Source organism: Pyxicephalus adspersus, chromosome 7 (genome assembly GCF_032062135.1).
Source record: "Pyxicephalus adspersus chromosome 7, UCB_Pads_2.0, whole genome shotgun sequence".
Classification (NCBI taxonomy): Eukaryota; Metazoa; Chordata; class Amphibia; order Anura; family Pyxicephalidae; genus Pyxicephalus; species Pyxicephalus adspersus.
In genome coordinates, this window is record NC_092864.1 from 7006466 (window position 1) to 7072489 (window position 66024).

Genomic DNA, 66024 nt, shown 5'->3' on the forward strand with positions numbered 1-66024 from the left:
TAAGCCGTAAACACAAGTTTGATGCCAACTATCTAAAATTTACAGTGCTGAAACAAATAGATCCTGATCCTAGAGAGTGAAATTGGGATTTTGTTACAAAATGAGACTAGATGGATATACACTTTGAAAGCTTATATTTTTCGTGACCTTAATGAGACCCTCAGTTTTCAATCTATTTTATAAATAAAATCTGAATGAAATATGTTGATACTACTTAAGGTTTCTTATGACCAAAGTTTATCAATCAGTATATGTGATAATATATTAACAATCTTGTTATGACCTTTATCTACAACTGAGTACATATGTATCTTTTGCAACATTGTATTCGCCTTTTGCCGCATTTTTCACATTTTCGGGTTCTGCCCCCTTTCATGTCATCTCCAGGGGCAGAAGCCTCTCTATGCGCATATAGGACACCACAGGAGGCAGTAAGAATATATTCAATATTCTCTTTTTGCATAAGGAACTTTGAATTCTGCTAGCGGTTCTCCACTGGACTGGACTTTTTCCATCAGTGAATCCAACTCATATGCTTTACTTCTTTACTTCTAAAGTATGTTTCAGCTTTATTTAATGCTTAATAAAAAATTCCCACCATACCATCATGGAAATAGGGCTATTATTTTACACATGAAACCATATTTAGAACTCTATATTATATACCCAAATCAACATTTAGTAATGTAGCTAGCCTTTACTATCTATAGATTGTTTTATTGGCTGTAAGCTTTTTCACATAACTGGACAATTAGCTTAGAGCTTAATACCCTAAAACAATGCATGATATGGTCGTTAATATATTATAAATGATATATGATAGGTGTTTAAATAGCAATTCCTTATTTTATATAGATCTGTGTACTTACTTTCATATTGATTTATAAATATATGCATTAGTCCCAAAATGGAATAAAGGTTAATACTCTTAATTTTCTTATTTTACATACAGTACATATCCTTTAGCACAATATTTGAATGATATGGTAGACGGCCTTTCTGGTCTCTTTATTTAGAATTATTTAAATACCATTGCGTCCTGACCTTCAGTCTTTCGGCTTTTCAGCCAGGGATTTGTGAGCCATATATGCTCTTTGAAGCTCTAATATTATTTAAAGCTCTTATATAGAGTAAATAATCTATTCACAACATGTATCATGTATTTATTTTGCATAAATTATGATATATATGTACACTCTCTTTTTCTATAGAAATCAGTACTCTTGGTATATAAAATTCCTGAGGAAGAAGACTAAGTCTGCAAAATGTGTCAAGAAAAATTGGGGTTGCCTTTACACCTACCTTTATCAGAAGGAAATTCGTTAAGCCCATAGGTGCTAAAACATATGTATTTGATAGAGATATGTTAAGAACAAACTTATTCAAAGTTTGTTTTACATTGTACATACTCTGTGTTATTTTGTTTTGTATGTTGTATTAAAAATATTGTCAAAATAAATGAATCAATTAAGTTTTAAACCTATAGAAAAACTGTATTTTTGTCTTTTTCTGTGACACCTTAAAAGTCCCTCTGTGTTAAACATTTCTGTAGTGTTTTTGGTGTCCAAATTTGATATATCAGGGATGTGGTGTCTTTTTATACTTTTTGATGAGAGATAAGTTTTTCACCTAATACCTACCCCCCCCCCCCCTTAGTTTGCAGCAGAATATGCACCCCCTCTCTTCCTGTTAAGGTGATACCTCACAATTTTGGAATTTAATTTCCTTTGATCACCAGGACACAAAGGAATGGTGAATCCTCCCAGAAGCCCTTTAAATCTATTCTCTTCTCATGTTCTCTTCTCAGAGCCACATAATCTGCAACTTCTGCGTTGTTCTGGTGGTAAATCCTATAATACAACCTATAAAATATTTTTGTGGCGCTCTGACCTCAGGAACTGCAGACACTGGAAAGGCAGTTAGTTACTAAAGACATGTTACTTTACCTGTGATCCTGTGGGCATCTCTGATGAATGGTTCCAACTCTTTGTATCGTTCATCTGTAATCAAACTCCCTGCACTGGGGCAATTAAAAGAGAGGAACAAGTTAGAAACACTTCCTAAAAGGGCAACAAATCCGAAAATATAGGCTGGTGGCAATAGACAATGAAATGACTATAGATAGTTTTGCTTTCCATGTGGGCACCTTGGAGCTGGATGATTTTACTTTTGTAAAAGTGTTTCTCCATTGTGATTTCTATTTCCCTGAAACTTCTGACCCTATTGATTGTCTGTGTGTATGGGTATGGTATAGGACTGTTTGGATCAGACTTTCTTTTTTACATGGGGGAGCTCTTAAAATAACTTTCAGGTCTTTAGGGAACCCCTTCTATAAATACTATATCCACAGCTCACAGTACATTCGTGTAGGTCAGTGGAAAGAATGTCTCCTAAATTGCTGGCCATTGGGAAAAATGTCACCCTTACAGATAGCCAAAAAGATTGTTTGTGTCACTTGAACTGACCTGACGGGCACAAACTGCTCATGGAACCCTGGTTGAGAAACACTGCTCTACATAATGATTGCAAACGGCATTCTATGATTAAGATTTAGATTGGCTACAACCTTTATCTCAACCATGGAGATCCTAGGCAATAAAAGATCTATTGCCATCAACCCAAAAGTAGATATGGATGTTATCAAGGGAGATCTGTTCTTGGTCCAGATCTGATATCGCACTGTATTTGCCTCCCAGGCCAAAACAAATGCAAAATGTTGAGCTGCTACTTTTTGTACTTTAATATGCAGTTCAAACGGGGACTTTCAGTCATTGGCACAGGTTGGGCAAATACCGCTGCTGGCTCCACTTTCATGTCCGGAAACTTGCAGTGCCCCATGTTGCCTGCTGGTGGCACTGTGGTTTACCACTTCCACATGCAACCAGCAGGTGGCTTGCTGCAGAGTTACCTCCTGGTCTGTGGCTTGTTATTAGTTGGGCTTTACATTCCGGCTCACAAGCCTCTCCTGCCCTTAGCTCTGGATCTGTATCCTTGGACCAGAATCCTTGCAGGTACTCTGGCCACTTGTCGTCTGATACCTGTCCTAGCCCTATACCTGCTCATGATATACTTGTCCATTGTGTATAGTTGTATATAACTTATTGTCTCTGTATGTTTCAGTGTGTTGCACTACATCTAATAATCACTGTTGTTTGCTGTGCTGTCTATGCATTCATTTACAATTAACACAAGTTTTTCCTGACTTGCAGCTATTCGGTGTTTGCTGCCAATGCTGGTCTCCCTCCTGTTCCTGTTGGAGGAAATCCTGACACCTAGCCAGTTCTGCAATTTATGCTGCCAACTTCAGAAAGCAAAGAAGAAAATTGGCCATGTTCATCCTTTGGGCCAGTGGTTGCCAATCCTTCCCTGATGAAGTGCAGTGCAGATAGATGTGAGACCTATAGATGCCATGGCAAATGCAGTTACCTGTACACAAAAACTGGGACAATCACCTCCTTTTCCTGATGCATTAAGGCAACAACATTTTTTAAATTATATTTTAGGCTTCTGTACCATTCCACTTTGTCCCGCTTTCGAAGATGACCTAATAAAGAAAAATAAAATCCCCCATTAAATGTGTCAGACTATGATACCAGATTGGCTTAACAATGCGGTAATCAGTGTATAGTGGAAGCAGACAATGAAACCACGGTGTGAGGTCGAAGAAGAAAGGCACTTTTTACACTGTTTTTCCAGACAAAAGTCATTGTTCTTTACACAACATCAATATAAAAACATAATGTATCATTCATTAAAAGGCATACATGAGAAATCAGCTGACAATTTTTCCATAGATAATAAAATTTTTCGACACATTTCAAAAGCATTGCTTCCTCAGGAGGCATGGGACATCAGTTTAAATGAATAATAAATGTTTATTAATTTATGAATAAGTGTTTTAATGATGTTGTGTAGATAATAATGACTTTTGGTGCCTTAAGAAAGTCCATAAAATCTGGAAATGAAACATTGTAGAAACGTTAACTATGGATGTGGCACCTGAATTTTATAGCTGCTCCCCAAACTGATAAAAGGCTTTGACAAATTGCTAAAAAGACACAGAGAGGTTAATATTAGGACCTTAGCTATGTTCATACAAACATTTATGTAAGTGGTGACGCATGATCCTTATTTTGAAGGTGACATGAGAACTGCAACAGCTTAATACAGAGTTCCAGCAAACTTTCTTAAATACTTATCCATCTGAACTTAGTTTAAATTTGCAGGTTAACATTTGTTTTTTATGATGTCATTGTCACCCTCCAATATAACTTACTGAACTGAGCTGCCATCTCCATTTTCTCTTCCTTGGTCATTTTGTTCATTCCTCGGTTGTCAATGATGGAAATTTGTTCTGTCAACTTAAAGTCTTTTCTGTACATTGTGATGGGTTCATTGGATTTCCCAGATCCAGCCAAGTTCTTAAATTCACTGTTCTGGACCACGCAAATGCATGTGTTAACAAAAGAGGACTTGCCATGTCCTGGCATTCCTAACAGCTGCAGGTAGACTTGTTCACCATTTTCAGGAGTATATGTGTGGATCCTGTCCAGCATGACATGGTCAGAGGTATGGTCTTGCATGGTTCCTGGACCAACAACAGCGGAGAAGACCTGGACAGCTGAATGTAACAAGAAACATCAAACAATTACCATAAACAATGTCTGAAGAAGCACTGTGGGAAGCATCTCACTAATCTCTGGATGGTTCAAAGCTAGTCATGTCACTGAATCTAAAAGATTTTGCATTACTGGCCCACGATTTGGAGGTTTCTGAGAGTATTTCCACCTTCATCACAGGCTTTTAACACAGAAAAGCCTGACTTATCTGGCTCTCTACTGGGATGGTCTGTGCAGGAATATACCATGATATAAACTTCCTACCAATCTAATAAGAACATCTGTACACGTGCTCATTTAATATTTGCGTACAATCATGCAAAACAAATCAAGAGCTTCAGTTATTCATGTATTCATGTTTACATCAAACAACCAGAATAGGGAAAAATGTGATCTTAGTAATTGTGACTGTGCCATGATTGTTGTTGCCCGATTTTCATGCACAGAATTAAATAGTAGTGTTTGTTAACATGGAGGTACCTTTAAAAAACGTAAGGATCTTCCGGGAATCGCTTCTTTATCTACTATATCCACAACCCTGGCCAGTGCAAAGAAGTCAAAAAGATCATTGGTGTGAGTTAAACTGCCCTGAAAGGCACAAATTGCTCATTGCTGAAGAAGCCCCTACCAACCTCTGCAAGAACCCAGGTTATTATTACACAGTATTTATATAGCACCACCATATTATACAAAGTACATAGTGGTGTCACTAAGTGTCCCTCAAAGGAGCTCACAATCTAAAGTACCTACTATAGTCATAGGATGTTAATTTAGTCAAGCTGCAAACTCATGCAATTAGTGTCTTGGCTGGGATTTGAACCCAGGACAAGCACAGCAAAGGCTGGAGTGCTATCCCCTGAGCCATTGTGCTGCCCAGGTTGTGCAGCACTGCTCTGTAAAGTTTCCTCAGATTGATGCTGGAATGGACTAAAAGTCAGCCCAACGATGGGCAAAATGTCCAATACCCCCTGATATTGATCATTTACCTGGAATATCTGCTGCTCCCCCTCACATTCCTGTAAACTAATTTTAATCAGTGGGAGGAGATCCCAACAATCAGCAGCCAATTGAAGCAGTCCTTAGTATTTGTTTTAACAGTGGGTATTGTTCCCATTGGTTCCACACCAGGTTCCACACCAGGTTCCAATCCTTTTGGCCATGATCAGGTAGCCGAGGATACAGTAGCCTCATCTTTGGAATCCCAATTTCTGCTACAGTACACAGATGGTTGGCCAAGAAACAGATCTAATTCCAATGCAACAGTTTTAGGAGATTCACAATTTAAATGTACACCTGAGAAATCTGTAAAAATTGTGTGATGCTGTCATTTTAAGATAAACGAGAATATATAGGAATTTTTTGTGAAATGTGGATTCTAATTAAATAAATAATTGATCATGTTAAAGTGGTTCTGGGCACTGGATGTGCCACTTTAAAAATCACTTAATTTAAGTGTACAGGTTTTGTTACTGTTAACTTTTTTGCATTAAATAAACAATATTCAAAACAGGATCGATTAGAATACCATTTATACATTTGTAAATTAACGCTAATCCAAGTAGAAAAATGACATGCTTCTTAAATTTACAGATTGCATAAAAAATCCCACGGTAAAACCAAAAAAAAAGTAGTTTGTCCTAAAAAAAATATGCCGAATAAACTGATCCATAGCACAAATGTAAAACTTGCTGCGACCCACAAAGGGTGTGAGAGTTGGACTGGGTAAAGGGCAAAGATAGACCTTTACCAGTGTTGTTACTGGTTTTGTATTGATCATTTATTGTTTATTTGTATTTATTTTAGTTCCCGGTGAGTTGTCCTTTGATTAAGGATCTGAGATATCCACAGTGGATTGTTGAAGCTGTTCTGTGTTTTAGAAGATCTTCCACACTTTCCTCCCCACTACATTCATATGGACATACGTAGTTTAGGGCAATGTTGGCAACAGGTATTTTTTCCAACAACAATTGTAATAATCTGGACAGTAAAATCAACTCTAAATGTAGAAGAAATTGAATTCGGGCAATTACAACCTTTTCCATCAAAAGAAATACCTTCTCACCACATATGTTCCAACATTAAATAGGTTTGGTAATAGGCAGTGGCAAGTCCCCATATTTCAGCAATTCCTGTGTAGATGGGTAGAGTGCTCTCCTAGTGAATGCTTTCCCCACCTGTACCCTTGCAGATAGATAATAATGTACCCTGTTATTTCTTGTATGTTTCTTACCAGTAGATCCAGTTGATTTGTATCCACAGGCTTCCAGGACCAAACACAGATCTGCTAACTGCTAAGAAGGAAACCAAGAGAAAATTCCTGAAAAGAATTTGCATGAGGGAGAATAAAGTGCCAAAGTCCTTAAAACATGCTTGTAAATAAATGGCATGGTATATTTCTTCCTGCTAGTCACAACATGAGGATATATAATTTCTGGTCACATATTGTGAAAAAATAAATGGGGTACACCTGGTAATGGCGGTGTGAGCATGTATTTCTAAACTGTTCCCATTGCTTCCTAGTTATTCTTACTTTTCAGGCACCTACATATCCATTTTTAGACATGATCAGGTGCAGTAGTGAGTGTGCATTCTATATTCAGAACAGCTCACCAATGATATCTGTTTCCCTAATAGCTGACATGGCCAGGCAATATGATCAGCCGGACATCACCAGTGCAGGATCCGCATGTGCTGTGGCATTTGCTTTCTGTGACAAAATAACTGCTGTCAGCAATTCTACACCGCTCTGGACCCCACTGGACCCAGTGTGTTTCCTGGCTTTCTTTTAGGTTGCATGGAATTACAGGGCCCAAACCACAGCATTGTCACTTATCTCTGCTCCAGGCTTGTTAGTTTGGCCTTCTATTGGCATGGATTGGACACTGCTTCTCTTCTTGGAGATCCTTGGAGGTCTTGATACAGGCCTTGTCTACTAGATTTGACCTACAGGCCTTGATCACTTGGCTGTAATCCACTTATCAAGACGCCTTTCCTGTGGTCAAACAGGAAGTAGTAATAAAGTTGACAATATAGCAGTGAAGTCATAGTACTAGTACTGCGGCTCAATATCCATAAATAGTTTCTTTGTAAATATCACTTGAGGAACAAGTCACAAAGAAATATTTTTGACCCTTGAGGACATTGGCACAGGCTTTCCAACTACCATGGTGACATGTTCTTTCGGGATGTACCCCGACCCATTACATTAAATTGAATGGATCTTGTTACATGCTCCATGAGAGCAATATGGAAGAGAAGCAAAGTTGATCTCACTGGAGCTCAAATTGTTCTTTCACCAGATTTCATCTGTTTTGCTGAACATCTTGTCAATACTCGGTTTTGCCACATACCTCTTTCTCAGGGAAATCTGAATATTGTGTTCTGTTGCAAGAACAGGTCTGTCTAGATGGACATATACTCCCTAAATTATTTTATGTCTTCTCCTTGATGCAGTCCTGGTCTAAAAACATTTGCTAACTAATAGCAAATCATTTTAAAGAAATCCAGAATCTCCCCATAACAGTCTACCCTTATAAAATCAGACCCAGTACGCCTTCTCTCCTGGTAATGCTCTGATAGCAGAACTCCACAAATTGATCTAGAGAACTTCCCTCTTCAGGGTTCCGCCATTACCTTGAAAGGCAAGAAATACTAAAAACAGGAGGTGCTCCCCAACTATATCCACCCCTAGCTGACCAAAATGACCCAGGTGAGCACCTTTTCTGTCTGTGTTAGCCTACCCTTGCAGACAGCAATCAAAGCACTCCTAGCTAAAATTCTCACTCTCTACTGAGAAATTCTGACTGTTATAACATGTTATAAAAGAAAATATAAGAACATCAGGACATCTTCTGAAAACAGGCCCACCATGGTGGCCATATTTGCCTTGACAATAAAGCAATCATGACTCAATCAACAGTGAGGTTTATTGCAGTGTAAATGATAGAATAAAGCTTGCACTGTTTACATGTATTCATTTGCTCTTTTTTCTTTTACAGCAAAAGGTATATATTATATGAGTAAAAAGATCAGGCATAAAATAACACACTGTATCTAAGTAATTCATACTAATTTGCTGTATTTTATCCATAGAGACTCATTCTATGAGCAAAGGTTTGTGGACAACTTGCACAACCCTATGGTCTTGTGGACCTTCTTAATACAAACCTAGGAGAGTTATAATGAAGTTGTTCCCTCTTTGGAGCTTTAACTCAATTACTTGGAGCTTTTACTCTTCTGGGAACATTGCAAGATTTTGAAGTGTGTCTGTGGGAAATTGTACATATTCAGCCAAAACAAATACTTTTTCTTCTTTTTGGAGCTGGCTTTGGCATTTATGCTGGAATAGAAAACCAAACCAAAGTCACAAGGTCAAGAATGCAGAATTACAAAAGCAATGTGTTTACAAGCACATTGAAATGTATGTTCATTAAAAAATGTTTTGGGTTAGTAATGGATAGTAATAGTAGTAATAAAAGTAGTAATGGGAATAACACTAGCTGAGTTTTTACTGCTATTCAGGCTTTATTTTGGGTTTAATGTTTGAGGATTGAAATCTCCCCAACTTAGCTCCAGATAACAGTAAAATCACAGTGGTACCTCCAAATTTTCCTCACTCTATCCAAAACCAAAAGAAAACTTTTGTGTGAAAAAATGTACAAAGGAGAAAATTTATAAAAAGGAGATAAATTATATTGAATGATGTAGAACTAATACAGAGATTTTCTAATATTAATAATAATGCATAAAAACTTGTATGTGTATGCATATGATCAATAACCACATATAATCCATAAGTGCTCCTTATACCCGACATGTTTTGCCACTGGTTAAAATATGGATACCAGTATTTACAATATAGTATTGCTTATAAACACATATTACATAAACAAATATTTAGTCAAAACCACATGTGTTTATATATAATACTGGTCTTTTTATAATACTGGCATTTTTAGGACGGACTGCACCGTTTTTTGGAGGCAGCTGGCTGTGTTTTCAGTTCTTTTCTCATCAGGTGAGTCTCCATTTGAATCTGTTTGACAGCCTCAATGACATATCTGGTCTGATTATCTTGGTTTTGTCTTATTCTGATTCCCCGCTCAGCCTCTTGAATGCAAACATGGAGAAACTCCAGAAATTTCCCGTCTTTTTCCTCAGTACGAGTGTAATCATTCTCGGTGTAATTTTCCAAGCAAAGGCGTTTTGTGGCTCCGAGTTCTCCAAAAGTTTGCCTAAGGTTATTGTAGTTCTCACTGGTGCATTTGGTGATGGCAACAATTGGATGAATTCCTGTTTGGTTAAAAAAAAGGTTGAAAGAATTGCCCATATATGCTGTAAGAGTATTCCACACACTACAGGCAGAAAAGGTGGGCAATAAATTGATTTTCTTGGTGAAAAAAAGTGCATTCATGTAAGAGATGGGGGATGTTGAAAGAATGTAAAAGTTGAACTAAGCTCTTGAGTTGAACACTTGAAGTGAACATATTCAGACTTTTTTCATTATGTATTATATGCATTTTGCATAATGGGCTTGAGCTATTAAAGCTTTCCAATATAGACTATAATGAGAGCCCCTGGGTGATTCAGCAAACCTGGAATGGATTTTCCTAAATATCATTTGCTATTAGTTGGCAAATGTTTTCATTCCTGGACCAGATGTATTCCAAGTTTGCAGGATGTCCCAGTACAATGGATATTTCTTCCAACATCATCTAGCTTCAATATCTACTTCCTGGACTGAGATACCAGCTGAACACAGTCATGTAAATTCAGAAATTATTGAATTCATGTAAACTTGTAAAGTTATTAAAGGACCAAATAAAAGTCACCCATTCAGAGCTATACTGCTTTCTACACGCTCCTCCAGGCCAGGAAGGTCATCATAGTGAAAGACCAGTTGGCAGAATGGAACAAGTAAACTACTCGGAAATTAAGGGACCATTACCATTAAAATGACCCCATTTACAGAATATTATTGCATAAATGAAGAAGTGTTATATTGAATAAATGACAAAAACCTGTGATTTTGAAGGCTTCGGAAAGAAATTTCTGTATGTCCTCACCCTCACTTGGGTTCCAGGGCTTTGAGGCACTGAAAGATACATTAAAAAAAGAATTGTATGCATACAAATAGTAATAAAGCTAAATTTGGTGGGGAAAAAAAGTTGTTAAAACAATAATGTACTGCCTGGCCTTTAAACCATGATCATCAAGAAATAAATAGGGTTGCTCATCTGCCAGCCACTCAGTAATAAAGGGGAAGCGTGGAACAGCCGTAGTGTCAGGAGTAGTGTAGGGAAGTCTGACAAACTGCATGGGGAGAAATTAGGATCAGGTAAATGAACTTGAATTGCGAATGCTAGCTTTTTGGGTAAAGAACCCCATTGTAGCTTTTTACATTTATAGCTTTTTGTGAGTGTATGGGTACTGTATATGAGCAGTTAGTTCTTAGAAATGGATATAATGGGTACTACCCCTGTACTCATACCCATAGAAGGAGCAGATACCCCAACACACCTATACATTCCTCTTGGGGAACCAGATGTGGAGAGGAAGCCCTCAACATTGGTACCAGAAGGTTTGCCAATGGGGGAACAGTATTACCAGGAGAGGTGTCTGGTTTAAATTTAAGAAGGACAGCACGATGGCTCAGAAGTTTTGCCCCTTCAGCGCTAGGTCCCAGGTTCGAACTCGGCCGGGACACTATCTGTGTGCAGTTTTTTGGGTCTCCCTGTGTTTGCGTGGGTTTCCTCAAAGTACTCCAGGTACCCCCCACATTCCTCCCAAAAACATGCAGGTAGGTAATTGGCTTCCCCCTAAAATTGAACTTAGATTATATTACAGACATATGACTGAGGTAGGGACATTAGATTGCTTTGAAGGACAGCTAGTGACATGACTATGGACTTTGTAATGTGCTGCATATTATGTCAGCGCTATATACATACTGGATAGTAATAATATTAATTGTTAAAAACAACACCACGTACAAGGCATGTTATTTAGGATTTTGAAGATCTTCTGATTTCACAGCAGTCTTTGTTATAATATATTTAAAAACATGCATTGGTACTATGCTCCTTGTGGCAGTGCACAGTTCCCCATGCTTTTTGAGGAAACAAAGGTTTGAATTTAACAAGGTCTGAATGACTTGCTTTACCAAACCAAAAAATTACTCATCCTTAAATATCCACAAATTAAATATGTGTTTTTCCATTACCAACCCCTTCATGAGATGTTATTTATTTATTTCCTTTCTGTTTCTGATAACCATAAGTACATATGGAACATCAATTATAATCACACAAAACATATATAAACCAGTAAACATAAAACTTTCCAATTGATCATTAGATAATGGTGAAAACTTGGAAACTGCATAAAATCGAAAGTAAATGTAACACCAGGTCAGTTTGTTAGATGTGGAATGATTGGATGTGTTGGTAATGCAAATGATCAAGCAAATACAATGGGAGCTTCCATGGTTGCAGCATCCACAGCATGGCCTTGTGGTTCACTCCATCTCAGCCCTCAAAGACAGAAGGAGCAGAATATTATACGTGTGTGCACCATGTTTTATGATTGACTATATTGATAAGTAAATGATGCCATATTCAATGCAGATCTGCCTGTGTGTAATATGCCTTAGCTTGAATCTGTGTCTTTAAAGTATTTTCAGTCATTGGAGAAGAAAATATAGAAGTGTAAATTTGTTACCTGTAAACCAGCACAGGCAGGATAAAGTCAGCAGGACGGTTTTGGTACTTAAGAGGAAATTGTCTCAAGGTTTCGTTCAGATTATCTATGTCCCAAGTCACCTCTCCGATATCCCTTAGGGATCCTATAAGCCCAAAAGTAAGTCAATTAGCTATTACCAACCATTGCAAAGTCACATGTGATCATTCCTCTGGGTCCTGATGATCAGTGGAGGCCAAAGCTGTCAGTGACATCTGGGTTTAGGACCAACCATCAAAATGTTGGAAAACTTTTCACTGAGAAAAAACGTTATTACAAAGCATTTAAAGTAAAATCAATAAAATGTTATAGTACAGAATAAAAATTACAAAGAAAGGTGTGAGATTTGAATTTCTGATATAGAAGTCTGAACTCCAGGCAGATATAAAATACAAATGAATGCAGCTAATATTGAAGGAGGAAGAAGCAGCTAGACAAATCAGTTGTGTTGCAGCACTCCTGTCCCGAATCGAAACATTCTAAAAAGAGGGGAGAGCAAAGTAACAAACGGTAGAGCTCATCACTCTGATAAAGGTTGGATTTCCCATAAGACCACCTAGGATATGGCCTAGGACAGCATGACCACTAGGGGGCGGCATTATAACATACAATATCCCTTCCTCTCGTTCCCCTCTCTATCCCCTTCTCTCTTCTCTTTCCTGTCTCTCACCATGCCCTCCCTTGTCTCTCTCCTCACTTTTTTTCCTTATCCCTTCTTCTTTTTATCCCCTCTTCCTCCCACTTTCTCCCTGTTCTCCTCTCTCTCTCTTTAATTCTCTCTCTCTCCTCTCTCCCTCCTCTCTTCATCCCTTCCCCCCATTCTTTCTCCTTCCCACTCCCTTTGTCCTCTGTCTCACTCTCTGTCCTTGTAAGTCTCTTTCTCTCTCCCCTTTCCCCTCTTTCGCCCTCTCTATCCCCCTTTTTCTCTCTACTTTAGTTCCCTCCTCTCTTCCCTGCCCCTTTCTCCTTCCCTCTCTCCCCCTCTTCCTCTCTCTACTTCTTTTTCTCTCTCTTTCTTTATCTCCCACCCCTTCTTCTCTCTCCCTTCACATTCTCCCTCTCTTTCTTGTTTCATTCTCTTTTTTCATGGTATGTTTTGTGTTTGTCACTGTCAAAGGCTGCTATTGGTTGGGGGGAGAGCACAAGCTAGCTGGCCTAGGGGAGCAAAAACTATAAATCTGGCCCTGACGCTGTTACGTCTCCTTTCACTGTACATTCACATGCTGGGTGCGGGGACAAGACCTGTAACAGTTACTGAACTACAGCAAACGTAAAGAAGGTGTCTTCTCAGTCAGTCAGGGAAGTAGAAATAGAAATGTCTCTCCTGCGTGTGTTACATCTGTCTATGAAAGCTTTTGGTTCGGTTGTGTGCCATACTTACTAATCTGGGCACAAGCTTCTAATATCTCTTGTGGATTCAGCTTTGAAAACCCTCGATTGTCAATCATGACCAGAGTGTTGGTCAGCTCGTGTTCATGTCTTTGGGTTGTCAGGCCACCTTGAGTCATTCCAGCCCCTGAAACATTCTCATACTCCACATCCCCCACCACACATAAGCAGGAGTTGATAAGGGAAGACTTGCCATGCCCCAGGAATCCAAAAACCTGAATAGCTACCCTCTGGAATCCATGTGTGGAGGACTGAAGAGAATTCCCAGGTGTGTATTGATTAATTAGCCTTCGTAGGTCTTCAGGTCCCTGAGCCATCGTAGCAGAGGCAAGAGAAAAAAGGCGAAGGATATTGAACTGGAAAACTGGACTGAAAACGTTTTACTTTCGTTTCGGCTGTTGTGATTCAACAACCTGTTATGCTCATTAAAACAGTTACGCATGCCAATAAAAACAATAGGGAAAAAGTACATGTTACAGCTTTACGGCTCTGTTTATATGTTGAATCTAAATAAACAAAACAATAATAAAATCATCCATACCAAAAACTTGGAGCTAGGGAAGGGCAGTAGAGAAAACAGCCCTGAAAAATGTAACAAATAACTTTTTAAATCCATAGCTATATGCAATAAGATATATAATAATGAGAAAGTAGACCTAGCATTAGATATATTGGACCTAATTAATATAAGATGGACTATCATGTGAGAACCTGGGTGATCCAGCAAATCTAAGAGAGTCAGAAAAAGACATCCATAAATATGAGAAAATTGGTTTAATTCTTCACCAGGAGAATGCTCCTTCTCACACAGCGCATTCTGTGACCAACAAACACATTACTACGCTAGAACATCCTCCATATTCACCAGATTTGGCACCTTGTGACTTTTCCTAAATTGAAATTGATGCTTAAAGGAACATGTTTAAAGTCCATGGATGCAGTAAAGAAAAAAACATCTTGAAACAGGTGACAGAAACTGATCTGCTCCAAGCCTTCCACCAGTGGGAAACAAGATGGCATTGGTGCTTAGTTGTGAATGGAGAGATTATTGAATGGGACAAGAATTAGAATTATCATATAAAGAAATAAAAGTTATTATATTAGTCTCCTTATTTTTTAGACAAACCTCATACACCGATGGGTGATAAGACTGGCATGTTGATTATACTGTTTTAAACATAACACAGTCTTGTATGTTTGTATAGTTTTCTCATAAGGAAATTAAGCTTTTTTGTCATTTTAGGATGGACCAATACTAAATAAAAGCTTTTCAATTCCCAATATCATTGGTACTATTGATCCTGGTGAATTGCAAGGATGAGAAAATGATATTGCTGCCACTATAGTTGGAGTTATACGTTCAATACAAGCTTGTTACTTTTTAATTAGTAACAATTGTTATTGTTATGAAAGTTTTATATTGCCAATGATCTATGTATGTGTTTCTGTGTCTGTAAGCTGAACTCTATGCAGATATAAAAGACACAATTTGCTACATATGTACTGTAATTAATAATTTATGTTTAAATGTATATTTTAAATACAAGTGCAAGTCCCTAAACTAGCCCTGGCTACCTTCAGGGGTGGAAAGAACTAAACAGCACAAGTGTTCTGATTCTGATGGGTGTAGCTATGTACTGTAGATATCTATTTAAAGGTGCAGGAAAAGAAGTGTAAAAATTTGCGGAGGCGATCAGTGTGATATAATGCAAAATATTAATTCCTGATCTCCCCTTTAAATATAAAAAATTGTCTTCCTTTAAAATGTCAGGGCAGCACGGTGGCTCAGAGGTTAGCACTCTGCTAGGTCCTAGGTTCAAATCCAAGCTAGGACATCTTGCATGGAGTTTGCAGGTTCTCCCCGTGTCTGGGTTTCCTCCAGCTACTCCAGTTTCCTCCCACATCCCAAAAACATGCAATAGGGTTAATTGGCTTCCCCCTAAATTGACCTTAGACTACATTAATGACATATGACTATAGTAGTGACATTAGATTGTGAGTTCCTTTGAGGGACAGTTAGTGACATAACTATAGACTTTGTACAGAGCTGTGTAATATGATGGTGCTATATAAATACTATATAATAATAATGTCTTTGTTTGGAAGTTGTCTCTCATAAATTTCCCCTTATCAGATATTTCTTCACATGACAACCAGCATCCTTCCCGACCCTGTAGTTTACAACACCCATTGTAAAAGTTGGTGCTTTGTTTCTCCAGGGGTCAGAAAACTCAGATAATGCTAGTAGCAGAGTGGCCTCCGAATTCTAAGCTGTATTCTGAAACCCATTTAATTATTAATCTTTGTATTTCCAATATACCATTCTGTATAAAGTAGTAGTTGGCTGATTTGTAGTTGGATCCTTATGGTGAGCATTTTGTGACCAAGGACTAGTCTCCTGGGCCTCAGGAAAGCCTGGAAACCATATCTAGCCTGTCCTGGTAAACCATAAGTCCCAGACATGTCTAGTTTGGTCCCTGTGAATTCCTTATTTTGTGGTGATTAATATTCTGGGGGTTGTCTGTTCATAAAACCTGTACTTGTGAAATTATTAATAATGGCTAGAACAAGGGCATTTTTTACCACAGAGCATCATACTCCATGTTAACACAGCCCCCACCTTGCTGTCATTGGATGGTCTCATTAGTCCCACCTCTGTGGTGTGCATAGAAAAAGCCATGTAAGCCCAGCAGAGGAAGCTCACTGACATCATCTTGTTGCTAAGGACAACGGCACTGACACATTGAGCACTGCAGGGAGCCCAGTGACTAATAATTGGACTTTACACAGCAACCTGGACCAAGAAAACCAACTCTACCCAAGTATTATTTCACAGTTTTGTCTTTGTTTATGCTGTTGCTATAGTTCTGGTATTATTCTGGTGTTGTTCTTAGATTAGTCTTTATCTTTCTGTATTTGTTTATGCACTGTTTTTGTATGTTTTACTTATCAAACACTATAAAAAGTCAAAGCTGAATCTCTGAATGCTCTAAGTAGAAATAGTGTAACTTGCTAACCAGAAATGCTACTATAACATTGTGATTTCTGAGACATCCCTGTCTGGAGAGGCAGCGGGTGACACTGAAGAAGCAGAAGTACAACTGAAGTTGTCAAGGGTAATGGTGCGTTCTTCTGTCTGAGCACGTGGTGGTAGTCTACCTGTGATGGTCTGTTTGACAAGGGTTACCTGAATGGTTAACCTTTCCCTGTGACGTTCCCTTTTTCGGCCTGCTGGTGCGTGGACTGTTGCGGAGCGTGCTGGAAAGTCTATGCGCAGGGTGCGGGCTGAGAGGGCTTTTGTCAAAAACTGGTGGCAGAGCAGAGAAATCTCAGTGTGTACTGCTTATAAGTGTTGTCCTGTGCTCAGATTAAGATATTTTGGATACCAGGGATATTTACCAGTGCGCTGGTAAATTGCTGAGGACGTGCGATAGCCTGGTGCATCCACCGACATCCCTCGTCATTGTACCCATAATCACCCAGCCTGGCACATCACATCAGTTTGCTGAGATCTGTTTCTACTTAGAGCATTAGTGCAGGGTTAAGTGATTGACTCTGTACTGAAGGACTGTGACCCCAGGGAAAGCAGTTCTTGGAGATAGGCCAGTGCATAAAAGTGTTTTTTTATTTTTTTTAGAGAACATATAGCAAAAGCTCCCCACCGCATCTTTGTTTTTCTATCCTATCTTTTATATTGCAACCATGCCTGATCCAGTGGTTTACAAACAAATGAGCAAAGCTGACCTGTTAAACCTATGCATCCCAACCAGGCAGGGGCAGACTAAGGAGCAGCGAATCTGCGCCCTGGTGGAGCAAGAAAGTGCAGAGCAAGCCCATGAGGCGAGGTCACCGCATACGACCCCACATGCATCAGATCTGCCCCAGAATAAGGACAGTCTTCCCCACCAGTGTCCAGGGTGATTGACTGGACAATTCGATATCATCCGCGGGAGCTGGTCTGCAGTTGCTGGGCTCTGATGATCGCCTTCAGCTTACTCTCCAGATTCAACAGGCAGAAGCTTTAGAGCGCCGAGCTGAGAGGGAGGCAGCAGTGCACCAGGCTGGGATAGAGGCGGCAGAGCAGCAGGCTGCCAGCCAGCATGAACTGGAGATGGCTGAACTCCATTTACAGCGTTGAGACCTTAAATTTCTAGTGATGGACAAAGACAGTGATACTGATACATATCTAAAGTCCTTTGAAAAAGCGCGTCGTCATTACCAATTACCCCAGGAGATGTGGGCCGGTTACCTGACCCCAGGGATGAGGGTAAAGCTTTGGATGCTGCTTTAACATTGCCTCTTGAGATGAATGATAACTATGAAGTCATAAAGGATGCCATCATTACAAAATATAACCTCACCCCAGATATTTACCAGAAGAGGTTTTGCTCCCTGCATAAAGTGGCCACTGACACCCACAAGCAACTTGTCCACCAGATGCGCACCACCTTCTGGCAGTGGGTCAAGGGACTGAAAAAAGAGACTTATGAGCACTTGGGGGACCTAATAATCCAGGACCAACCTTTGCATAGATGTTCCCCTGAAATCAAACAGGTTGTGCTAGAGCGCCTGCCTATGTCAGCTTATGAAGCAGCAGATTTGGCAGACCTGTATGTCACTACCCGTTTGCCTGATAATCGCAAAGCTCCTCCTAGCTCCTGGAGAGGAGGAAAACCACCACCACCATCTACTACTTCTACCCCAGTGACCCAAACACAGCAGCGACCAAAGCCACCTGCTTCTACCATGAGATTTGGTTCAGCGGATCCTCGAAAGTGCCTGAACTGTGGCAAATCTGGACACCTCCAGATCACCTGCCCTTCACCTAAGCAGATGACACTAACAACTGCAATTCTGTGTTGCTTGTTGCTGGATGAGTAGTGGGTCATACTAAAAATCATTAACCTGTTACTGTGAACAACCAGAGCGAAATTGACTTTTAGGATACAGGTGCAGATGTCACCCTTATACAGCCCAACCTGATCAACGAGTAGAGTATCATTCCCAACAAGTATCTTACTCTTACTGGAGTTGGAGGCACACGTTCCTTTGTGCCTACTGCAGAAGTTCACATTGATTGGGGGCCCGGTAAGGATACCAAAATTGTGGGAGTGACAAATGAGATTCCAGTACCAGTATTGCTTGGAGGCGATTTGGGCACTCTTATCTCCCACTATGAACCATCTAGAACTATCTAGGATTTTTCAACTGGACCCCCTGAACATCCAAAGGTACTTAACAAAGATACAGAAGCATCATCTAAGGGACCTGGGGATGGACAGAGGGAGGAAAGTCTTGGGGGACTTGAAAGGGGGTTGAAAAATACCCATTCTCCAAAAGAAGGTGATAAAGAAATGATTATTGATGTGTGTGCATCTATATCTAAGCAAAGTCAAAATGTTGGCAAAACAGTCATGAGTAGATGAAAATGTGGTCTCTTGGGTGTTGCCAAGACTAAGGCCAGAGTAAAGCAAAACTTTATCTGGCCTAGCATGGGTGCAGACATAGCGTATTACTGTCGGTCCTGTACAGTTTATGAAAAGGTGGGCAAGGCGGGTGATGTGCACAGGGCCCCCTTGCACTCGCTTTCAGTGATTGAGGAGTCCTTTTGCAGGGTTGCAGTAGATATCAATGGGCCCTTACCCATTGCCACTAGCTCAGGCAAGCAGTACATTTTGACAGCTTTCTTCCTTTAGAGCAGACAAAGTGGCTGGCCATTCTCACCCGAGTTGGATTTCCGTCTGAGCTCCTCAGCGACCAGGACCCCCAGTTCATGTCTAACCTGATGGAGGCTTACTGTGCTAAAATACAAATGACCCATATTGTGACTAGTCCCTATCACCCATACAAACAGACTGTGTGAACGGTTTAATGGTACCCTAAAACAGATGTTGCGGATATTCGTGGAGTCACAAGGAAAAGGACTAGGAACGATATCTTCTTCACCTGATTTTTGCCTACCAAGAGGTCCCTCAAGAGTCCACAGGTTTTTCACCCTTTGAACTCCTGTATGAGAGAAAAGTGAGAGGTCCATTTTATTTATTTTGAGAGTCTCGGGAGAGCACTGTAAATGGTACAGAGGTTTCTGTCGTGGACTATGTACTTCAATTCTGAGATAAAATGGAGGAATTGGTGGGGTTGGTCCAAGAGAAGATGGCACGGGCTCAGGTCAAACAAAAGCACTGGTATGATCAAGTTGCCCAGGATCGGACCCACAAGGTGGGCCAGCAGGTTCTGTTACTAATTAACAACTCTTCCTCCTCCAGAAGCATTAATTGCTAAAAGCGTTCACACCGCACAGGTGCACATTCACTGCAAAACCAGGGAGAACGCACATTGCTGTCCACAAAGTGGACAAAGGCACGCACCCTCCTATTAGACAGAGGGCCTACCGTGTCTCACAGGAGGTACTCTCTGACAATGCGGAAGGAAATTGAGGAGATGCTGCAATTAGGGGTCATTCAGAAGTCCCAAAGTGCATGGGCATCCCCTGTAGTTTTGGATCGAACCATCAGGTTCTGTGTGGACTACAGAAATCTTAATGCCATCACCTCATCTGATGCCTACTCAAAGCCAAGAATCGATGAGTTGTTGGATAAGCTGGCAGGTGCCCGCTGGTAGGTAGCCCCTGAAGAGAGGCCGCCATGGGGCAAGGTTAACCACTCTGTTACCCCTTGCCTAACACACCATCACTGGTAGACTGACACTACGTGCTTAGACGGAGGCATGCACCATTACCCTTGACAACCGCAGTTGTACTTCTACTTTTTCAGTGTCATCCGCTTCCTCTCCAAACAAGGATGTCTCAGAAATCATAATGTTTATATTAGAGTTTTCAGGTTAGCAGCTTACACTATTTCTACTTAGAGCATTCAGAGATTCAGCTTACACTTTTTATAGTGTTTAATAAGTAAAAACATACAAAAACACAGTGCATGAACAAATACAGAAGAATAAAGACTAATCCAAGAACAATAACAGAACTACAGCAACAGAAGAAAATAAAAGGGAAAACTGTGAAATAATACTTGGGTAGAGTTGGTTTTCTTGGTCCAGGTTGCTGTGTAAAGTCCAATTATTAGTCAGAGTCACTGGGCTCCCTGAAGTGCTCAATGTGTCAGTGCTGTTGTCCTTAGCAACAAGATGATGTCAGTGAGAGCTCCCTCTGCTGGGCTTACATGGCTTTTTCGATGCCAACCACAGAGGTGAGACTACCAGGACCATCCAATGACAGCAAGGTGGGGGCTGTATGAGGGGCTGTGTCAACATGGGTTATGATGATCTGTGGACACTTCCAAAATGCCCTTGTTCCACCATTATTAATAATTTCACAAGTACAGGTTTTATGAACTGCCAACCCCCAGATTATTCATCACCACAAAATAAGGAATTCCCAGAGACCAAACTAGGCAAGTCTTGGACTTATGGTTCATCGGGCAGGTGACATATGGTTTCCAGGCTTTCCTGAGGCCTAGGAGAATAGTCCTTGGTCTGAAAATGCTCACCATAACGATCCAACTACAAATCATCCAACTACTACTTTATACAGAATGGTATATTGGAAATACAAAGATTATTAATAAATGGGTTTCAGAATACACCTCTGAGTTCAATCAGGGCCACTCTGCTGGCATTATCTGAGTTTTATGACCCCTGGAGACACAAAACTCCGACTTTTACAATGGGTGCTGTAAACTAGAGGGTCGGGAAGAATGCTGGTTGTCAGATCAGGAAATGACCCGGATCTGCTAGAGAGACAATTTCCAAAGACATTTTAAAAGAAGACAATTTTTTTATAGTTAAAGGGGGAGATCAGGAATTAATATTTTTCACAATATCACAATATTACTGGAAGGTTGTTATTGATCTGAACAGTCTATGGGCTGCTATATTCAGCCCACCATTTGACAGCTGACTTTAGTCTTCATCATCTATTGTTTAGGAATGGTTTACCTAAGAGAAATGTCTCTAACAGCTGAGTACTTAGGGGCACCATAACAGAAAGCGGGCCCCAACTTTCAGAACTCCGTGGCACAGTTTACTTGCCCTGGGCTTATAGGCCATATTGATTTCTAGGTTGTGGTTGTCTGGTCTTGTACAGGCTCACAGCCTGTCTGTCTTTCAGGACTTGTAGCTGGGTATAGGGCCAGTAATCTCTTAGTAGTGGCTAGTAGGTAGTCTCTCCTTCTCTCCACTCTCTGCTTTCCTTTTCGCTTTTCTTTTCCTTTTTCCTGCCCCCATTTCCTCTCTCGCTTTCTTTGTTGTTCTCTCTCTTCTTTCCATTCTCTTTCTTCTCTTGTCTCCATTGTCTTACTCTGTTCTCTCTTCCTACCCCTCTCTGTTCTCTTTCCTCACCTATTCTTCACCCACTCTCAATGTTTTCTCTTTTATCTCCTCTCTCTTTGTTCTCTGTCTCCTCTCCCTTTCTTTTCCCCTCTCTTCTTCCTAATCCACCTCCCCAGCTTTCTCTTCCTTCAATACTCTCTTCTTTCTCTCTTCTTTTTTCACAGTTGTTCCTCTCCTCGCTCTGTATTTCCTCTCTTCATGCTATCTTTTTTTCTCTTCATGTTTTTTCTCCTCTTCTTTCCCCGTGCTTATCTTTCCCCTGTTCATTCTCTCTTTACACTCCTCTCCCTTCTCTGCAGTCATTCCTTTCTCCTTCCTCTTTCTGCCCCCTCCCTTTCTGCTCTTTGCGCTTATTGAACTTTATTTTCACTTTCACTCTCCTATTGAGAATACCAGGCTACTCCCTTATTCTCTGTCTCATTCTCTCTGCATTCACTGAGCACATCATGTCTGCTGACACCAGAAATATCAGAGAGGAAATTGCCAGATATGTCCCTGGCATCACAGCTAACAACAGCCAACATGGCATTGAAAAACTCCAAATACTGTTGGTTGGGATGTCAGGACATGGCAAATCTTCTCTCATCAATTCCATCATATGTACGATTAACAATGGCGAATATCAGAATTTGGCTGGAGCTGGGAAAGATGATGGAGGAAGAACAATGAAAAGGAAACCATTTCCTATTACCGACACAATCTACATAACCGACAACAGGGGATTCAGTTCCATAAGGGAGGAGGAGATTTTGGAAGTGTGCGCTCAGCTCAGTAAGTAGAATGCAGGAACTCCAGTCTCTATTATTATTACTTGTATTTATATAGCAATGACATATTATGCATTGCCTAATTGTCCATTGTTATATCAATAACTGTCCTTCAAAGGGGGTCACTATTATTATTATTATTATTATTATTATTAATATACAGGATTTATATAGCGCCAACATATTACGCAGCGCTGTACATTAAATAGGGATTGCAAATGACAGACTAATACAGATAGTGGAGTGGGTGAGGAGGAGTTACCATTGAAAGAAACTTGAAAGGAGCGGTCAGACAGATAGGAAGCAAACCAAGAGAGAGCAGTGTCACAGATACCAATGCAGCGCATGATTTGTTTTAGAGGGGGGTGATCAACAATGCCATGGTCATATGTCATTAAAGCGGAAGTAATCCCAAAACAAAAAAAATCCCACTTACCGTCAATCCTGGAGATCAGTCGTTCCGTCGGGAGGTTTCTTCCATGCGCCCACCCAGTGATTGTCTTCGGCCCGGAGGGAGCATCAGGCACCAACATTTTCTCTTTTCTTCTTCTGCGTTCTTCTTCCTATGTCACCTGATCTCACACTGCACAGGCAAGAGATCGGGTAACATAGATTGGGAAAAAACTTGTGAGATTGGCAATTTTTTTCCCCTATTGATGAAAGGGCTTCTTTTGTGCATGCTCCCAGAAAGAGCAGCCAAGAGCCTCCCGTAATGCATGAAGTAGGTATCCTGGGAGGCTCTGCGCTTTCATTCATTCTTGACCGCTTAAGTGATCGAGAATTAGGGGGCACTGTTTTTTTTTTTTTGCACGTATAAAAACACTTTTTCTACCCTTCTATGTAAAGTACAAATTCTGTGTTTAGGTACGCTTTAACACAATCTAAGGCCATTTTCTTTTTGGAGGGGCAGCCAATTATGTGCATGTTTTTGCTATGGAGGAGAAACCCATACAAACACAAGGAGAAAATTCAAACTACTTGCAGATAGCATCCTGTCCCAGATTTGAACCTGTGACCTAGTGCAAAGCCAAGAATGCTAGCCACCAGGTTGCCCAACTGGGTCTTTAAGTACTTTGACTGCAATTGAAAATATAAAGTCCCAGGCAGGTTAGGAGCTATACCCCTCCCTTTTCACTCCCTATGCCTTGGATTGGCATTGTTCAGGATTGCATTTGGCAAATGTCAACCAGCACTTTGCATTGCCTGTACTGGGATGCCCTGAAATGCCCCCCATGAGGACCCAAGTACATGTATCCCTTTGGTAGCTGACACATACATACACAGCTTGAACAACCTGTGCTGCACCCGTGTCAATGGAAGGAACATAAAAGTTGTTGATGGGTTGATTAGCCATCCATCAGGCCATGGTACCCTCTCTAGGTTGCCTTGTACATTATCTGGTTCTTTATGAAGCTTCTACTTCATACGAGGGCAAAGGCATTTTGGTGGTTGAGGTTTGGGTGTCCTCCATACACGGTGAATAAAGGTCATCAGAAGTCACTCCACTCACTAAAACAAGCATGGAAGCCAGCAGGTTCCCAGCTCCAGCAACTCCAAGTGGGCTCCTCCTCTTGTAAACATGCAGAATGAAAAAGAAACCGTGTTTGTGATGGAGAGTTCAGGAACTACAATGAAAAATATCTTCCTAAGGAAATCCCCAACCTATTCAAGGTATTAGGCATTATCTGTACATATAAAGACTTCTGGACAAGGTGATGTACAGTAGGTCAGGTAGAGGAAAAATAAGGTCTAAATCACACATGTGGTGGGACTTTTAAGGCCAAAACAAGCAAAGTGTCCATAAAAAACACTTAACACTTAAACACTTAAATAGCATTAAAGCAAATGCTCAGGCAAACCACTTATTCACAGCATACATAAAAAAAAAATTTCCATTATGGATACCCATTACCAGAATAATCCAATTTCTATGTGCTGGACCTTACTCTGCTTCCTCAAGAAATAGGAGATTTTACAATCATAAAAATACTTAGATATACATTCCTATAACGTCACGATAAATTCATAAATAAATACTAAATTACAATGTTTATAATCTGATTACAATTTAAATATATATTCCGGATAAAAGCAATGATATAAGACCTTTCTCACACAGAATGGAAAACAGGAAAGGCACAAGACAGCAGCATGAATGAACGGTCTGCTTAAGAGAGATACTGTAGGTTCTAATACCCTAAAGTAAGAAATAAAATCTTGATTCATTTTTACAAATCAATACCTTAATCGATATGTAGTTACCTAACCATGCACATAAAAAGTTCAACATTCACCCTATTGCCATTAACTCTCATGGTTCCAGGTGTCAAAATCAGCAATATATGCATCACAATAAAATACTAACATGCTATTTATACTTTTGAATGTGTGACACACTCCACACCCTTAAAGTTTGTAGTGTTTACCGGTGTTTCCCACACTAACCTAAAAGTGTACAAAAACACATTGAATCGTAATAATATCAAAAATGTAAGTGCTCTCAAATTTGTCATTAAAGTGCTAAAAATCAATGACTCCAAAATACCTTATGTGTAATAGCTTACACTGGTCAACAAACATTTTCTTGGCAAACAGATTGCAGTAATTTTAGGTTATGTTTGATGCACAGATTCCAGATATGATATAGGTTTTGCTAGATTGGCTCTAGTTTTTTGAAATAATGACCTCAATAATAACTTCATAGAAAACTAATGAAACATGAAAATTAAGCATTAACTAGATATGCCTACATATACTTATAATTAAATGTTTGAAATACTTAATGTATATATGTAACTTAATATATTCTATATCCAATATATTTACAGAACTAATCACAGAAGTAATTGAAAACTCAGTTTGTATGATTTCCTTTTATGTTGATGATCAGGACAATTACGTTGAAGGCTCCAGCAGTAGTCTGCCATCATGTGTCTATCCCATCCACCCTGATACCTTTCTTCCATTACCTTTATATCTTGATGGAACCTCTCCCCATGTTCCTTATTGAAATCGCCAAGGTGTTCTGGAAATTTTTGCAAATGACTATGGAGATAGTGTACATTTATGCTCATGGTAGCACCCAAATTTATAAAATTTAAGAGCAAGTTTTGTACCAGTTCTTCATAATTTTGTGCTTTATGGTTACCCAAGAAGTTTTTGACAACCATGGCATAGCTGTGCCAGGCAGAAGCTTCTATCAAAGTCTATCAAAGGAGTCTATCAAAGATACCTGCTTTTAATTTTTTAGTACTCAATCCAGGGAAGAATCTACAAATGAATTGAAGCAATCACTCTCCTCTACCAAATTGCTTCATTAATTCCAACTTTATGTGTAGTGCATGGAGAATGATTTTTTTTGTCAACCATTGGCTTGGTAATGATGTTTCGCTGCACCTTTTTCATGTTTTCCCATGGAGGTCATGTCACTTTTTTCCAGTGATCCTTCTTTGCTCTACTACCCCAGAAGCAGATGAAACACGGGTACTTTGTGTATCCACTTTGCTTTCCAAGTAGGAAGTTCACCATTTTTAAATCAAGACATATGGACCAATGGTGTTCATGATAGCAAAGCTTTTTTATATTTTTCTTTAAGTTTTGTTGAGTGACCAATTGGAATTGATGCATAGCAGTTGTCATTATGCAGTAAAACAGATTTTAAACTTCTAGTGGAACTGTCTATGAAAAGCTGCCAGTCTTCTGCCCGGTATTCTAGTTATCCCATATTGGCTAGTAGTCCAGGGATGTTACATAAACATATATCTTCCTGGAAAACAAGTTACATGTATTCAAACCACTATCAATTAGTGAGCCTATATTGGCTCCACAACTGTGCCAACATCAATTCACATAAAGCTTAAGATGACTTACTTCCCCAAGTTTTCAGTATGATACTCTGGATGTCAGACCAGCCTGTCTTCCTGAGAGAAGGCCATCCATTCCCCACCATTGCCGATTCTTATAGTGACAGCGTCCCACATGGGGACGCCACCCCCCTACCTCAGCTAGTTCCAATATGCATTAATTTATGTACCCTGTTCCCTGAAAATAAGCTAAAATATTTAATACATGAACAAGAGGTGCTCATTTAAGGAAAGCACTATTTCTTGTCATGATAAGTTGGGGCCAATGTTTCTAAAGGAAATGGAGTCACAAGAATTTCATAATGGAATTCATGGTTTGGAAAGTTAGGAAGATGTTCCAGAATGTGATTACATGACTATATTTTATTGTTGATTTTTTGTAATAAATGTTGCTTGATTTTCATGTAAAAATAACACATCCCCTGAAAATAGGCCCTAGTGAATTTTTTTGGAGGAATAGTCTTATTTTCAAGGAAACAGGGTATATGTCATAATAGTATTGTACATTTACATATATTTTGCATACCTATCATATTAGTAGGTTTACACATCTATTGTTTTTATCAAATAAATAAATTATCTTAACCACCTGGGCATTACACTGATGTTCCGATTTCTGTACCAAAAGCGGTACACTGTTTTTCATGAAATTTTTTTTTTTAAATTGTAGACCTGTAACTTACAGAAATATGTCCGAACAGGGTTCTAGTAGATATCATGAATATAAAAAATGTTTGAAACACACAATCATGTAAAAAAAAAATTACTTTTAATAAAATTAAATAAAAAACACAAAAATCAGCTTAAACAAGAATACATAAATAAATAAAAAATACTGAAAATGCAATAATTCGGTATACCGTATAGTAATATATTTTTCTAAAACACCTCCCTAGTGTGGTAAATTTTAAAACCAACGTCCAACGTCACATACCTATAGACAAAACCACATAAATATATTTTGTATTGGATTGGATACAGGACTTTGTATTGAATCCCATACAAAATATTTGAATTTCTTGCTACAACCCCCATAAACGGGCACATGCACGGACATCCTCAGGAATCGTCGAGGGATATTCTAATTCTTTCCGAACTTCCATGCAAAAAGTGTTAAATTATTTGCATGGAAATGTATTTTAGGTTGTAGGCTAAAATTCACCGAATTACTCAATAATTACTTATAATTCAACGAATTACAATGAATTACCACATAACTCAACGAAACATGTCCCAAATTTTATAAATTTAATAATACAAATTTTTTTATAAAACATAAAAAAAAATCTTTAAAAAAAAAAAAGTGTATAATGTGATGTAATTGTACAGTAGCTTATATAATATATTAGTATTTGTATCTTGTCTTCTTTACTGGAAATCCATCTACATTGTCTACATGTCTCACATGGGTATGTACCAACATCACTTCTGTTTTGCGGATCATTCGAACGTGGACAAAGGTGGCTATGCACTAACTTAACCCTGAATGATGGTTATTTTCTAAAAGTAATTTTATGGGTATATGGGTATGGGTATATACCTTAATGTGCTATATCTTTGGCTGCTATCTCAAATTTCTCATCTTTTGAACAATATCTCCTAATTTTTAGATACTGATAATATGGTATATGCCTTTTAAGAGGTTCTGGATGCTTGCTTGTTAACAGGATTGCAAAATAGTCGAGGTTTAATTTGAATTTTGATGTCTAAGAAAGAAATTGCAGAACGATTATATTGCATTATAAACTTCAGGTTGTAAGAATTATTCTGAAGTTTTTCAAAACTTAAGCAAACCGTTCATTCATGCTGCTGTCCTGTGCCTTCCCTGTTTTCCATTCTGTGTGTGAAGGGCCTTATGTCCGGGATATATATGTAAATTGTAATCAATCTAAAAACATTGTAATTCTTCTGATTTTGTATCGTTTTATACATTTATTGTGATGGTATAGAAATGTATCTATTTATTTTTATGATTGTAGAATCTCCTATTTCCTGAAGAAGTGGAGTAAGGTCCGCGAAACGCATAGAAATTGGATTACTCTGGTAATGGGTATCCATAGAGGAGATTATAATTTATCTATGCTGTGTATAAATGGTTTTATTTTCTGAGCATTTGCTTTTTAATGGTATTTAATAAATCATGATTTTTATATTATGTTCAAAAAATCTTTTGATGGACAGTTTTTTTTGGTCTTAATATTCCTACTTTTTTGGTCATTCACCACATGTGGCCATGTTGATTTATTTGATCAGTTTGGGAATAGCCTTTTTTGTACTGTCAAGTGGATTGGTCTAAGGGGCCTGGATCGATGCTGCAAATACCAGTTTAAGGACTTTAGAGGGGAAAATTAGGGGTTTAAGATTGGGGAAATGCTTCCCTTGCCTGAAGCAAACTGATATCATCATACACATCATACATACACATCTTAACCTAGGCAAAGACACAGAAGAGACACAAAATGTATTTTTCATGATAAAAACACTTGTGAAAATTATAAACCTTTCCTGTTCAAGGACCTAACTGAAAATCATAAAACCCCCGTAGCCAGGGTGTGCTCTCACCAGTTCCCAAAATTAGGTCTTCATCTAATGTGCAGCTTCTTGTTTTCACCCAGCTTTGTAAGCTATCTACTCTTCCTATATGCTATGTGACCACACACAACCCTACTCAAGAGCATAATGGAAGTGATGGAAGAAGAAGATCCAAGGCAGGAAGAGCTAATATTAATATACCTAGATCATTTCTGAGTTTTTTATGCATGGGGAGATAATAAGGAGATGGAGCCAGGGGAGCACCAATGGCTAACCCCAAATGATCCCACAAAAGCTGAGTTGGAGCTGGGGAGAACTTAAAATAAGTTTCTGTTGAGGTCTTTAATTTTTTGTCTCCACCCAATCCTTACACGGGACATGAAGTGACAAAAATCAACACAACACAGTCACGGATCTGGAAGAACATCTTGAATGTGGAACCTCTTCTTCCATGCAGGGTCAAAATATACTGCTTACATTTTCCAGGGAGAGTTACAAAAAGCAAACAGGTTACCTTGGAAAACCATCATGATGTGGTTTGCTCACCAGTCACCGGCCAGACCTGTGAGTTCTTCCATAGTTTCCTCAGATACTTCAGAATGATCAGGGCCAGTAAGGCACCAGTGTGAGGGGACCACATGCTCCCTGGACCAGGTTCAGAAATGGACATCAACCTTCATAGTATGACCCCTTCTGTAGGCAGTTTTATGGCAGCAGCTGGTCTCTCTTTCAGGCCTTCATTCTGGAGATCCTTAGGACCATGCTCATGCACAAAGACAGCCACCCCTGGACCTGCCCCAGAATTCCTTATGCACAATTGATCATTCATAGGCACCTGAACTATACCTGGGAAAGCCGTTGGCATTGGTGTAGTACCCAGGGTAGTTGCATTTATTTATTGTCAATCCACCAACCACATTGGATCAGCGTCAAATTACCTATTATTGGGGGTGGCGTCTGTTATCGCTACCTCTCCCATTTCTTTCCAGCCCCCAGTCTAGGCACAAACAGTAAGCAGTAATCTATATTAACTTCCTTTTATTAGGTACACCTTCCTTATAACGGGTTGGACCCCATCTAACATCAGAACTGTTGTAATTTTTTGTGGCATAGATGAAACAAGATACTGGAAACCTTCCTTCAAAGATCGGTTATGTTGACATGGTAGCATCACTTGCTGCAAATTTATCAGCTGCACATCCATGATGGAAAGCACCACAGGTGATGTATTGGGATAGGATCTGGTGATTGCGTAGGACATTTTAGCGCAGTGGACTCATTGTCATGTTGAAGAAACCAATCTGAGATAATGTGAGCTTTGTGGTATGATGCATTATCCTGGTAGAATATGGGTGCCATTACCCATCAGAATATGGGTGCAGTGCATAGATGAAGGAACAGACATGGTCAGCTTAAGAGGTGTATAGCAGAATCCAATTCCTATCTAAACCTATTTTCTCTTTTGGGCTTGGTTCAGAACTAGGAACTTTACAAATCTGAGTTGTGATCTGACATTCCCATACAGTAGTGCCTGGATTATAGTATGCACCCAGATTGGCGGAGCGATGACAGCTGTGTTGATTTCAGTTTGAACTTCAGCAGATAGTATTGAAAATATCTACATGCCAAAAAGGCCAATGCGTCCTGCTAGCATCTCTTCTCCCTACAGACCAAGCTGCAGTAAACAGGAGAAACTTTTTTTAACAAGGAGAAGGTATGAAGACCACCATGGCCAAGCTTCTCTTTATCTTTACATTGTTGGTGTTTTTATTGCTGTCTTCTTTTCATGGTGACAATTGCTGCTCCTAACAAGTAGTGAGGGAACATTGTTCACCTAAATTTAAAAAATGGAAGCTAAAACCAAAATCAATTACATGCAGGATGAGACAATAAATTAAAGCCACTGCAAGGCAGGTACTCCTTATAGACAGGGGTGTAGTGGGGTGGGCATGGGTGGGAACGTTTTATATTACTTTCCCTGATCAGGGACACAGGAACATTGTCATAGGATCTGGATGGTGTGGGGATCAGGCTATGGGCTCCCACATGCAGCTGGCCGGTCAGTTGGCAGTTGTCAAATATTTAGAAACACTTCACCTTTCTGTCCTAATTGACTGGATTTCCAGGCTGTGGGTGCCCAGTCTGTACAGGCTCATGGCCTGTCTGTCTTTTGGGGTTTTGACACTAGGTGTTGGGTCAGTTTGTAGTCTCCTTGTATGGACTGTTAGATCTATACAAGGGTCTTTTTTCCCTCCCCACTCTCCTTTTCCCTTTCTGTTCTTCACCCTTTCCTTTAATTTTCTCCATTCTCTCTTCTTTCTTTGCAACTCTCTTTTCCCTCCCTGCTCTCACCCCTCTCTGCTGTATTTCCTTTCTTCTCCAGCATATTCAACTTTATTTTCAGTTTCACTCTTATATTAAGAATAACAAGACACTCCCTTATTCTCTGTCTCATTCTCTCTGCAATCACTGAGCACATCATGTCTGTGGAACCCAGAAATATCAGAGAGGAAATTGAGAGATATGTCCCTGGCATCACAGCTAACAACAGCCAACATGGCATTGAAAAACTCCAAATACTGCTGGTTGGGTGGGCAGGACATGGCAAATCTTCTCTCATCAATTCTACTATTTGTGTGACCAAGAATGACAGATATCAGAATCTGACTGGAGCCAGGAAAGCAGAAGAAGGGAACACAACCAAAAGGACTTCCTATCCTCTCACCAACAAAATCTACATAACTGATAACAGAGGGTTCAGTTCCATGAAGGCGGAAGAGGTTTTGGAAGTGTCCGCTCAGCTCAGTAAGTAGAATGAAGCAACTCCATTCCCTTATTCTTTTTACTGCATGTTTAAGGCAGAATAGGGTGTTGGGCAGGGTGGCAGCTTTACCCTATTACCCCCATGCCTTGGGCTGACATTATTTAGGATTTCAGTGAATATGCCACCAATTCGCATTGTCTATACTGTAATACTCCCCCTTCCCAATCAGGCATAAACTACCCACAAGTACATCTACTCTTAAAATGAAATGACAAGAACATACATAGCTTGGATTAACTGCTATTTCCCTGTATGCAGAAGGAACATAATTGTTGTTGCTGGACCCACTGGCCATTCCTCCACCAAAGCCCGCTCCCTAAGTTGCACTTTTCCTGAACTAGCTTGAGCTAGCTATGGGCGAATCTTCCACTTTATAGTGGGACAAAGGTGGCCGGTGGAAGAGGCTGCTCAGAATTCGGGTGTCCTGGATACATGGTTCCAGTAATTGGAAAGGTCCTCTGCTGTGGCTGTCAATAGAAGTCATCAGAAGCAACCCACTTACTGTATTGCCAGCTGTACTAATCCCAAAGGGCATTTTTACTTTATGTTACATGAAGGATAAAAGAGATTTTGTGAGTTTAGGAGAGGGAGTTCGGAAACAACAACACAAACTATCTGTAGAATTTATAATGTGGAAATCCCCAATTTATGAATTATGTGCATATGTAAAGAATCCCAGTGGAATGTTTCTATGCAAGTTTATGTGCAGGACAGGAGATAGAAGAAGATCTAAGCCAAGTGGACCAAGGGCTGCAGAGTTGCAGTTAGTTTTATTCATAGATTGTTGATTTTAGAGACAATTAAGACTGACCTAATCTTCTAAGAGATTACATATACACAACCTTCTCATTGTGTGCTTTTCTTGGAATTTTAGAAAAAAAAGAATCAGTTTTTATCTGTACTGTTAACGTGCAGAGAATATACCCCAGGATGTAAGTTAACAATTGATACCTCTATCCCCAATTTAAGTATTCTTAAATTTGAAGAGATGACCTCATATAGGTTGAAATTGAGGAAATGCTTCTCCTGCCTGCAGCTCACTGATCTCATCATATACATCATACATAAAAATTCATCTTCTACAGCTCCCCACTGTCACTTCCATTGTGCGCCCTTAGCTTCTTGTATGGTATGTCACCGAAAAAGTTGGCCTGACATGTGAGGTGCTAATATACTCAATTCACCTATTCTTTTCTATACATAGGGACAGGAACTCCCTGGGTAGCAGCTAACAGGTGAGAACCAAAGGAGGGTAAGATATTTGGCATTGCCCCTGAGCTCCAGTTAATCCCCCAGGTGCCAAGCTCCTCTATGCATGAAGGAGGTACTGAGGAGCAGCATCTACCCAGGGAGCCCATGGCATTGCCCCCATCCCTCCCTATCCTTAATCCCAGGGTCTGTATCCCCAGAAATTACACCCGTGTTGCTCAATATGGTGACATGTCAGTAATTAATTTAGACTTATTGATATTCACTTTAAATATCATTTTTGTCTTTATTTTTTCAGGACACCTGAGGCTGGAGGGAGATGTTGATTGGGACAAATCTAATTTGGATGAGACTATAAAAATGATTCCACATTACAAACCACCAAAGGAACTCATTCTTCCTGTTATTGTACACAGGTATGCATTGTGTGTCATGATAAAAGCCACACCTATTCCATGTGTAAAGGGCCAAACCTAACAATAGGGCAACTTTATGCAGAACGGCCACTAACCTTGTTAGCTACCTAGTAAAACATCCAAAATGGAGAGAGACTGGGCAATGAACTGCCCCTTACAATGCCTTAATCTGCTTTTCTCTCCAGAGGAATTATTAATTTTTGTTTAGGCATCATCCAGGGTCATCATCTACTTCTCGTAGACTGAGATGACAATTACACAACAAATTTTTGCGCAGTTGTTTGCTATGTTAAAACAATGACTGCAGCCATTCATCTTGTGTTGCACTATGATCACTGAGGAGACAAAAACTACTGACTGGCCCTGATTCATCAAGCAGAATCGGATTATCGCTCGCGCATTCGTATTAGCGATCAATAATAATAATAATATTATTATTAAAAAACAGGATTTATTCAGTGACACCATATTATGCAGCACTGTACATGAAATAGGGGTTGCAAATGACAGACAGATCTAGGCAGTGACACAGGAGGAGGAGAGGACCCTGCTTACAATCTATGAGGTGGGGGAAGTATCACATAATCTTCTAACTTTTTACAATTTATGTGGAAATTTACTTTATATGAGTAGTTATTAATATTGTATCCTAAATTGGTAACACATAGATGGTTACACTCAGATCTTCTTTATTTTATTACCTTTCTGTCTCTTGTTATTCCTTTTGGATGTATATTTCCCATGTTTCTCCTTTGTTTTATATATATAAATCTTTAAATCAGCATACAATTTACATTTACAAATTACTTGGATTTTAACATTGAATTAGAAAAGAAAATGTTTATAATCCCATCCCATTTATGACTATCGGTCTCTATGTTTATAATTTGAACTTCCAGGAATGTATTCAGTGAGATTCTTGAAGTTTCTGACAGGTCCATTTTGCAAAAGCTCATCTGTACTGTTTGAATTTTTGGTTTGTATTGAGACTTTGTATTATTTTTTTTGTCTTGTAGTTGTTTGCAGAAATTCTCAGCAAATGAAGAAACATTATTGTTAACACTTATAAAAAAAAGCCAGGAAATCATAGGTAAGTTCTTCTTGACAAGTGACCACCATAGGTTTTTTGTTGCTTTCAGAATAAGAAACGGTAGAAGTGCTAAGCAACTATTCTAGAATGGTCCTCATTAAAATGTTAGAAAATCTAAAATATTTTATTCAAATATTTTCATCAGGGTCAAGGAGTGGTATTCTGCTAAATAGAAATGTGTCATTATTAGCACTCTCAGCAGTCCAGACTTTAGAATGATCTTTGCTCAGCCCTGATGAACGGGGCTTCTAGCCCTGAAACGTGTTGGATCTATTGCTACATCTAATAAAGACATTTCTAGACAACAACTAGCAGGCCGGCACTTGTGTAATTTCTAGAAGAGCAAAATAGCAAATACTCTTTTATTAGGCATTCTTTCAACTATTTAGAATCTTTTCTAATACAACGATCACTGATGAAAGGGTCAGCTTTAAGACCCTCAAAACGCAATGGCTGCCTTTAATAAAGTAGGTTATTCTGGGATTTTTCCAATGTGAAATTCTCCGATAAGGCCTACTCTTCATGAGAACCACCTACCCAATGCAAATTCACTTTTATTCTTCCATGCCGCATGACTCTGTAGAAGTGGACCTGTTAAGTGGGGATCTCATGCCAGGGTGTAGCTACAAGAGGGTAAGTGTGTAAATGGGGACACTTGTTCTAACATGGGCAGACGGCTCTCTAATTCAGTAGTTCTGCTTATTTTCTGTTGTGGGACATAGGAAGCCTAAGTTAAACTGACAGGGGTTGAAATTCTTTCCCACTTTGTCCAAAAGTAAATAAATAATAAATAAGTGACTGTAGACACAGTTTAACGCTTTTGTGTTAATAAACAGGAATCCCTCCCATAGTTGTAATCACCAACATCGGCCTCTCGAACAACAAATATGAACATGCTGCAGCGATTGAAAAAAGATTTGGAGATATGGGCTGCAGTCAGAGAATCTGTCTGGAGAGTTACACCGAAAACAACCAAACCCGGAGTGCGGAAGCTGATGATCAATTCCTGCAGTTCCTGGTTCTTTGTATGGAAGAAGCAGAATATGTCATCCAGCAAACAGAGTGTACCGATCCCTATCAAAAAGTTGCACAACAACTGGCCGACCAGCTTAAAGAAGAGCTTAAAGTGGAGAGGAAAAGAATGCAGAGAGAAGTGGAAATGGAACGGAACAGGGTGATGGAGGAAGGGAGGGCATGGTGGAAGACATGTGCGGTTATGTAAGGAAAGTGGTGGGTGTATCAGAAAGATGATAATAGGGTGCAGTGATGAGGTGAAATGCAAACATTTGCTTTGCACATTTGAAACACAAGTTTCCATTAACTTTTTTTCCCTCCCTTACCTTCATTTTTACTTACCTTTCCATCACAGCCCCCGCCCCTCTGACCAGTAATGGGAGAAATACCCTGAACTTCTAGTTATAGGCAAACAGGTGACCTATCCTATTTTTTTTGGCCAATAAGCACTTTGTAAATTACAACTACTTGAACCCGCAGCGTACACGGGGCATTTTCTCCACTCTACTGAAAAAAGCAGCAAGGGTTGAAAATCAGGTAAATATGTAAGGAGAATCAAGGGGAACCTGGTGCCTTCGCCTGCATGGGCAAGTGCACGTTCCCATTAAAATGGACACCCAGCAAACAAGTAACTTATGTTAAAGTTTATGCTAAGTTACTGTGCTTGTGATGAACTGCAACAAAAATACGTTGGAATTTGCCAGAGCCACTGGTAGCTTGTTGGACCTCGAATAAAGGTGTAGGGCATAGCACATAGTATAGATATAAGGGGAAGAGGGGGAAAGAAAGAGGTTTCAGGCTCAGGAGGTTTTTGTTCAAAAATAAATCAAGTGTGTATTTTTCAAGTTACAATTAGTACATACATCAAAGATACATATTCATTTTAAGCTCAATATCCAAATGCCTGTTATTGTCACAGGGTTTGGATACTTTAATCTAGACATAAAACTTTTTTGTACCTTTAATGTATGTACTAATTGGAACTTGAAAAATACACACTTGATTTATTTATAAACCCCTTATACCTATACTATTGCCTCTAAATAATTAACAAAGAGGTTGGCTCAACACAACCTTGATAAAACGAAGACAAGAACCAACACCAAAAACTATTTAGGGCATAACAGGAAACGTGTTGGTCTACTGGGCTGTACATAGTAACCTAAAGTCAGTCTTGTAACCTAAAATGAAATATAACAGAATAATTAGGATTGGGTCTAATGTTCTACAATGATATAACTAGCGATTGCTGACCTAAATAAATTGTGTGTGAAAAGTCATATTTCCAAACTTAAGTGATGTGTATTATTTACTCTCACCAGTATACCATCAACTTACTCTATATTTGTTTCTATACCTTTTGTGTTATCTATACTTTGTAATAAATTAATTCTTTTAGGCTGATTGACTAAAACAGCTGAGAATCTTCATGCCTATTACTAATATTCTCTATTTTCCAATTGTGTGTAAATCAGCTAATTATGTGAAGATGAAATAAGTAAACTGTAATCTGCTTTTCACATGATTGTATCACTGGAAAAAATTCCATGATAAGTTAGAGAGTGAAGAGTCTCTAATGTTGTATAGAGTGTGGAATGGTTAGACCAGGGACAAAAATCTTTTTTTATAATTAAAAACTATCTGCATAGCAATTTGTTCAATTACCGGTAATGCTTTTTTATCATTTGTAATACATTTATTTGGGCAAATATACTCTAATATACACCTCAGACCTCAGATCTTTAATAAAGTTATTTTAAATCTGATCCCAAGAATTGGGTGTCCACCTGTAGCTATTGATGTTAATGTGACAGCATAATGTCATTCCCTTTAACCTCACACTGTTACCTCTATCTAAAATGACATGGGAGGAAGACATCATCCACCACAGCCGTAGCTTCAAACGCCATTTATACTCAAATTTAAACTGAATTTAAACCAGGTACCTACTTTTACCTAAAAAAAAGCAAACTCGGTTACAAACCCAGGGCACAAAACAAAACCATAACTGCTTATATTCAAAACAATAGAAATATTAATGAAGATAATGTTCCTTACATGAGAACACACCTTTTTACTGTTATTTTCTAGTCAAGGTTTGGTTTATAGTCAAGTACATACAGTACAATATTAGATGTAGTGGGGAGGGATAGAGCCTCTTCCAGGTTAAATTGAGATCTTTCACTATTAAGTAGATTATCACAGGAAATGATTGGAAATTTTCCAAATGAGCCCACAAAGACAAAGTTTAGTATAGTTGGGAAGAGTTGGAACTTTAAAAAAGTTTTTGTTGGGGTCTACACTTTCCTGTCTTCACCCTGCAAAACAGGAAGTGAGAGAAAGTCACGGACCTAGATGAAAACCCTAAATGTTGGTGCATGGTCCAAATTTAATGCCTATTTTTTCCAGGAGATCTACAGAAACGAGAGTTACCTTCACCGACCATCATGATGTGGTTGTCTCACTGTCTACTTGCCATGTAAATGAGATCTCAACACCTTCACATGCAATGCAGGGCCATATGTGGCTGCTGGTCCTATATTGCACCATATGTAATGACCTTGGCAAGATGGCTGAAGACATGAATGGAGAAGAGGAGAAGCTTTGTTGTCTTTATTGGAACTGGTGGGTGGGAAGCCTATAACACTATGAATAAAGATAAGTAATTCTCCCTACTGGATACACCCTTGCCAAGACACGCAAAAGTATCAGTTTGATAACAGTTTAGGACATTTTTGAGACCATTCACTTTATACTTGCACATGACCTGAAGTTGTCCTGTTTCTGACCTACACTTAACCTGCTTCAAGAGGGGTTTGTATTCCTTTAGACAAGTATAGGAAGACAAAACCCATTTTACACAAAAAAGCCAGTAGACATAGACCCTTACTTTCCAGATGACTGTGCCAAAGCCTAACACTTCCAATGGTGTCCCAATGTGCCCTGTGAGAAGAACCTTAATGACCCTTAAGTTCTACTTTGAGTACTTGTGTAGTACAACCAACTGCTGACCTGCTACCCTTAGGACATAGGTCTTAGAGGGAATGGGGTCTGTTCCAAAGTATTTCAGAACCACTATTCAAGAAAGATGCCAGCTACAGTATCTAGTTCAATGACCCCCTCCATTTCTTAGATTAAACATAGCAGATGTTCCATTTTTTCCACAACTTTCAATAACCATCTCCTATTGAATTACTTTGTAGAACTCCCAGACAAAGAGGACAAGTTTTTTTAAATGAATACAAGCAATTTGTGAACAACATGGCAAAGTCAACCATCCTCTTAACTTAGTGAGAGAGATGAAGCTCATTTTTTAGATTTCCTGGCTTTGAGCCCTTCTTGGAAACTTGTGATCATAATCCACAGATGTTCTCCCTGGAAGGGATAATTATTCCTGCAGAGTTTTAATATGAATATACATTATTAGCTACACCTGCTGCATTTAGTCCTGTAGGCATTTTCAAGACAACTTGCCGAAGTTCAAACTAAACATCAGAACGAGGAAGAAAGGTAATTTAGGTGACTTTCAGCATGACGTGGTTGTCGGTGCCAGGTAGGCTGGCCTGAGTAGTTCGCAAACTGCTGATCCGATTGAATTTCACCCACAATCATCACTATGGTTTACATGAAAAAGCAGAAGTGTAAAACAAACATGCAGATACAACAATGGCAGTGCACAAAGCTAAGAACAAGCATTGGGTCCTTTATTACCAATTAGATATTGTTTAAATGCCACAGATTACCCTAGTATTATGTCTGTATGGATTTGCTTGGAACTCTGGAATTCTGAGTTGGAATGATTCTGGTCTGAACAGATGAGAAGTCTATATTGTTTTTTCGAAATTGTAAGTTTGAATTTGTACCTAAAATAGGTTAAATTTGACCATTTAAACCAGGGGTCGGCAAACTCCGGCCATTAGGCCAGATACGGCCTAGCCTGTTGTTCTTTCTGGCCTAACGCCCCCTGGCTGATCTTGCCTAATTCCGCCCGGCAACCCACTGCTCTGGAGCCGTTGGTTGCCGGCGGATCGGCCAGGGGGCGTTGAGGAACTACAAGAGCCGTTGAAGCTGCGGTACTGCCCCCTTGAAGTGGCTCCCCTATTTACCATGGCCAGTGTTGATACTTCCACCGCTGCGGTAAATAGGGAAAGCTCCCTGAAGGGAAATTCCTCTCCTCCGCAATGCATACGGAGGAGAGGAATTTCACTTTAGGGGTGTTCCCTGGTGGTGGGTGGGGTCATTAGGGCGGGTCCTGTCTAGTGTGCTCCCGCCCACTCCATAAATGGCCTAGTGGCCATAAAACTTTGCTGACCCCTGATTTAAACGTTTGATAGCTATACATGATACCTGTCAATAATAAGTATAGCATACAGCAATGACTGCAGGCAAAATTGTCAAGACCATACACGCAGCCAATCTAGTGGTCGGACTATGGACAGTGGTCATCATCCAGTGCCCTGATTGGCTGAACAATGACAGAAGCTCAGCTGGACAGGGCTCCTGTCAGTATGTTAGCTGTTCAGCCAATCCAGCAAGAAGATAGCTGAGGACAACCAGTGTTGTTGGGGTCTATGGGTGGAGAGTCATCGGAATTACAGAATCTGGAAGCTCCCTTTATTAAATGGGGTTTACAGATATCCGACCCCTTACCCTGGGTAATGAGTAGAAAGGTAAATAGTATTCCTTAACCATTCACAGAAAGGGTTAAAAAAATCCTAGAAATAGGGACAAAGTATGGAAGCTGCTGTTGGTGAACTGAGCTGGTGACCCATATTAGTGCAGAATCTATGGGGATACCAATACAAATGTAAATTTACCTTATACATTCCCTAGGTACTGTTGATGTTGTTGGTCCTGGGGAATTGCAAGCAAACAATATCGCTGCAACTTGAATTGTAGATACAGGTTCAATACAAGCTTGTTACTAATTAATCGTTAACATTTATTTTTTATTTTTTTTATTTATTTTTATTAGCAACCAAAAAAAACAAACATTTACATAGTTCAACCTGTGAAAAGCAAAAGACATTGGCAAACATAAAACATGAGGGAACTTACAGTTTTGTAAGTATATTCATATCCAATAACAGCATAGAAAAAGAATGGGAGAAAGAGAGAAGGAAACGAATAGTAAAAAAAAAAAAAAAGGGGGGGGGGGGGGGGGGGGCTGACAAAGGACAGAAAGGAATAGGGGGGCGGAAGAGAAGGGGGGATGAGGGGTGGGGCTTGATAAGCAGCGGAAGTGCCGCAGTGTCATGGTAAAGGGCGGAGCAGCCGCAAATAATCTGCAGTGGTCTTGAATTCGTCCCAATGATACCAAGTATGTATTGATCTGCGTGTGGAGAGGTCACCTGTACTCATAAGCTCCTCCATATATTGAATATCAATTACCCTGGTCAGGTCAGGAACTCAGAGCGAATTTTATGCAGTAAATGAAGAGGGATACATACAGGTAACGTTTTCAGCAAATAGAGAAGTCTTGGCATGATGTTCATTTTTAAAATATTACGCTGCCCAAACCAAGAAAAGGTCTGTTGCCGCCATCGTTGGAGATCGCTGTGTATGGTGTTAAGCAGTGGTACAAAGTTCAATTCTACAACTCTTCTAAGTTCGGCAGGGATATTAGTACCCAGGTATCTAACAAAACCTTGAGCCCATTTAAACGGGAAGGAGGGTGCCAATGCTTTCCGTACCTCTGGTGATAAATTATTATCCAGTACCTCTGACTTTTGTAAAATAATTTTATAGTCGGAGAACTGAGCATAATGACGCAGCTCTAGTAGTAGTTTGGGAAGGGTCACCTGTGGCACAGTAATATAAAAGAGAAGATTGTCTGCATATGCTGCCACTTTGTGATCAAAGGAACCTACCTTAACACCCTTAATATCTGGGTTCTTGCAAATATGGCCTAGCAAGGGTTCCAGGAGTAGAATAAAGAGTAGGGGAGACAACAGGCATCCCTGTCTTGTGCCATTTGTAATAGAGAACGGACGAGAAAGAATGCCATTAACCCGAACAGAAACGGTAGGGTTCCTATATAGGGCCTGTATCCACGCAAACAGCTTGCTAGGAATGCCAATAGAATTAAGGACCTGGCGCATATATGCCCAGTTCACGCGATCGAATGCTTTTTCAGCGTCTGCCGAGAAAATTATAGAAGGAATTTTGTGTACAGTCACGTGGTGGATCAAGTTCAACGTGCGAGTAGTGTTATCCCTTGCCTCTCTAAATGTGAGGAAACTACTCTGGTCCAGAGAAAGTGCGTTGAAGGCTGTCAAAAAGGGGGCGGAGAGTTGAGGGAGAAACCGCTTATAGTAGGCTAGCCAGTATCAGTCCTGACATCAACCTGTTATACTCCCTGGTGGTGTAGGAGAAGTAGAAGCAGCATTGGGAGCCAATCAGATAACAAGCAATAGATGGAAAGAGAAGGGTGGCAGAGAAACAGATTCACTGTGCTGCTCCCTCTCTATTTGTTAAATTATAAACTGGTGCCAAGTCCTGGATTTAGAGGACGTGAGTTGAATGATGCTGTTCACCTCTGGATTGAAGCACTTTTTGCAGCAAAAAGCTTTTAATGGAGTTTATATTTTGTTTGTAATTTTGTTTATGAAATTCAGCTCTCAGTCTCTGCAACTCTTTCCTCTTCTCTTTTATCTCTGCTCTCCCCCTCCTCTCTGTAACAACCTAAACTTTATTTTCAGTTTCACTCCTTTCCAGAATACCAGGCTACTCCCTTATTCTCTGTCTCATTCTCTCTGCAATCACTGAGCACATCATGTCTTCAGACCCCAGAAATATCGAAGAGGAAATTGAGAGATATGTCCCTGGCATCAATTCTGACAACAGCCAACATGGCATTGAAAAACTCCAAATACTGCTGGTCGGATTTGCAGGACATGGCAAATCTTCCCTCATCAATTCCACTATTTGTGTGACTAAGAAGGAGAAATATCGGAATTTGGCTGGAGCTGGGTATGATGTTGAAGGAAGAACAAAGGACAGGAAACCATTCCCCATCACTGACACAATCTACATAACCGACAACAGAGGGTTCAAATTCATGAAGGTGGAAGAGATTTTGGAAGTGTGTGCTCAGCTCAGTAAGTAGAATGCAGCAACGTCATTAAACTGTAAATTAAGGCAGAATATGGCCCTAGGTAGAGTAGAAGCTTTAAATCCCGACCGTCCCTTGAACTGTCATTATTAGGAGATGACAGAATTCACATATAAACCCCCAGTTTGCATTGTCTGTACTGGAACCCCCTTCCTTCAGTCATAAACTGGCCACAAATACAACCTACCCATATGAAGTGATAAACTCAGCTTGTACAAACTGGGCCATTTTACTGAGGGAACATAAAGATTGGCGCTGAGCCCACTGGCCACCCATCAGGCCAGGCTCCCCTCCCAAGATTACATTTTACATGAGGAAACATGAGCTAGCTATGTGTGAATCTTCCAATATATAGTATGTGAAAGGCAGGCCAGTAACAAAGGCTGCTCAGGATTTCCTGGACACCAGGTTTTTGTAATTGGAAAGGTCCTGGAGATCATCAAAAGCCACCCCACTCAAGTATGGAGGTGTCCAGATACCCAGCTCTGTCAAACCCAAATAGACTCTCTTGGATTACTTGTTTATGTTACATTATGGTAAAATAGACTTTGTGAGTGTAGGGGTGAGTTCAGGTACTCCCGGTACAATGAGAAATATCTTCCTGTGGAACTCCCCAACCTATTCAGGATATTTGGCTTATTGTGTATGTGTAAAGACTTTCATTGGAACTCTTAAAGTCTTCCACTAAGTGGACCTGTCTTACACTTGGTACACTCTTGCAATGATTCCCGTCTGATAATTGGCCAAGGGACGATATCGGAGAATCTAGCGTGTACAGCGCCCGTCCTCCACCATCCGAACAAACTTCCTGGCAGATCCATGGACGATGAACAATCTTAATGAAAGTGAAAGGGGAGAGCATGCAGTGGGGTGCCGCGCCGTCGTTCTCCCCCTCCCCTCTTCATAGAGCAGAATGGCACTGTATGTACAGCACTCGTTCATGCATCGTGCAGTAGTATCGTGAAAGATCCTTTCCAACGACACTTATTGCACATGTGTACCCAGCCTTAGAGACCAGGAGCTGGCTGATAGTGTTGGTAAGAATCACCTGGAAAGCAGAGGTTCTGCAAATTGACTGTTAGTGATGGCAATCAATGGTTCACTTAGTTAATGCCTCCCAGACAGGTTTATAAGCTGTGTTAAATTCTTCCAGCTTTTGTTATTCTATCAATAACTTGTTGCGTTTAAAGAGACTTTGACTGACCGTCCGGTCTAATCATTTAAGAGGTCACATACACATAACTTACTTATTGTGTGGTTTTGTGTGAAAAAGTATCCTGTGTATAACTTGTAAAGGAGAATGCTAAATTATTGCTCCTATTTACAATTTAAGTACTCGAGTGACATAGAACAGATTACGGAAGGGTGGAGACTGAAGAAATGCTTACCTTGTCTGCAGCACATTGATGTAATTCAACCTTCTAGCCACTGGAGTCACTTGTAGAATTTGGTGAAGACAGGGAGAGTAAAATATCCATGTGACCTATATTGACCAATCACAATCCAGCTAGAGGAAGTAGAAAGTCAGTATCTCCACTCCTGTTGTGTGATACTTCTCCCACCTCTTAGATTGTAAGCTCTTTGGGCCAGGGTCCTCTCCTCTTGTATCACTTCCTGTATTCATCTGTCAATTGCAGCCCCATTTAATGTACAGCGCTGTGTAATATGTTGGCACTATATAAATACTGTGAATATTAATATTATTATGACATGTCAGTGATTTATTCATTCATTTATTCAAGTTACTGAAAGTTTCACTGAAAAAATTATTTCCGTCTCTGTTCTTCTAGGGCACCTGAGGCCGGTGGGATATGTTGAATGGGAAAAAGATAATTTAAAGGAAACTGTAAAATCTATTGCAGAGAGTTACAGACTACCAAAGGAACTCATCCTTCCCGTTATTGTACACAGGTATGTATTGTACATCATAATAAAAGCTACACCTATTCCATGTATAAGGGGCCAAACCTAACTAAAGGGCAACTTTATGTGGAATAGTTCTTCTAGCATTGTCAGCTACACCAAACTGGACAGACAGTGAGCTATAGACTTCTCCTGACAATACCTTCATCTGTTTGTCACAAGAAGGATAAATAATCTTTGTTTAGGCATCATCTAGGGTTGCCATGTACTTCCTGCAATGAGATGTTGATTCCCGAGGTGACACGATCATGAAAATTCTGTGCATTTGCTGACATTTGTGTTAATAAAGTTCAGGACCTGCAGCCTCACACCTTGTCACTTATTACAATGGTAAAATCTGCTTACTGGGGGAGAGGAGATTAAGGAAATGTTTTATCCTGCCTGTAGCAGACTGATGACATCATCCCAGCCCTGGCAAAGTCTCGGACTTGAGCTTATGGATAGAATTTCAATAATGAAATTATCCGGTAAATGATACTGTTGCAATGTATTGTGACATGTCAGGAATTTATTCATACAGATATTACTGACAGGTCCTCTTTAGCACAGCTTAGCTGTACAGGATTTATTTCAGTTTTGTGTGGGGTCTTTGCTTGGTGTGGAGCTGTAATACTTTGTATGAATATTTTTTTTTTTTTTTTAGCTGTTTGAACAGTTTATCAGCAGATGCAGAAAAATCAATGATAATGCTAATAAAAAAATGCCAGGAAATCACAGGTAAGTTCTCCTTAAGCTGATGATAAGTAAGCAAGTAAAAAAAATCCTAGTCCTTGTCCAAACCAATCATTTAATTTAGTTTTGCATTAGGGGGTTTTTGGTTAAATCTGTTGCTGTGTTTATATTGTATGGTGATAAGAAATGACAAGAGATCCAACTCACTAGTCTAGAAATGCCTTCATTAGACATGGCAGAAGATCAGAGACTTGAAGAGTCGCTAGTATGAAATGTCCTGTCACTTCTCAGCCCTGATGAAAAGGACATGTAGCCCTGAAACGTGCTGGCTCTATTACTTAGTAGGTTATCCCCTTGCATGGGATATATTACTTATTAATAGTGAATGAGGGGAAGCTCTGCTCACTTCATTCATCGAATTATGTGCAAAAAAAAAAAAATAACAATTCTCTTTTCAGCTTTTTAACAAAAGTTATTTTCTAAAGGCTATTAATGGAATACATTTCTCATTTTGTGATTGATATATACCTCCTGACATAGGACTCAGATTTTTAGATTATCTGTGTACAATATATTTATTTTCCAAGAATAACAATGTCCTTTGATGTTGTTCCAAGTTGGGGTCAGTAGTATAGATTGAAGTATATTGGAGGCCCAACATTTTCTTTTGAGTAGAGTAGGAAAGGATCAGGAAAGGGGAGTCTCAATGTCTCGAAAAGCTCTGGTAGCTTTATTAAAGAAAGATATTTTGGACTCCAGATTGGAGTTCTTCTACTGTTACAAGTTGAATCCTAAAATGTTGTCATGTCGGCAATTGTCAATAGGACAGAAATTTAAGGTTAGTTCACACAGGTGGAGAGGCTGCAATGTGGTTACTGCTTCCCTATTCCTCAAAAATTTGTGAACCTACAAACTGGTGATGCCTACTGGCAAACATTCATACGTAATAACATCACAATGTCTAATAAACTATATAATAGGATATTTTGTGGTTTATTCCATCCACACTCTTGTCGAAAATTAACAAACAAAAGTTTTTGATGTACACACATTTCAATGCTTTATTATTTTGTGTTGATAAACAGGAATCCCTCCTACAGTTGTGATCACCAAAATAGGCCCCCCGAACAACAGATCTGAACAAGCAGCAGTGATGGACAGAAAGTTTGGCGATATGGGGTGCACTCAGAGAATCTGTCTGGAGAATTACACTGAAAACAACCAAACCCAGAGCCCCGAAACTGATTATCAATTCCTCCACTTCCTGGATGTTTGTATAAGCGAAGCAGAATGTGTCATCAAGCTAAGAGGGGACACGGATCCCTGTAAGATATTAGCAAAATACGTGGCCGACCAGGTTAAAGAAGAGAATGAAGTGGAGAGGGAGAGAATGCAGAGAAAATGGGAAAATAAAGAAGTGGAGAGGGAGAGAATGCAGAGAGAATGGAGAGAGAATATGGAGGCAGAACTACAAAGGAAACAGAATAGGGTGACTGAGCTGGAAGAGGAGAATGCAAAGCCATGGTATAAGAAATGTACAGTCATGTAAGGAAAGAGGTGGATATGTCGGATAATATTAGGGTGCAGTGATGAGGTTTAATGCAAACCTTTGTCTTTTACCTTTGGGACACAGCTTAAGTTTCATTTAATCTCACTAGTTTTACAACCTTCTTCTCTGATCATCGATGTAGAAAATACCCCTTACATTTGGGTAATGAGATACCTACCCCTATTCATGCCAACTTTGTATTTACTACAGCTTTAATTCATTGCTTACATGGGACATATTTTCCACTCTCCTTTGCTAAAGAGTGTAGTGGGGAGTAAAAAAAGCATATAGGTCTGAAGAATGGAAGAATGGGAAGATTAAAGGAGGAGATAAAAATAATGCAGAGAGTACTGAAAGAGGAACAAAAGAAAGTGAAGGAGCTGGAAGAACACTTGAGGCGGGCGATATTAGATGTTTTATTCTGTAAGGAAAGTGCTGGGTGAACTACACAAAAGATAAGAAAGTGCCTGATAATTTGTGTTTATCTTTTATCTATCTGTACCATACCATTAAACACAGAGCCCTTGGCATTGGACTACTGTATAATAAATAGTACAATTGATTGTTTGAAATTACATTCTTATTTCCAAATCTGTAGATAAATATCTGTATGGGGTGGATTTATAAAGAATTTGCATCGTAAATGTCCAAATGTAATTAAAGTTACGGGGAGATGGCCAAATGTACTTTGATGTACTTGAAAGGTAATAATTTAGAACTAAAGTCCCACTTTTTCCATCAGACAGGTCATTAATGCAGAAAGTCACCGGCGATGTTCTTTATTATCCCTCCTACCTGGCTGATTGCTATGAGAAACTGTCAAAAAAGCGTAGCTGTGCATTATTAAATGTACTTATCAGGACAACTATGAGTGCAAAAACTGATGCACAAACACCTGGTGAATTACAGGCATGCATGATGGAGGTTGAGAATTTCGGGAGTAACACCTGATTTATTGCTTTTTGTGTTCCCATTCCGTAAATTTAACCTCTTGATAGCAGTGGAGACAATTGCAATCAAAATTCAAAATAAATGTTAACCCATTCAGCAACTATATTTGAGGACCTTTCCATACCCAGCTCCCACTTCATGTTATAATTTCATTGCTCACATCACTTTCAGATTTGTCTTGCAGAAACATCTGTATGACTTAATTTTAGATTCCTTATCAACATTTTTATTTCCTTCTTCCTCTTTGTTTTTAAAATATTTATTACTTGTTCTTCCTAGGCATGTGGGGATGGTGAGAGGGAGCTGGGTGACATTCCAGGACAGATGTCACAAAATGCCAACCATGGGGTGTTCTGAGTTTTCAAGTGCCCTACCTACAATTTTAATACCAACCCTATCTGTATAATGAACAATCAACCTGGAACCCTACCAGCACTGGAATCTTGGCTTGGATTATGATTTTTGATCTGGAGATCTTTAAAAAAAAAAGATCTCATTAACAAGACCAGGTGAAGCAGAAAAAGGAACATGTGAAGTCTTTTTTGCAAAAAAAAAAACCCTGGTGTCTGTTGTCTTTTTGTTCATTACTTTCAATACAATTGTCCTGATTTATGAATCTGGTCCAGGATTTAAAACATTTATTATCTTACACATTTATGATTCCCAGCCCTATTTCTCTAACCCAGTGTTTTTCTCAACCAGGGTTCATACAATGGTTACTAGGAGTTCCCTGAGCAATGAGCATTTTGGACCTCTTAGGTAAGTTACCACTGACTTCAAGGATCTTTTTGGGTATCTGTAAAGGTGACATTTTTCCCAATAGCTAGCAATGTAATGTAAGAGGCATTCTTCCCACTGACCACCACACTAATGTACTGTGATCTGTGGATATAGTATTTATAGCCGGGGTTCCCTAGGACCTGAAAGTTGTTTCATGGTTTTGGTATAGCACCCCATTTGAGTGACTATTGCCAGCTTTCCCCAAGACCTAGGGTCCTATCTCCTGAAGGAGTTCTTTTACCAACATAGACACCCTTGGACTTGAATAACACATGAAATACCCCCCTCCCATAGTGTATTAGGCAAACAAAACTAACAAAGTATAATGTACAGCTCTGCGTATTATGTTGGCGCTATAAAAATCCTGTTTATTTATAATAATAATAATAATAATAATAATAATAATAACAAAATAGAAAACGTTTCCTCGTTTCAGCTGTTTCCTCCACCACCATATGACAGAAAACATTCAATAACCCCAAACATCTCACAATATCTTTCAGGCATTCTTTGTGTTTTGCAGTAACTTTAATAAATGTTGATCGTTTCCAAGTAGGTGTGACCATGGCCGAGATTTCCTGTATCCAGATATTGTGAGCTATTTTTAATCCTGTTTATAGAGCTTGTTCTGTACAGAACACACAAATGGTCAGACTTAAAGAGGAACTATACTCAAAAAACAAAACAAAAAAAAAATCTCCAATCCCGCAGGGCAGTCCAATCACTCCAGGGCAGGTGGCAGGTGGCCCAGGGTGCCGCCATCTTTGTCTTCTCTTCCGGGTTCTTTTTCCTGCGTCACTCGACTTAGGCCTGAGATTGGGTGACGGAGGATGAAAAAAAAAATTACAATCTCACTGCGTGAAATAAGCAAATTTTTCTCTTTCAGCAAAAAGGCTTCCGCGCATGCCCAAGATGCTCGGGCATGAGTAAAAAGAGCGCCAAAGAGCCTCTCGGGATGCCTGACATAGGTATCCCGGGAGGCTTTGCGCTCCCATTCATTCTCGACCACCTAAGCTAAGAGAACTAAAAAAAAACAAAACCAGAATTTTTACCCTACATAAAGGGGTTTTCTCCTTTGTAAAGTGAAAATTTTGAGTATAGGTAGGCTTTAAGGCTCCAACATAATTAAAAACATATAACGATAATACAATTATTTTATCAGTGATCTTTAGCAAATCTAATGTATAAAGTGCCCCGTAGGGCAGCTAACTTAATAAGAGGAATAGACAATCTAATTTATATAAATAAATAATACATACATAAATCTCACTTATAAGGAAAGATTAAAGGAAATAAATGCAATCTCTCTTCAGAAGGTAATAAGGGAAATATGATCTCATTGTATTCATAATATAATAAACTTGGGGCTAAGTTAAGGTCATTGCATATGGCAAGGGGACATTCTTGGAGGAAGTAAGATTAATCTTACATATAGTGGTGGTCAGATAGTTTCCACCATAGTAAATTTCAGCTTGGATCGGACCTATTTATACTGTTGGTTAGAACTCAAATCTTTCTAATAACATTCAAATGACAAATTGCAACTCACATGTGCTTTACAGTATGTGCTAGGAACATTTTGATTGGCTCTGGATTGGCTGCCACAGCTCCTCTGAATGTTAATAATGCAGTTTAATGGAGAAGGAGCCTGCAAGAGCCAGGAAACAATTTCTGAGAGCTCTGTTCCCGATTGCTCTTGCAGCCCTATCACTGTGACACTGTGTTCTCTATCCAAGAACACAGTGTCAAGTTCAGATGAACTCTCAATGGAGTTGATTGGAAAGCTGATTGGAAGCACTCTCATGCCTGTACTTATCACCCCAGTCACTGTAGGAACTGAACTGCAGATGAACTCTCAATGGAAAAACTCCATTGGGAGTTCATCTGGAGGTTGTCTGACACAACCAGACACAGCTGATTGGAAGCACTTGCATGCCTCCAATCAGCTGTGACTGCAAGTTCCCACTGTCACCGGGCTGTACTTATCAGCCAAGTGACTGTGGGAACTGAACTGCAGATTGAGAAACTCCATTGAGAGTTCATCTGCAGTCACAGCTGTTTAAAAGCACTTGCATGCCTCCAATCAGCTGTGACCGCAGGTTCCCATGCTCCCCGGGCTGTACTTATCAATGATAAGTACAGCCCAGTGACCGTGAGAACTGAACTCAGATGAACTCTCAATGGAGAAACTCCATTGAGAGTTCATCTTTTTTTACACATGAATTTGCAAAGTCGAGTCCCGTGTTTTTCGGGTCAGGTCTATCCTAATTCGAACATCCATATTCGGGTCGAATATAACAACAAGCCGAATTTAAACACAAACATTAGAAAATCGTGATACTATGGAAAGTGTTGGGCTCTTCAGGATCTTCAATTTGGGCAATAAAGTAATACTGTTACACTTACCTCTTCCTCACCAAAGCACAGGGGCCTCTCTCCTGTGCATACCTAGAGTTATCGCCCCTCCCACTGGCCAATCAGGAAAATGCCTGTTAATCGGCCTTGGCTATTTAGATATACAGCTACTACAATTCACGGCATCACTTGCATCTATAAAATGCGGGGCCACGCATAGGCAGAGAGGCCGCTGGTCTTAAGAGGTGAGTGATGCCAGGAATTGTAGTAGCGGCATCACTCGCGTCTATAGAACAGCAGTTTAATATGAATTGCAGCTGGCTCACAGTTATGGTGGGTGGTGGGCCAGCTGCAATTCATATTAAGAATTCCTTTGAGGGCCAAAAAAGTAAATTTCAGACCATACATTAAGATCAATTTAGCAATCTTTAGTTAACGTTTAAGAACATTTACCCTTATAGGTTTTTAAAAAAATGAATTAACCTGAATTTATGTTGAATAAATCATTATGTATGTTGTTTTTAAATATCCTCAATCAGCAAAATGATTCTGCCCCTGGTCCAACCCTTCCCCATTCTATCGAAGAGTACCATCACACAGGAAACTATGTGAATATTTACTTCAATGATCGAATCATGTACAAAGGCCATTTACTTTTTTCATCTACACATGATTGGATATTTAAAGTCAGCAGGAAGCTGATTGGATAATTAGGAAATTTAGTAATATGAGTCAAATTCTCAGCTCCTTTAGTAAATCAGCCTTAATGAATGAATTTATTTCATAGCATAAAATAACACAAAAAGTAGAGAAACAAATATACAGTACTGGTAAGAGTGACCTAATACACATCACTATAGTATGGAAACATAATTTCTCAAACAAAACCACATCATATTGTTTAGATTTATTTATATACAGATAGTCTTTAGGTTAGGGACATCCAACAAATGGATGACTCCTAGATACGAACATACTTCCCTGCTGGCTGGTGTGCAGGATGAAGGATTGATGGGGGGGGGGGGGGTTGCATGACTCGCAGAAGAAATCTTTTGCAAATTCTGCACGTTTTTTTTTTAATATCAAAGCACAACTTGCTCCAGAAGGTAATAAATGTCTAGGCTTCATTAATATTTTTTTTTTTGCTTTGGTTGTGATTAATTTACAGTGAGGATTTTATACAGTAACTGGCACCATGCTGCCTAATAATATGTTGAGACAAACATCTGTCCTAATTGCATTTATTATAATAATGTACCTGTCCCCACTTACATACAAATTCAACTTAAGAACAAAGTCCCTATCTCATATGTAACCTAGGGACTTCCTGTATTAGATAGATTTTAGTAAATCAGCATCAAATAATACATTAATTAGAAAGTATTGATAACACAAAAGGTATATAAAAAATGTGAGTTTTATTGGAAATGTGTGATTTACCAATGCAGGGAATAGGTTCTCCTTGATTCCCCAGACTCCTCGCTTTTCACTCGCCACTGCTTAATTCAGCCAAGGAGGAAATGGGTCAAATGAGTAGTGTAAAAAGTGCAGATTGGCCAGGTAAAACAGGATAGGTCATATGCTTCCTGATAGCCAGAAGAATGGGGCATTTCCTTCAGGGATGCTGGGCAGGAAAGGTAGGTATGTCCTGGGGAATTAGTGAAACTAAAGGAAACTTGAGCTTTGCTCCAAATGAGCAAAGCTGCACCCCTCTGATACATCCAACACTTTTCTTACACGACTGCACATATCTTTTCATATCTTTTACCACTCCAGAGGAACCAGTTCATGTTGAAACCCATCAAATTATTGTTAAATGCTCCGTTATCCTGGTGATCCCTAAGGATTATTTACTGAATATACCATTACATGTTATTGGTGATTAGACACACAATAGATTTACATTTAATTTTATTGTGATTTTATGGAACTTTGTGGTTTACATTCAAAGCTCTTATTGATTATTCTCTTCTATTTAATGTTTCCATACAAATTTGGAAAGGTCATTTTAAGTGATCAACAATTGTTATATTTAAAACATGCCAATTGTAAGGTCCCTACATTTAATGGTATGGTACAGATACATAGGCAATCAACACAATATATTAGACATTTTCATATCATTCATGTAGTTGACCCAATGCTTTCCTTACAGGATTAAACATTTACTTTTTTCCAACTCCTTCACTCTCTTTTGCATTCTCTCCCTCTCCACATCATTCTCTTCTTTAACCTGGTCAGCCACGTGTTTTGCAAATATCTCAGAGCGTTCGGTGTTCCTCCTTAGCTTAATGACACATTCTGCCTCTCTCATACAAAGATCCAGGAAGTGGAGGAATTGACTGTCAGCTTCGGGGCTCCGGGTTTGGTTGTTTTCAGTGTAATTCTCCAGGCAGATTCTCCGAGCGCACCCCATATTCCCAAACTTTTGTTCAATCGCCGCAGCTTGTGCAGATTTGTTGTTTGGGGGTTAAAAATTAAAACGCTGGTAAATCGCGGGAAAACGCGTCCATTGATTTTAATGGGAGCGTTTTCCTGCGTTTATGCATGCTAGAAATTGTCAATAAAAAAGCTTCCATTGATTTCAATTGAGGCTTTTACAAACTAACAATGGTCTGTGTCCTGTGTCACTATTTCATGTGTCATGCATAATTAATTACATGTACTATGCTGTTAAAAATTAAAACCTATGCCAGCATTTGTGAAGATTGTCTGCCATTGTGTTTGCTTTTGGTGCTTTTCACACCTGCAAATTATGTCATTCGTTATCACTTGCGTGTAGTCATTGTCTTTAATTGTGCTTCACTTTGCACTCTTTTGACTCTATTCTGTGTATACTGTTACATTAGTCACTGTACTCTTGCATGATCACATTATCACATGTATGCAGGGATGTATGTACTTCCTGTACTTGCAGAAATCACTTCTACAGAGTGCTAAAACGTTTGTATAATCGCGGTAAAACGTGCAAAAACGCTGGAAAACGCGGCATAGACGTTTTCCAGCATTTAAAAAAAGTTTTAAAACGTTAGAATAAGTGCGTAAAAACGCTTATAAACGCAGTAGGAACGTTTACATGCCTTTTTACAAAACGTCCATGTAGACCCAGCCTAAGTGCATAAAAACGCTTATAAACGCAGTAGGAACGTTTACATGCCTTTTTACAAAACGTCCATGTAGACCCAGCCTATAGTATGGAAACATAATTTCTCAAACAAAACCACATCATATTGTTTAGATATATTTATATACATAACATATGGACGACTCCTAGATATGAACGTGCTTCCCTGCTGGCTGGTGTGCAGGATAGATGATTGATGGGGGGGTTTGCATGACTCGCAGAAGAACTCTTTTGCAAATTCTGCACTTGTTTTTTTTTTTTTTGAATATCAAAGCACAACTTGCTCCAGAAGCTAATAAATGTCTTGGCTCCATTAATAATTTTTTTTTTTTGCTTTGGTTGTGATTAATTTACAGTGAGGATTTTATACAGTAACTAACACCACGCTGCCTAATAATATGTTGAGACAAACATCTGTCCTAATTGCATTCATTAAAATAATGTACCTGCCTTGACTTACATACAAATTCAACTTAAGAACAAACCTAGAGTCCCTATCTCATATGAAACCCAGGGACTTCCTGTATTAGAGCATCAAATAATACATTCATTAGAAAGTAATGATAACACAAAAGGTATATAATAAAATGTGAGTTTTATTGGAAATGTGTGATTTACCAATGCAGGAAATAGGTTCCCTTTGATTCCCCACACTCCTCGCTTTTCACTCACCACTGCTTAATTCAGCCAAGGAGGAAATGGGTCAAATGAGTAGTGTATAAAGTGCAGATTGACCAGTTAAAATAGGATAGGTCATATGCTTCCCGATAGCCAGAAGAATGGGGCATTTCCTTCAGGGATGCTGGGCAGGAAAGGTAGGTATGTCCTGGGGAATTAGTGAAATTAAAGGAAACTTGAGCTTTGCTCCAAATGAGCAAAGCTGCACCCCTCTGATACAGCCACCACTTTTCTTACACGACTGCACATATCTTGGCTCAATTTTCTTAAAGTACATTTTTACCACTCCAGAGGAACCAGGTAATGTTGAAACCCATCAAACTATTGTTAAATGCTCCGTTATCCTGGTGATCCCTAAGGATTATTTACTGAATATACCATTACATATTATTGGTGATTAGACACACAATAGATTTACATTTTTTTTTTATTGTGATTTTATGGAACTTTGTGGTTTACATTCAAAGTTCTTATTGATTATTCTCTTCTATTTAATGTTTTCATACAAATTTGGAAACGTCATTTTAAGTGATCAACAATTGTTATATTTAAAACATGCTAATTGTAAGTTCCCTACATTTAATGGTATGGTATAGATACATAGGCAATCAACACAATATAATAGACATTTTCATATCATTCGTGTAATTGACCCAATGCTTTCCTTACAGGATTAAACATTTACTTTTTTCCGCCAAGAGTTTTTCCAACTCCTTCACTCTCTTTTGCATTCTCTCCCTCTCCACATCATTCTCTTCTTTAATTTGGTCAGCCACGTGTTTTGCTAATATCTCAGAGGGTTCGGTGTTCCCCCTTAGCTTAATGACACATTCTGCCTCTCTCATACAAACATCCAGGAAGTGGAGGAATTGACTGTCAGCTTCGGGGCTCCGGGTTTGGTTGTTTTCAGTGTAATTCTCCAGGCAGATTCTCCGAGCGCACCCCATATTGCCAAACTTTTGTTCAATCACCGCAGCTTGTGCAGATTTGTTGTTTGGGGGGCCTATTTGGGTAATCACAACTATGGGAGGGATACCTGTTTATCAACACAAAATAATAATAAAGCATTGAAATGTGTGTACAGTCAAAACGTTTTGTAGTTATTTCCTGATAGAATAGATGAACAGAAACCCCTGTGAGTTTAATTCATGCTATGTCCCATTGAGGAGACTGTTTGCACTGTTATATTTTAATTCCAATCATTCCATATTTGGTATTGGTTTGTATTTCTTAATAATAACTCAAAAATATAAAAAAATTATAATTACTATTTGGCGTGCCGATTGAAGCCAAATAGGATTGAAGCAAAATAAACTTAAGCAAATAAGCATCTCAATAATATCCTTTACTTAGGGGATAATTGACTTTGCTAAGTGAAGAAACTTTATTTCATTAGTCAATCAACTCCCATAGCTGAGCATTTCCCTCACCTTCTGTACCTACGACCCCCATGTTAGAAATTGGAGGTGCATCTCAGACAGAAATAACGAAATTGTCAGACATTCCAGTGTAAACATTTTTGTGTGTCTCCATTTAATATAGGAAGCAAGGGGAAATCACCCTGCAGGATATTCATCAGGACTAAGCAGTGATCATTCTAAAGTCTGGACTGCTGAGAGTGCTGATAGTGACTGGAAACGTTTGTGCTGCAGATTACCTCTCCTCAGCCCTGATGAAGCAGCCTCCGAAACGAGTTGGATCTTCTACCATGTCTAATACCTATCTTCAAAACAATAAAAACCTGACCAATAGTTTAACTCCCCCCCACCCCCTCGATCCAAAACTAAATAAAACATTTTCCCTAAAGCGAACTTACCCATGATATGATGGAATTTTTTAATCAGTCTTGTTAGTGACTTTTCTTCGCATCCTGAGAAATTATGTAAACAACTAAAAGGAGAAAATACATTAACAAAGTATTAACGTTCCACAGCAGACAAAGACCTCGGTTGAAATACATCCTGTACAGCTCTACAGCTAAAAGTGGACCTGTTGGCATCTTTAAAAATGTGCATGAGTACACTCCTGACATTAAAAACAAAAATGGCAAAAAAAAACTTGAAATATTAGTTGAAAAAGTTTTTTTGCAGGCTCACTGGTCTGAAAGAGGCTTTCAGACTTGCAGATGCAAATACTCCCAGCCGCCTCTCTTCAATAGTGAGAAGATGAACCATGAGATTGTTGTGTCAACCACAGCCCTACTTCAACTTCCGTGTCATTTGATGAGGTTGCCGTTTTCTGCAGCTCTATGTTTTCAGGAGGTTTATAAATCTTTCTTAGTCCTCCTTTTAGCCACTTTCCAACTGCTGTGAACTGCAGATGAAGATGGTTGCATTCAAATCAAACTCTAGGGCGGCCAGAGGCAACAGGTGCCAAATCCACCACAATTAAACCACAACCTCCGGCACAAAGTGGTTCGGAACCATTCCCACTGAGCTGGATAGGAGCAATTGGGAGAGCGGTTGAGCCTGCAGTAGACCACTGTGGTCAATTGTAGGTCTGTTATTAGACTTATCATGTTGGTAAATCTTGTATTGTTTGTTGCAGGAAAAGCCCTTTCTATGTGGACCTTGTCTACTTTTAGAGTTTTTATTTTGCTTGCTGTTTTTAGCTGTATGCCTTTAGCTGCCATTGTGCTGTGCTGAGCTCTTAGCATGTCTTTGCACCTTTAAGTAAGCTGCAGGCAGGAGGAAGCATTTCCTTAGTCTTCTCTTCCCCAGCATTCAGAGTGCAATATTGTAACTTTGATCTGTATCAGACACAAGTGAACACCAGGATTTACATGGTTGTGTCATATTTAAGTCTGAATTGCAATTAATAAATTCATAGTCATGCCACCTGAACAAAGATGATTCGTTCTTTCTGGAGAGAAAAATAGATGAAGGCTTTGTCAGAGGGGCTATTTAGCTTAGTCTTGGAAAGTTTTAATAAGTAGCTGGCCATGTTCACAGTAGCTGTTCTTCATAAAGTTTTTTTCTTATGTTTAGTTTTGTTTTTATTTTTTCCTTTGGTTAGGTTTGGCTATTTATACATAGAATTGGTTTAGTATTTACCATAACATGCAATACTTACCTGTGTACAATAACAGGAAGGATTAATTCCTTTGGTTGCTTGTAACTCTGGGGGATACATTTTAATGTCTCCACTAAATTATCTTTGTCCCACTCAACATCTTCTCCTGATCTCAGATGCCCTGGAAGAACACAGGCAAAATTCACATTTAAAGCGCATCTTTCAGTAACTTGTCTGAATTAATTAATGATTGACACTTCAGCATACACACTGATGTAACTTATGGGAAAAAAAATACTCTGTGGTTCCCTGGGGGAGGAGCCAGGACCTGATAGCCACCATCTTCTCTCCCAAGAACAGCCATTGGTGCTCCCCTGGCTCCGTCTCCTTATTATCTCCCCATGCAAAAAAAAAAAAAACAGAAATGATCCAGGTATATTAATATTAGCTCTTCCTGCCTTGGATCTTCTTCTTCCATCACTTCCATTATGCTCTTGAGGGGGGTTGTGTGTGGTCACATAGCATATAGGAAGAGTAGATAGCTTACAAAGCTGAGTGAAAACAAGAAGCTGCACAGGGGGTTTTATGATTTTCAGGAACAGGACAGGTTTATATTTTCAGAAGTGTTTTTATCATGATAAATACATTTTGTGTCCCTTCTGTGTCTTTGCCTAGGTTAAGATGTGTATATATGACGTGTATGATGATATCAGTTTGCTTCAGGCAAGAGAAGCATCTCCTCAATCTTAAACCCCTAATATTCCCCTCTAAAGTCCTTAAAGCGGTATTTACATCATAAAATATAATAATATTACAGCATTAGATAAATTATTATCTCCTTTATGGATACCCATTACCAGAGTAATCCAATTTCTATGCGTTTCGCAGACCTTACTCCACTTCTTCAGAAAATAGGAGATTCTACAATCATAAAAATAAATAGATATAAATTTCTATACCATCACAATAAATGTATAAATGGATATAAAATCACAAGAATTACAATATTTATAAATTGATTACAATTTACATACATATCCCGGACAAAAGGCCCTTCACACACAGAATGGAAAACAGGGAAGGCACAGGACAGCAGCATGAATGAACGGTCTGCTTAAGTTTTGAAAAACTTCAGAATAATTCTTACAACCTGAAGTTTATAATGCAATATAATCGTTCTGCAATTTCTTTCTTAGACATCGAAATTCAAATCAATTCGGATTTAACCTCAACCTCTAAACTATATTGGAAGCTGACAGCAGGAAACACAATCCCGTCATTAACAAGCAAGCATCCAGGTCAAAAGATGAGAATTTTGAGATAGCAGCCAAAGATATAGCACATAAAGGTACATACCCACAAATTACTTTTAGAAAATAACCATTCAGGGCTAGGTTAGTGCATAGCTACTTTTGTCCGCAGTTGAATGATTTGCAAAACAGATGTGATATTGGTACATATCCATGTGAGACATGTAGACAATGTGGATAGATTTTAGGTAAAAACAATAAGATACAAATACCAATAAGCATTGTTCCAAGGTTAACACAGAAAGTAAATTGCAAGAGAAAAGGAGTAATATATATAGCCTTCTGCAATTGTGGTGGCTTCTATGTGGGCAAAAACATACAAGAATGTAAAAGACGTATTCATGAACATGTATATGCGAGTATCAATGGCAAACCTATTACCCCACTAAGTTTACATATGGGAACATATCATAAATTCAGTGTTGACAAAGTTAGATTTATAGCCTTGGAAGATGTTTATCCCAACCCGTGGGGAGGTGATTGGGATAAATGCTTATGACAAAGGGAAAAAAAATGGATTTTTAAATTAAAGGCTACAGAACATCCTGGTTTAACCAAGATGATTAGCTTTAAATCATTTCTGTAAAAAAAACTCCTACCTCTCCCCTTTTTTATCTTCTCCCCCTGTGTCAAGATAGTATCTATTTAAAGTTTCCTGAGAAACAGGGAAAAACATGGTAGTATTGTCAGTATCTAGGATATCAATATGTATGTAAGGTAAATATGGTGATCAAAACTTAAATAATTAGACTAAGTGATATGAATTATGCTCAATATGCATGTGAAGTAATTGTTATGACATACACAAAATGTATATAATAAGTATATAATAATATAATATGTATATAATAAGTCAATTATGGTGATCAAGATTAAGATAATTTAATTTTTTTGATAAAAACAATAGATGTGTAAACCTACTAATATGATAGGTATGCAAAATATATGTATATGTACAATAATAACTATTATGACATATACCCTGTTTCCTCGAAAATAAGACAGTGTCTTATATTAATTTTTGCTCCAAAAAAAATTCACTAGAGCTTATTTTCAGGGGATGTCTTATTTTTACATGAAAAACAAGCAACATTTATTACAAAAAAATCAACATTCAAATATAGTCATGTAATCACATTCTGGAACATCTTCATAACTTTCCAAATCCTGAAATCCATTATGAAATTCTTGTGACTCCATTTCATTTAGAACCATTGGCCCCAACTTATCATGACTAGAACTAATGCTTTCCTTAAATTAGCACCTCTTGTTCATGTATTTATGTATTATAGCTTATTTTCAGGGAAACAGGGTAAATAAATTAATGCATATTGGAACTAGCTGAGGTAGGGGGGTGGCGTCTCCATGTGGGACGCTGTCACTATAAAAATCGGCAATGGTGGGGAATGGATGGTGTTCTCTCGGGAGGACAGGCTGGTCTGACATCCGGAGTATCATTTTGAAAACTTGGGGAAGTAAGTCATCTTAAGATTTATGTGAATTTATGTTGGGACAGTTGTGGAGCCAATATAGGCTCACTAATTGATAGTGGTTTGAATACATTTAACTTCTTTTCCAGCAAGATATATGTTTAATTGTTTTGTGTGGCCATGGAAGAAATATGAGTTAGATGGTACTAATGAAGTTGAGTGTAATGTATGTATGGAATTGATAACACAGCTCAACAACATTCTTTTTTCTCTTGCCAAGGATTTTTTAATATATTTAGTGTATTTCAGGTCTGGTGAAACCAGAAATTACATCGGTTTCATTGAATTGGCTCTAGTTCTTGTGATACAGGAATCGGAAAAGACGGTTTTACTAACAACAAATGTTAACACAGCATAATATTATCAATATTTATTTACACCGATGTTTTGCATTTTATTTTCATGAAACTTTCATTTTATTCATACATTTTCTTATTTAACAGAAATATGAGTTCTTTAAGAAGACGTTGTTTAAATGACCCTAAAGAGTGGCCCGTAGCCGTAAGAAGTAGGCGCAGGGCCTACATGACCGGATGCTAGGCCTAGCCCAGAGGTGTTAAGGGGTTAAGAAAAGAGGTAGTGATGCTAGAGGGGGCTGGGCTAGTATAGAACATGGGGCAGGAGGAGATTAGGAAAAGGAGACATTAAAAGGGCTGGATGATAGTGAGAGGCCCTCTTTTGGAAAGAAAAAGTTTTCTGTACAGACGCAGGTAGGGAGAGGGAGTTGTTTTTCAGGGCCTTTTGGCCCAGCTCAGGAATCAACCGCTTTAAGTTGAAGCCTGGCAACTAGATATAGTAGGGGGGAATGTTGAAGGAGGTTTAATCATTGAACCTTCTTTGCATCAGTTAAGTAGTGGGGCTGCGGCCTCGCAGGGCATTCCTGCGGTGTGCCAGGGCCCCCCCCACCTGCCTGCTCAGGGCCGACCTGTGGCTCTGCAGGGAGCTGTCGGGTAGGCTTGGGAAGAATCCTCTCATAGGTCAGGGGTCTGAGAAAAAGGGGCTGCGGCTGCCAGGGGGGGCAGCTCATGGATCACATGGGGAGAGAGCTGGGGCTCCCCTGTTGGGATTCAGGCCCCTGCAGCTGCCAGGACCCATCGGTGGGCAGTGGTGGGTGGGTCGGGGGGGCATTGGGGGTCTCCTCCCCCGGTCGGTGGTTTATGGGGGCCTCGATGGAGGCCCCACCTGAAGCTGGGGACTCGCGTAATGCGGGTCCCCGGCGAAGTGTACTGCGGCTGACCTAGGACTCGGTGGTGGTAGTGGGGCTGCTGCCGCTGCCTCCTGGGCACTGTCCGGGCCTGGGAGGTGCCTTCTTCTTTTAGTCAGGGCGGATCGCTGGACCGAAAGTGACGGCGGTGGAAGGCCGGCCGCGTCACCTCCAGGTACCCCTGAGGCTGCTGAAGACGGAGCTCCTGGTTGGCAAAGGGAGCTCTCGTTTTCAGGCTACGGATGGCGGGCTGGTATGCAGGGCATGGTTACGGCTGGATCATTTAGGGGGAAGCAGTCGGTCTCCTCCTGGGTTTCCATGGGGGTACTGTTGGGGAGCGTTTTGGAGGTGCAGCAGAGGGAAGGTGGTTAGGCACCTTGGTGGAAGGGTTTCCTTTTGATGTGGGGCAAAGTAGCGGAATTAGGGGGATGGAAGTGGATGCATTCGTTGGAGGCGGCAGTCAGCGGGTGGTGGAGCGGGGGTCTGAAGGACCTTGCGGGGGTTAATTGTAGATGCGGGTTTCGGTTCTGCAGCAGGGCAGGGGTGCTCAACAGGGTGGCAGGAATGTTACACTATTGCTCCTGGGTGCTGGTGCAGCGGGATGGTGAACTGCCTAGTCAGGTGTTGGTAATAGGGGTTGGTTTACTTTATTACTCCTTGATTGGCTGCTTGCGGCGGGAGAGTTTACTCCTCTCTCCCAGGGTCAGTTGGGCGGGGTGATATTTGTGGTTACTAGCGAGTGTTAGTATTTGGGGATGGGGTGCAATTTTATGTGGGGAACCCTAGGACTCCTTGGTTTTCAGTGCGGTGGGGTGGTATGCGCTTATTTCTCCCTGGTTAGTACAGTGGATTGGCTTATTCTTTTATTCCCGGGTGGCGGTGCTGTCAATGCTATTGACCGTTGTAAGCCAGTTCTAGAGTACTGGTATACTTTTATTACTCCCTTGTGTCGATGCAGGGGGATGGTATGCCGCATTCCGCTCTATTGTTGGTGATGCGGGAGGGTTGATTTTATTACTTTATGGGGTCCGTGGTGTTTTAAGGAGTACAGTATATTGCACCCTGGTGTCGGTACTGTGGGAGGGGGGTAGAGGCCTCTTTCACAGCAAGGTTTCTGGTCTGCTATATCACTTGATGATATCTGGTTGGAGGGGTGGGTATGCTCTATTGCTCCCGGATGTCTGTAAGGTGGGTGGGTTGCTCTACTTCCCCACGCTGGCCATACTGGAGATGGATGCTCCATTGATCCTGTGGAAAAATAGGCGGGTGCTCTACTTTCTTTCTCCCCGGTGTTGTTGCTTGGTGGGTTGGTGTGTTTCCTTACCCCTGGAGTCTGTGCGGTGGCTGGTTTGCAGTAGATTGTGGCAGGTATAATCTGAGGTGTGGAGTGAGTAGGGGAAGTCCCAGGCTGGGGGTGTTTTGTGGGTAGGTCTGTTGAGGTTGTAGTCATGGTTTATTGACTTGGTTGGCAGGTACTTCTATAGTTGGTGGGGGGTATGGGGAGGCAGTTAGCAGGGGCAGCTGGGTTTTTTGCGGTACTCGGGTCATAGTATGGACTTGCGGACTTTGGGGGAATGAGTGGTTTCAATTTCAGGTTGGGGCGTTCAGCTGTGGTTGGTTTTGTTGCATTGTAGGGTGAGTGGGGCAGGGTGTGCGGAAGATTTTTTACAGCTGGTCAAGAGGTAGTGGTCTCCCCTGGAGTGGGAGTACATTCGATCGGCCTCCTTGTACTCACAAGTGACGGGGAATGGGGTCGGAGCCTCGCACATTCGGGGGTCAAGTGAGTGGCCCTGGCGTGGTGCAGTACGGGCTGAAGGGGAGATAATTTTGTGGTGATGGCGGAGAGTGCCTGGGAGGGTTTCGGGCGGGACATGGGTAGTTCCACACTGCCCAGAGTGCAGTAAAGACGGAGGTGGGCCATTTCGGTGATCGGGATGGGGGTAGCGTAGTGCTACCTCTTGTACGGGTGCCAAGGTGTTGCGGCCTGGTTGGATACGTGGGCCAGGACCAGTGAGAGCAAGCGAACAAGCTTTGTTCAACAAGGCTCGAAGCGAAGTGGATAAGGAGGTGGGGGCCAATTCGGTGACTAGGAAGGGGGGTAGCATAGTGCTGCATCCTGTTCGGCTGAGGATGACCAGGTGTTGCGGTCTGGTTCGATACAGTGGCCAGGACCGGTTGGACGGGCGAGCGCCCGTAGTTCAATACTACACGGAGTGAGCTGAATACAGCGGTGGGCCATTTCGGTGGCTAGGAACGTGGATGGCATAGTGCTACATCGTATGGTGTCAGAGGAGTGGCCCCTTGGCATGGTAGGGCTCCGTGCAAAGGGGGATATGATCCTTTACATAGGTACACCAGTAAACAGATCTTGTAATAGTTAAAAAATAAAAGAAAGTTGAGTTGGGGAGGATTTCATGTTAAAAGTATTTTCCATATATATGTGTTTATTGCTATATATATATATATATATTTATATATATTTATAGTTATTGTGGCACATGAATAAATATATAACTATATATATATTTATATTTATATTTAGTTATTATTATTGTGGCATATGAATAAATATATTCACACATATACGTAAGCAGCAAACAAAAGAACGTGTGCACTCTTAATGTGATGTGACTTTATTGAGAAAAAAAAAAAAAGTTGTGCGATGTCAGGCCCGCAGCATCGCGCTCGTTCACACGCATCCGACAAGGCATCGTTAGCTTTTATATAGGCGCCTATGGAGAGGAGTTGAACTCGGTTAACTCTTGCCTAACAGAAAAGGAATAAGTGATTCTAAAATATGCTTTTTTCTTGGCGCACGTAAATGTTTTAAACATTTTAACAGCGCAAACATTTTTTTTTAGGACTAAGGGTGATATGTGTGCCATTCGAAAGAATGATTTTTTAGGGGAACAGTGACTTTTGATGCCTGCTCGCCAGTGTAAAGCTGCCGGAGATGCGCGGCTCTGGCCGCGATCTTATTCAGTTGATGACTAGTGCGATGCCTTCCGATTTCAGCTCGCGAATACGAATGCGCGAGCGAGTGTCCGATTATGCTTGATGAATCAGCCTCAATGTCTCATCCTGCAGCTTCATATCTTGCGTTAGGCTTTTTATAAACGGAAATGGAGTTATTTCCACTGACCTGAGATAGCACAGAGCTCTGTTTCAATGTCTGCTGTATATCAGGATGACAGACATGACAGAAAAGAATAAAAGAAATGCAGACAGAAAAGGGGTCATATAAGGTCTTATATATATACGTCACTTGATTGCTTGACATTGGTGAGTCGGATGCCTTTTAAAATTTTTTGAAAGTCCTTTATTTAGGTGACTTGTCAAATACACCAACACAGATATATTAACATAGATGCCTATTCCTTTATTTACACTCAATTCCCAACAGGGAAGACTGCTGGTATCTAATTTACAACGTTAAAGAGCCCTATAGGGCTAAAATTCATGTGCGTAGGGGTGGTTTGTGTTTACTTTTTTTGTTTGTGCTGATAGAGTTGTTATATTTACCAATGTAAAAAGAAAAGAAATATATGTTAGGGTCTCCTGAAGTATCTGGGATAGCCAAAATCTCTTTGCACTTCCCCACTGGTGTTCAGTTCAGCCTGCAGTCTGAGGACTTTATTCCTCCCGTGGCTTAACATCTGAAAGGATCTGCTTCTAGTTCCTCAAATGCACAGTGACTTCTCCTTCACCAGAGAGACAGACGTCTGGAGAGATATCCCAATAACACGCACGCACACAGTATGGTTTTAGGAATATACCCTAATCTTTACTTGACAAGGAAGTCTTTTTATACAGAGTTATAAAATGGGTTGGTCTTTAGTTTCATACAGCTGTTTAAGTTTTAGCCATATATAGTGTTATTTAAAACATTGTAAGGCATACAAAGCATACATTGTATTTCATCTGGTTACAATTAAACTTAGTAGACAGGAGAAGAAATACAGTCTCTTAAGCTGCGTACACACCTGCAATTTTTCTCGTTGGAAAGGATCTTTCACGATCCTTTCCAACGAGAAAAGACTGCACGATGCATGAACG

The 66024-nt window shown here is 39.8% G+C and overlaps 3 protein-coding genes and 1 long non-coding RNA gene across 4 annotated transcripts; 2 read left to right on the forward strand and 2 right to left on the reverse strand.

The window, feature by feature from the left end:
- Positions 1 to 8533: 8533 nt before the first annotated feature.
- On the reverse strand, positions 8534 to 14128 carry LOC140334485 (uncharacterized). The gene is made up of 4 exons (XM_072416762.1): positions 13738 to 14128; positions 12339 to 12462; positions 10640 to 10713; positions 8534 to 9911 (listed from the first exon to the last, which is right to left on the reverse strand). Exons 1-4 carry the CDS (start codon positions 14060 to 14062, stop codon positions 9574 to 9576), a joined length of 861 nt encoding a protein of 286 aa, XP_072272863.1. The 5' UTR covers positions 14063 to 14128; the 3' UTR covers positions 8534 to 9573.
- A 17273-nt stretch (positions 14129 to 31401) lies between these two features.
- On the forward strand, positions 31402 to 37531 carry LOC140334996 (uncharacterized). Its single transcript, XM_072417326.1, has 4 exons — positions 31402 to 32058; positions 33585 to 33702; positions 34719 to 34792; positions 35629 to 37531. The coding sequence occupies exons 1-4, from the start codon at positions 31734 to 31736 to the stop codon at positions 36012 to 36014; spliced, it is 903 nt and encodes a 300-aa protein (XP_072273427.1). The 5' UTR covers positions 31402 to 31733; the 3' UTR covers positions 36015 to 37531.
- Positions 37532 to 42515: 4984 nt separating this feature from the next.
- Positions 42516 to 47637, forward strand: LOC140334997 (uncharacterized). Its single transcript, XM_072417327.1, has 4 exons — positions 42516 to 42906; positions 44711 to 44831; positions 45487 to 45560; positions 46601 to 47637. Exons 1-4 carry the CDS (start codon positions 42582 to 42584, stop codon positions 47062 to 47064), a joined length of 984 nt encoding a protein of 327 aa, XP_072273428.1. The 5' UTR covers positions 42516 to 42581; the 3' UTR covers positions 47065 to 47637.
- Positions 47638 to 54852: 7215 nt separating this feature from the next.
- On the reverse strand, positions 54853 to 58191 carry LOC140334998 (uncharacterized). The gene is made up of 3 exons (XR_011921649.1): positions 58025 to 58191; positions 56769 to 56842; positions 54853 to 55988 (listed from the first exon to the last, which is right to left on the reverse strand). It is a non-coding gene; the product is annotated as an uncharacterized lncRNA (long non-coding RNA).
- Between the last annotated feature and the right edge of the window lie 7833 nt (positions 58192 to 66024).

Excerpts from the sequence above, each read along its gene's own strand:
- LOC140334997 (XM_072417327.1), top strand. The coding sequence starts at position 42,582 with ATGTCTTCAGACCCCAGAAATATCGAAGAGGAAATTGAGAGATATGTC. Across the intron at positions 42,907-44,710 it reads GGAAGTGTGTGCTCAGCTCA|GGCACCTGAGGCCGGTGGGA; the intron begins GTAAGTAGAATG and ends CTGTTCTTCTAG. Across the intron at positions 44,832-45,486 it reads CTTCCCGTTATTGTACACAG|CTGTTTGAACAGTTTATCAG; the intron begins GTATGTATTGTA and ends TTTTTTTTTTAG.
- LOC140334485 (XM_072416762.1), bottom strand. The coding sequence starts at position 14,062 with ATGGCTCAGGGACCTGAAGACCTACGAAGGCTAATTAATCAATACACA. Across the intron at positions 10,714-12,338 it reads CTGCCTGTGCTGGTTTACAG|TGCCTCAAAGCCCTGGAACC; the intron begins GTAACAAATTTA and ends TGTATCTTTCAG. Across the intron at positions 9,912-10,639 it reads CGAAGCCTTCAAAATCACAG|GAATTCATCCAATTGTTGCC; the intron begins GTTTTTGTCATT and ends TTAACCAAACAG.
- LOC140334996 (XM_072417326.1), top strand. The coding sequence starts at position 31,734 with ATGTCTGTGGAACCCAGAAATATCAGAGAGGAAATTGAGAGATATGTC. Across the intron at positions 32,059-33,584 it reads GGAAGTGTCCGCTCAGCTCA|GACACCTGAGGCTGGAGGGA; the intron begins GTAAGTAGAATG and ends TTATTTTTTCAG. Across the intron at positions 34,793-35,628 it reads AAAAAGCCAGGAAATCATAG|GAATCCCTCCCATAGTTGTA; the intron begins GTAAGTTCTTCT and ends GTTAATAAACAG.